At 48.0% G+C, this 71,774-nt stretch overlaps 1 protein-coding gene across 2 annotated transcripts; it reads right to left on the minus strand.

Moving 5' to 3' along the window:
- Positions 1-509: 509 nt before the first annotated feature.
- TSKU (tsukushi, small leucine rich proteoglycan) lies at positions 510-32,583 on the minus strand. Of its 2 annotated transcripts, none has more exons than XM_083737173.1 (2): positions 32,059-32,583; positions 510-1,690 (listed from the first exon to the last, which is right to left on the minus strand). In XM_083737173.1, the coding sequence occupies exon 2, from the start codon at positions 1,679-1,681 to the stop codon at positions 629-631; it is 1,053 nt and encodes a 350-aa protein (XP_083593299.1). In that variant the 5' UTR covers positions 1,682-1,690; positions 32,059-32,583; the 3' UTR covers positions 510-628. The 2 variants fall into 2 exon arrangements, with proteins under 2 accessions (XP_083593299.1, XP_083593300.1); XM_083737174.1 differs by having other exon boundaries at positions 31,827-32,454.
- Positions 32,584-71,774: the final 39,191 nt, after the last annotated feature.

Below are 71,774 nucleotides of genomic sequence, written 5' to 3' on the forward strand. Positions count from 1 at the left end.
TGGCCAGCATGACTAAGCCACTTCTGGCAAACCAGAGCAGTGCACGGAAACACCATTTACCTTCCCGCCAGAGTGGTACCTATTTATCTACTTGCTCTTTGACGTGCTTTCGAACTGCTAGGTTGGCAGGAACAGGGACCGAGCAACGGGAGCTCACCCCATCGTGGGGATTCAAACTGCCGACCTTCTGATCGGCAAGTCCTAGGCTCTGTAGTTTAACCCACAGCACCACCCGTGTCCCTAAGGTAGCATAGAGCAGTGTTATTACTTCCCCTGACCTGGACACTAGACTTCTCTGGATGCAGCCTAGAATACCATTAGCTTTTTGGGCTGCTGTGTCACTCTGCTGACTCATGTTCAGCATGTGGACCTCTAAGACCTCTAGATCTAGGCAACCATTGGAGCACGTGTGTCTTTCCCATCGTTCCTAGTTAGGGATATTGCCAGGGGAGAAATTTGGGAGCTGGAAGAAGAAATCAAATTAACTCACGCACAACCACCTGTGTCTTCAATCAATCATTGTAATCAAGTATTGAATTATACAAAATATATAAATTAACAGTTTTTACAGAAGGCACATTTGAGGCTTATTGAAGTCCAGGCATCCACACAATCTCCTTGACCCTTGTCACAAAGCATAGGGCGCTGCTGCTACTGACCCATGGCTGTCGTGACAACTTAGAATCTCTTTCTTGGTCTGTCTGTGGTACTGGCCTTCCCGGATCGTCTTAATGCACTTTACATCCTTCCCGAGGGTGATGCTTTTGATGGAAGGCAGAAATTTCAGCATTGTTTTGGATACGGAGTTCGCCACTCCTGTGCCAGACAGGTTGAGCTCCTGCAAAAAGCTGAGGCTGTAAAAAACCTCCGCGTTCAAGGATTTGACGTTGGGGTTGTTGGACAAATCGAGCGCTTGGAGAGCTGGCAGGTCTTGGAAGGCGTAGGGCGAAATCTCCGCCAGGTCGGGAATCCCACTGAGAGACAAGTGGATCAAATCTTTCAGCCCCTGAAATGCCCCTTTCTCAATGGCCACCACTGGGTTCCCGTCAAGGTTGAGGAACCGGAGAGGGATTCCTTGAAGGTCAGGGATCCTCTTCAACCTGTTTCCAGACAGGTTCAAGCTCTGGATGTTGGGAATGGCTTTGCCCTGGTGTCTCGAAACGAGGCTGATCAAGTTGTTTGAGAGGTCCACATTGATGGGCTTCCCTTGACCTTTGGATGCAAAGATGTTGGTGGTGATGTCCAGGATGAAGTTGTTGCTGAGGTCGACATCCCCCAAAGGCGACCCCGAGAAGCATTCGTCTGGAAGGGCCACCAAAGAGTTGTGACTCAGATCCAAAGATTCCAGATAGCGGAGTCTGGAGAAAGTGGTGGGAAAGATCCTGGAGATCTTATTGTAGCTCAAGTCCAAACTAACCAGAGTGGTATATCCGGGGCCGGTCAACATGGACTCGTTGATGGAGTCCAGGTTGTTTGACGATAAATCCAAGTAGGTCGTGTCCAGAGGAATGGGGACAGGCACGATATGGGCCCCGATCCCACTGCAGTCCACCTTGGTTAGGCTGAAGCTGTCGAAGAGACCGAAGCTCTCCACTTCACAGTGGCACCCTGGGAAGCAAGTCTTCGAAGCGCCAACGTTCGGGGAGAGCAGTAGCAGGTTGAACCAGATTAAGAAAGGCATTGCTGGAATCTGCAAAGAGGAAACACAAGCGGAACATCAGGAAGAGTCGCCAAATAGTGGCAGCGTGAAGAAGGTGCAATTAGTGGGATGGATAGTTCCGAGAAGGATATTCGAAAGCAAGGGTGGTCCTTACAAAATTACCCTGATTTGGAGGTTGCAAATTAAGTGATCTGGTTTCTAGATGCCATTTGGTTTCCGGACTTTGTCCGGACTCCTGCATCTCCGCTGCTTGCCTCAATTTTCACCTGAATGCCCAGGCACCCACCGATTGCATTTTCTGGCAAAATCTGCTTTTTGTTGCAATTGTTTGAGTAGTTTTTTTTATTTATTTCATGAGATCTATACACCACTTGATTGAAAACAACCACCACCCTCAAAGATAGAATAAAAACGAGAAAAATTCACAACCCGACTTAAAACATACAAAAGTTAAAATACTAAAACCGACTAATATTACCTTCAACTTCCTATGCATTTATTTGGGTAGGCTTGTAAAAAAAAAATGTTTCTGGTAGGCACCAAAAAAAAGCACGTGATTGATCTCAATAGGCAGGTAGCTCCAATGTTAACAAGTTCCTACAAATGCGGAACGGGAATAATGTGGCGCAATAGTAGTGCCAGTTCTGTTGATCAAACTTTTTCTCAACTATTATCTTTTATACGTTTTTAGCTTTCTGCATTTTATTGGGGTTGGTTTTAATTTCTGTGAGTCCCAGTTCTGGGGGAAAGGTGGAATATTAATTTGGCGTGCGCCCTTCTTGCCAAAGTCTAGCACGCTCCTATGCGCTGGTGTCATGCACTGAGAAAATATGTGCGCTTGCTCCGTGATACACTCCTTTATTTGAACAAGCTTTGCAAATAGGGCTGGGTGCATCTTTGCCCTGGTTCTGCTATCGTTTGGTCGGGTGCCTCTCTCCTGAGTTCATCTCAAGTTGCCATCTGGATTCAACTTCCTCCAAGTTTCTGAAACAAATCTCAGAATTGGCATAAGTGCCATTTGGCATGGTTTTCCACCCCACAACCCTGAAATTAAGAGTCTCATGCTCTTACCAAGGTGATTCAGCTGGGATAGCTCAGTCAGCAAAGCACGAGACTCACTCTTAATCTCAGGGTTGTGGGCCAAACATTCCTGCATTGTAGGTGTTATGAAATTCTCACCCTGGGCCAGCAGGGGGATACTGTAGATAGTTATGCAAATAAGGGATTGAAAGTGACGTTCAGTGATTGGATAGTTTTAGAAAGTTGTTACAGTAACGTTGTACTGGAGCTCTATATAAGCAGGCTGGCTGAACCCTTCAGTTCAGTTCTGTTCTGTCCTCTGAATAAAGAAGAGCTGTTTGAAGAATCGCTGTGTTGTCTGATATGTTCACCCACAACTTAACAGTAGGGGGTTGGACTAGATGACCCTCGGAACCCCTTCCAAATCTACGGTTCCATGCCAAAGTTTTTGTTTCTCTGAAAGCGGTGACCATAATGGGCACATTTCCCCCATGGGCTCCCTGATGAGAGCGGATGGATTTTTAAAGCCTATTGAACTTTGAAACATGCCATTTCTGCATGCTTGACAATAAAATAAAATAAGGCTCCTCTCCCTTTTTTCTTAAACAAATGGCACTCCCCGTTTCAAAAAATTGAACCCAACGGGGTCAATACTTCCTAATAGCTATGCGGCGCTCTGTTCTTTTCTCCGGGAGAGGTGAAGAAAGGCAGTTTATATCCCTGGCAAGTGCCCTTAACAGCCATAAACTTTGGAACTGGCCTGATTGATCTCAAAAACCGAAGCAGTCGGACCCCAGTGTGAATTTACAGAGGTGGAAAAGTTTAGCAGAAGAATAAAAGAGATGGAGGGAAGGCAGGGGGGGGGGGAGAGAGAGAGCTATTTGAAAATGACGGCAGACAATAGAGATAAATTCTACAGCCTCGGGAGGAAAGGAACAATCATTAGGGCCTTCTATTTTTAAACAGGAAAGAGAGAGACAGCAGCCCAGCAGTGAATAAAAAGCTGTAGGAAATAAATCAAACCTCGAGTGATGTTGTTTTAATAGCCTCTCTTTGCCAGCCCTTTAAAGCATCCCCCTTCTCAACCCCCCCCCAAAAAAACCATACCTGCTGTTTGTCAAGTTTTAATAGACTCCTGGGTTGTTGGGTTTCTCTCCCCCAGCCCAAAGCACTGATTAATCTGTCCACCTGCATTTAAGTCAAGACTCCACAGCTAGTTACACACAGATTTGCTGCTGCTCTTGTTTTTCCGACACAGGTCATGTTAAAAAAAAAGGGGGGGGGACTGACGGACGGCGGCGGACGTTTACCTGTTTTAAGCTGAAACCTCAAGGAAAGGAGCGAGAAGCTGGTTCTCCTACCTTCTCGCCAACTTTCATGCTCATCCATAAAAGCGAATAAGTGATGAGGCTGGAGAATCATAGAATCAGAATGGACCCCAAGGGTCATCTAGTCCAACCCCCTGCAATGCGGGCTTTGCCCAACGTAGCACTCAAACCCACAATCTCCTGTTCTACCAACTGAGCTATCCCAGAGGAAGGATTGACTGGTAAACCACTCTGGAAATTGTAGCTCTGTGAGTGGGTATAGGGGCCTCCTAATGACTCTCAGTAGACAGCATCTTAAAAAGCAGAGACATCACCTTGCCAACAAAGATCCATATAGTTAAAACTATGGTTTTCCCAGTAGTGATGTATGGAAGCGAAGAATGGATGCTTTTGAATTATGGTGCTGGAGAAGACTCTTGAGAGTCCCATGGACTCCCAAGAAGATCAAACCTATCCATTCGGAAGGAAATCAGCCCTGAGTGCTCACTGGAAGGACAGATCCTGAAACTGAGGCATGTAATACTTTGGCCACCTCATGAGAAGAGAAGACTCCCTGGAAAAGACCCTGATGTGGGGAAAGATGGAGGGCACAAGGAGAAGGGGACGACAGAGGACGAGATGGTTGGACAGTGTTCTCAAAGCTACCAGCATGAGCCTGACCAAACTGAGGGAGGCAGTGGAAGACAGGAGTGCCTGGCGTGCTCTGGTCCAGGGGGTCACGAAGAGTCCGACATGACTAAACGACTAAACAACAACAAACGACTCTGGAAACTAAGTTCCCAGGATTCCTTGGGGGAAGCCGTGAGCATTCAAAGCGGTGAGATGCCTGGGCAGTGGTTCTCAATCTCCGCCCCCCCCCCCCCGGGTCACACTTTGTTCGCACTGCACTGAATTTCTTATTGATAAGAAATACACTGGAAATCAAAAAGAGGCAGCCCCTAGCAGGGCTTGATTTAACACAGATCAAAGCTACTTTATAATATGATTACGGGGCATGCAGAAAGAATGAAACATAAGAACATTCCCAAAATATAATTATAAACGAGCCTCTTACATAGGTACTATATAGTATAATAATAATAATAATAATAATAATAATAATAATAATAATAATAATAATAATATATACCCCAGCCACTCTGGGCAGCTTCCAACAAAATACAGCGGTACCTCTGGATCCGGAACCCCATTCGCATCCTGAAGAGAACGCAACCTGCATCCGCGCAGCTCGCACATTACGTCATTTTGAGCGTCTGCGCGAGCAGCAAAACCCAGAAGTAACATGCTCTGTTACTTCTGGGTCACTGTGGAGCGCAAACCGAAAATGCTTATCCTGAAGCTACTTCAACCTGAGGTATGACTGTGTTAAAATACAGTAATGCATCAAACATTAAAAGCTTCCCTAAAGAGGGCTGCCTTCAGATGTCTTCTAAAAGTCAGATAGTTGTTTATTTCCTTGGCATCTGATGGGAGAGCGTTCCACAGGGCAGGCGCCACCACCGAGAAGGCCCTCTGCCTGGTTCCCTGTAGCTTTGCTTCTTGCAATGAGGGAACCGCCAGAAGGCCCTCGGAGCTGGACCTCAGCGTCCGGGCAGAACGATGGGAGTAGAGACGCTCCTTCAGGTATACTGGACCGAGGCCATTTAGGGCTTTCAAGGTCAGCACCAACACTTCAAATTGTGCTTGGAAACGTACTGGGAGCCAATTTAGGTCTTTCGGGACCGGTGTTATATGGTCTCGGTGGCCACTCCCAGTCACCAGTCTAGCTGCCGCATTCTGGATTAGTTGTAGTTTCCGTGTCACCTTCAAAGGTAGCCCCACATAGAGCGCATTGCAGTAGTCCAATCGGGAGATAACTAGAGCATGCACCACTCTGGGGAGACAGTCTGCGGGTAGGTAGGGTCTCATCCTGCGTACCAGACTGGTAGACAGCTGCCCTGGACACAGAATTGACCTGCACCTCCATGGACAGCTGTGAGTCCAAAATGAGCTCCAGGCTCTGCACCCGGTCGTTCAGGGGCACAGTTACCCCATTCAGGATTGGGGAGTGCCCCACACCTGCCTGCCCGCTCTCCCCCAGAAACAGTACTTCTGTCTTGTCAGGATCCAAGCTCAGCTCAGTGAATCTCATCCTGACCTGCCGGGCACCCCTGAGCTCAGCATCTGAGCCACAAATCAAGAAGTCCTGTGTTCAGAATAGATTTCCGACCCTTTCCAGGCAAACGGGCCCTAAATGAGCTCCTTCACTGTCTGATCATTATTCAGGGCGATTTACGGTTATCCTGAGTTTGCCTGCTCTTCTTTTGGGGCGGGGGCGGGGGGGGGGGGGAGAGACCGGAGTGATTTTATCCCTGCATGAAAACAAATAGAAAGCTATGAAGACAAATAAGCCGACCAAAAGCAAACACAGACTCAGCCGCCAAGAGAGGAAGAAAAGCTTCATGCTCAGCCCTTAATTAACCCCAGATGCCTGCTTTTTAGCCCCCAAAAGGGGCAGCATCCCTGCATCCTCTAGAATGAGTCCCTGCAGCTACAAAACTTCGCTTATTTAGAGAGTTTCTACCCAGCTCTTCAGCCAAAAAGGCCCCCAGAGCTGCTCGAGTAGAATCAATTCAGACCAGACGGCCCCTGCCTGCAGGCTTGCAATCTGAAACGCACAACACACAAGGGGAAAGGGTTAGGGAGGGAAGAGGAAAAACAAGGAAATCTCAGGCAAATTCTCCACACAAAACAAAACCCCACCCCCAGGACGAGTCCTGAAGGTTTAAACTAACTTCTGAATCACTGAAAAGAACATGTTGCAGAAGTCATGGTGAATGTATGGAAAGGTAAGTCGTCTTAATGTATTTTTTGGGGGGAGTGTTCAGGGGAAATTTAAAGAATAAATTTTTAAAAGAATTTAAAGAATAAACACATTTTTTCAAAAGGTTCCCAGAGCAGCTCACAGTCAATCAACTAGAACATGACATATTTTGTGTGTTGTTTTTTTTAAAAAATAAAGAGGAAAGAGACCTGTCGCCCCCACCTGTCATCCCAAACTCCCCCTGCCCCACCAAGGGCCAGGATATCTCTTCAGATAATACTACTAATAATAATTTATTATTTATACCCCGCCCATCTGGCTGGGTTTCCCTAGCCACTCTGGGCAGCTTTGAACAGAATACAGTGGTACCTCGGGTTAAGAACTTAATTCGTTCCGGAGGTCCATTCTTAACCTGAAACTGTTCTTAACCTGAGGTACCACTTTAGCTAATGGGGCTGACAATTTCTGTTCTCTTCCTGAAGCAAAGTTCTTAACCCGAGGTACTATTTCTGGGTTAGCAGGGTCTGTAACCTGAAGCATCTGTAACCCGAGGTACCACTGTATTAAAATACAATAATCTATTCAACATTAAAAGCTTCCCTAAAGAGGGCTGCCTTCAGATGTTTTCTAAAAGCCTGGTGCAGTGGTACCTGGGGTTACAGATGCTTCAGGTTACAGACGCTTCAGGTTACAGACTCCGCTAACCCGGAAATAGTACCTCGGGTTAAGAACTTTGCTTCAGGCTGAGAACAGAAATTGCACGGCAGCAGCGGGAGGCCCCATTAGCTAAAGTGGTGCCTCAGGTTAAAAACAGTTTCAGGTTAAGAACGGACCTCCAGAATGAATTAAGTTCTTAACCCGAAGTACCACTGTAGTTATTTTTCTTTTTGACGTCTGGCGGGAGGGCGTTCCACAGGGCAGGCGCCACCACCGAGAAGGCCTTCGCCTGGTTCCCTGTAACTTGGCTTCTCGCAGCGAGGGAACAGCCAGAAGGCCCTCGGCGCTGGACCTCAGTGCCTCCAATTTATTTCCTCCACCTCCAGATTTATATAACCTTTTGGAGGGCACCGTGTTGGCAAGCAAGCCCTCTTGGTTCCGGCTCCAACGACCGAAAAATCATTTATAAAGGGGCTTTTGAACATATCTTGCAAAAGCTAGCACAGTGTTTCCCAACCGGTGTTCCGCGGCACACTAGTGTGCCGCGAGACTTTGCCTGGTGTGCCGTGGGAGGGAGGCGGGCTCCATGTGCTTAGAGCAACAGGCTGCCGCCCCAAGCCTCGCGCGCCCGACGGGAGCTCCTGCCGGGTGCGCAAGGCTTGCAGACACTCGCCCGAAGCACGGGGCACCCTCCGGAGGGCTCCGCGTGCTTCGGGCAACAGGCTGCCGCCCCAAGCCTCGCGCGCCCAGCGGGAGCTCCTGCCGGGCGCGCAGGGTTGCAGACACTCGCCCGAAGCACAGGGAGCCCTCCGTAGGGCTCCCTGTGCTTCGGGCAACAGGCTGCCGCCCCAAGCCTTGCGCGCCTGGCAGGAGCTCCTGCCCGGCGCGCAAGGCTTGCAGACACTCGCCCGAAGCACGGGGAGCCCTCCGTAGGGCTCCCTGTGCTTCGGGCAATAGGCTGCCGCCCCAAGCCTTGCGAGCCTGGCAGGAGCTCCTGCCCGGCGCGCAAGGCTTGCAGACACTCGCCCGAAGCACGGGGAGCCCTCCGTAGGGCTCCCTGTGCTTCGGGCAATAGGCTGCCGCCCCAAGCCTTGCGCGCCTGGCAGGAGCTCCTGCCGGGCGCGCAAGACTTGCAGACACTCGCCCGAAGCACGGGTAGCCCTCCGTAGGGCTCCCTGTGCTTCGGGCAACAGGCTGCCGCCCCAAGCCTTGCGCGCCTGGCAGGAGCTCCTGCCGGGCGCGCAAGGCTTGCAGACACTGAGCCCTCCGTAGGGCTCCCTGTGCTTCGGGCAACAGGCTGCCGCCCCAAGCCTTGCGCGCCTGGCAGGAGCTCCTGCCGGGCGCGCAAGGCTTGCAGACACTCGCCCGAAGCACGGGGAGCCCTCCGTAGGGCTCCCTGTGCTTCGGGCAACAGGCTGCCGCCCCAAGCCTTGCCGCCTGGCAGGAGCTCCTGCCGGGCGCGCAGGGTTGCAGACACTCGCCCGAAGCACGGGGAGCCCTCCGTAGGGCTCCCTGTGCTTCGGGCAACAGGCTGCCGCCCCAAGCCTTGCGCGCCTGGCAGGAGCTCCTGCCGGGCGCGCAAGACTTGCAGACACTCGCCCGAACACGGACAGCCCTCCGTAGGGCTCCCTGTGCTTCGGGCAACAAGCTGCCGCCCCAAGCCTTGCGCGCCTGGCAGGAGCTCCTGCCGGGCGCGCAGGGTTGCAGACACTCGCCGGAAGCACGGGGAGCCCTCCGTAGGGCTCCCTGTGCTTCGGGCAACAGGCTGCCCCCCAAGCGGCATATAGTCAATATAGGCACAGAGTTAATTTTTTAAACATTTTCTAATGGTGGTGTGCCTCGAGATTTTTTTCATGAAACAAGTGTGCCTTTGCCCAAAAAAGGTTGGGAAACACTGAGCTAGCACATGGTTTTCATCTTTTTCCCCCACTGTGGAAGACACAAAAACATTCCCTCTTCCATCCAGCTGTGACCCAGAACGGGTCACAGGCATTGCCTGTGCTTGTGTCTGATTGGCCTTCTCACCCACCCAAAAAATCATTTTCCTACCTGAACCTCGCCCCATCAAACTGTTGTAAACAAAAATCTGCCCTTTTCCCTTATGGGGTATCCAAGAGACCATATAGAGTCCTTACATAGGTTCCCTATTGATAGGAGAGAATAACAGAGGCCAACCAGAGAATACTGAAAAGCAAAGCAGCTAGTAAGCTTGATCTTTATTGATCTGTTGCAACAGGGTCTCCCCTCACACGCAGGAGAGAAGGGACACCAAAAAATGGTGTGCAAGGCCTTATAAAGACTTTTGAAATTGCCACCCTGTAGATCAAGACCAGCCCCAGAAACATCATACATACACCACAGAAGGGGTGTAACCTAAGACCACCCCTCAGATACATCACACCTACAAAAGGCGGTCTTAAAACAGAAATTTGAATGTTGTTTTTCTCCTCTCTGGCAGGTTACTTGATTGGATTTCCTGGGTAGCCCGGCCAGTCCTTTGTAAAGATAAATACTTAGTTCCTGGGCCAGGTCACAGGCTCACACCCTATTCATATCTTAAATGTGTCCTTAAGACAGGATTTGTGAGGAAAGAGACAATGGGGAGATTTCCCACTTTGACCTTGCAGAGAAAACATTTGGTCAGTTTGGGACAGTTTGGGAATCAAAATGGTTCCAGGTTGGTCTTCCTGTGCTGATCTATGTACGTGCTTGATTGGTATGCTTATGAACATTACCATATATCTAAGACCTCAAAATTCCTATCACAGCACACAGTGCCTTTTATTTAAACTCCCCAAATAAAATAAAAAAAGCAGATTGCAAGTTTTGGCTCTGAGCATATCAAGAGCAACTCAGTGGCAGGAAAAGGTGGGGTGAGACACACACACACACAACCCAGCTTCTGTCTCACACACTTGCAGGTCTAGAGAAAGCACTTAGGTCGCAGCAGGGTGAAAATGTCCTGAAGACAGCGGAAAGGGATTAAACCTACAGGCAAGGCACCTCTTCATGACAGGTTTCGTCTTATAAACAGGAGGTAAAGAACAAAAAAAGACCACCCACTGTTTGAGACTTCAGTTTGCTAGGAGCTGAAATTCAGGTCTGCTGGGAGCTGAAATTCAGGTTTGTTAGGAGCCGAAATATTTTTACAAGAACCTTAAAAGAGAGAGTAGGCTCTTAGGCTCAAACAATATTATTAGTATTCTTATTAACTGCATTTCTATCCCACCTTTCCCACACAGTTCTCCCCATTTTATCCTCACAACAACCCTGTGAAGTAGGTTAGGCTAAGAGATAAAGTGATTGGTCCAGGGTCACGCACGCAGTGAACTTCACGGCCGAGTGTGGATTCAAACCCTGGTTTCCCAAGCTCCTAGTCCAACACTCTAACCACTACACCACACTGACTCTCGATATCCCACCAGGCAAGTGGGGCTTTTGGTTTGACTCAAGTCTCCACGGGAAAACCTTGCCCGGTTTTTGCATGCATCGCAGCAAAAATGGCAAAAATAGCACAAAAACACCAATGCCTGGGAATCATTTTGGACTCACAGCTGTCCATGGAGGTGCAGGTTAATTCTGTGTCCATGGCAGCTGTCTACCAGCTCCATCTGGTACGCAGGCTGAGACCCTATCTGCCCGCGGACTGTCTCTCCAGAGTGGTACATGCTCTAGTTATCTCCCGCTTGGACTACTGCCATGCGCTCTATGTGGGGCTACCTTTGAAGGTGACCCGGAAACTGCAATTAATCCAGAATGCGGCAGCTAGACTGGTGACTGGGAGTGGCCGTCGGGACCACATAACACCGGTTCTGAGAGATCTGCATTTGCTCCCAGTATGTTTCCGAGCACAATTCAAAGTGCTGGTGCTGACCTTTAAAGCCCTAAACAGCCTCGGCCCAGTATACCTGAAGGAGCATCTCCACCTCCATCATTCAGCCTGGACACTGAGGTCCAGCTCCGAGGGCCTTCTGGCGGTTCCCTCATTGAGAGAAGTGAGGTTACAGGGAACCAGACGGAGGGCCTTCTCGGTAGTGGCGCCCACCCTGTAGAACACCCTCCCTTCAGATGTGAAGGAAATAAGTAGCTATCCTATTTTTAAAAGACATCTGAAGGCAGCCCACTTCAGGGAAGTTTTTAATATTTAACACTGTATTGTTTTTAATACTTGATTGGGAGCCGCCCAGAGTGGCTGGGGAAACTCAGCCAGATGGGTGGGGTATAAATAATAAATTATTATTATTATATTATTATTATTATCTAGAGATCCTGCGAGTCTTTGTGAGTTCAATCCCAGGAGCCCTTGCATAGTGGTAGAAATTAGCTAGGCATGTTTTGCTACTGGCACGGGTTCAAACTGTGACCACATGGAGACCTCTGGGGGCCAGGTAGGCAACGGACATCTCCATTTGCCTGGCCCCTCCAGCTTTCTGAAGGAGGTACAGCTTATTCATTGCATTTCTATTCCCCCTGCCCCGTCCTTTTCTGTTTTAATGTTTTGCAAAACACTTAAGAGATTCTGTTAGGGATTGTGGGGAAAGACCTGCCAAGGAAAGTGAAAAATATCTTCATGTATGCGACAACGGCGGCAAGAGTCCTAATAGCACAAGGATGGAAGAATGAGGAAATCCCGACTAAAGAACTATGGCAAGAGATGGACTACGCAGAATTGGCAAAACTGACACACAAACTACGGGACAAGGATAACTGTGACTTCAAAGATGAATGGGAACCCTTTACAAAGTACTTAAAGACACAACAAAGTGAACTGGACTCCTTGGCAGGTTTTGAATAAACCACCACAAACTTTTTATTGACAACAGCTAGTCAGACAAATTAAGGATCTATACAACTTTGTAACATGCAGGGAATAACATTTGTTGATAAACCAGAGAGAGAAGCTGAAGGGGGGGAGAGGGGGGGGTTACTTTATGGGGAGGGGGGAAATGGGGGGAATTAAGGATGATATGCTTTTTGATAAATGTTTTGTTGAAATTCCTAATAAAAATATTTTTTAAAAAGAGATTCTTTTTTCTTTAAAATATAAAGTGGAATCAAAACGAAATGAATAAAAAAATAAAAAATAAACCTCACTTATTTAAAAAAGGCGCCCTTGTGGCTTGTGGAGAGTTGGGAGTGTGACTAAGAAGGTTTGGAGGGAGCAGCTGTCCTGTTTGTGGGCTTTTTCAATATACACAATTTTGCTTAAACTCCTTGGAACGTAATGCCCAGGTAAATTAATAATAATAATGATGATGATAATAATAATAGTAATAATAATAATTTATTTATACCCCGCACATCTGGCTGGGCTTCCCCAGCTACTCTGGGCGGCTTTCAACAGAATATTAAAATGCAATAATCTATTAAACATTAAAAGCTTCCCTAAACAGGGCTGCCTTCAGATGTCTTCTAAAAGTCTGGTAGTTGTTTTTCTCTTTGACATCTGGTGGGAGGGCGTTCCACAGGGCGGGCGCCACTACCGAGAAGGCCCTCCGTCTGGTTCCCTGTAACTTGGCTTCTTGCAGTGTGGGAACCGCCAGAAGGCCCTCGGAGCTGGACCTCAGTGTCCAGGCAGAACGATGGGGGTGGAGATGCTCCTTCAGGAGTGTTGCCTGTACTCTGCCACCTGAGCTGCAGCCTTATACCGAGTCAGACCATTGCTCCATTCAGTTTAGGATTTTGCGGTTTGACAATCAATTCCTCTTCCCAGGGAACTCTGAGGAGGACAGGAAGTCTTCTAACAACTCCTGCCACCCTTAACAAACTACAGTTCCCAGACTCTTCAAAGTGCGAGGAAAAGGTAAAGGACCACTGGACGGTTAAGTCCAGTCAAAGGCGACTCTGGGATTGTGGCGCTCATCTCGCTTTCAGGCCGAGGGAGCCGGCATTTGTCTACAGACAGCTTACAGGGTCATGTGGCCAGCAGGACTAAACCGCTTCTGGCACAATGGGACACTGTGAAGGAAACCAGAGCGCACGGAAGCGCCATTTACCTTCCCACCACAGTGGTACCTATTTATCTACTTGCACTGGTGAGCTTTTGAACTGCTAGGTTGGCAGGAGCTGGGATAGAGCAACAGGAGCTCACCCCATTGTGCGGATTCAAACTGCCAAACTTCTGATCGCCAAGCCCAAGAGGCTCAGTGGTTAAACCACAGTGCCACCCTCACCCCGTTCAAAGTGCTACAATGCTACTTTAAGTGTACAGTGCATACGAGGCTTTAAATCAGGGGTCAGCAACCTTTTCCAGCCGTGGGCCAGTCCACCGTCCCTCAGACCTTGTGGGGGGCCGGACTATATTTTGAGGGGGGGGGAGGAACAAATTCCTATGCCCCACAAATAACCCAGAGATGCATTTAAAATAAAAGAACACATTCTACTCATGTAAAAACACGCTGATTCCCGGACCGTCCGCGGGCTGGATTGAGAAGGTGATTGGGCCGGATCCGACCCACGGGCCCTTAGGTTGCCTACCCCTGCTATAAACAGTAGGTTGTACGACATACCTGCCGCTCCTCTAAACTCCCATCTCCCAGATTGCGCCAGCCAGGACGTTTTGCTCTCAAGTTCCAAGAAAATAAACCATAGAAGGGGAAGGAAAATCTTAGAAAGCTGCCAGTTTGAGGCAGCCTCGCTGCCAGACAGGAGGAGGATGAACAGCTTGGGTTGAACACCACAATGCCACAAGTCCTTAGCCAAAGTGCCTCCTCTGCGCTCATCTCACCACAGCCCTTGGCAGACTTGTGAACGTTATGTTGCAACACACAAAGGAGTGGGAAGAGGCGATGGGTCTGTCAGGAGCCCTCAGCCGGCACAGAAAAGGGGAAGGGCAGCTTCAACCGCAGCCAACTCACTATTGCACAAGCCAAGCCAACGGTACTCTGACATCAACTGGGAGAGGGATCACAGCTAAGATGTGGGTTTGAGGGGTTTTATTTGCACCTAGAAAGGGCTGGGGAATCTCCAGTTAGAAGTGGGAGGAAGGAGCCGTTCCAGCGAAGGAGGATTGGCAGATGAAATGGACAGAATACAGTGGTACCTCGGGTTACAGACGCTTCAGGTTACAGACGCTTCAGGTTACAGACTCCGCTAACCCAGAAATAGTACCTCGGGTTAAGAACTTTGCTTCAGGATGAGAACAGAAATCGTGCGGTGGCGATGGCAGTGGGAGGCCCCATTAGCTAAAGTGGTGCTTCAGGTTAAGAACAGTTTCAGGTTAAGAATGGACCTCCGGAATGAATTAGGTACTTAACCCGAGGTACCACTGTATGCCGAAATGGCTGAATTAACAAGTAGAATTCAAGACCACGCGAAGGATGTTTTTAAGAAAGAACAGGGGAAATTGGTGGAATATATGAAAAATCATTGTAAACGACTAGAAGCATTAGCAGGATCAGACTACAGTGGTACCTGGGGTTAAGAACTTAATTCGTTCTGGACGTCCGTTCTTAATTCTGTATTAATTCTGTATTAATTAATTAATGTAGTTTCTGGGTCACCTTCAAAGGTAGCCCCACATAGGGCGCATTGCAGTAGTCCAAGCGAGAGATAACCAGAGCATGCACCACTCTGGCGAGACAGTCCGCGGGCAGGTAGGGTCTCATCCTGCATACCAGATGGAGCTGATAAACAGCTGCCCTGGACACAGAATTGACCTGCACCTCCATGGACAGCTGTGAGTCCAGAATGACTCCCAGGCTGCGCAACTGGTCCTTCAGGGGCACAGTTACCCCATTCAGGACCAGGGAATCCTCCACACCTGCCCGCCTCCTGTCCCCCAAGAACAGTACTTCTGTCTTGTCAGGATTCAACCTCAATCTGTTAGCCGCCATCCATCCTCCAACCGCCTCCAGACACTCACACAGGACCTTCACCACCTTCACTGGTTCTGATTTAAAAGAGAGGCAGAGCTGGGTGTCATCCGCATACTGATGAACACCCAGCCCAAACCCCCTGATGATCTATCCCAGCGGCTGCATCTAGATGTTGAAAAGCATGGGGGAGAGGACGGAACCCTGAGGCACCCCACAAGTGAGAGCCCTGCGGTCTGAACACTCATCCCCCACCACCACTTTTTGGACACGGCCCAGGAGGAAGGAACGGAACCACTGTACAACAGTGCCCCCAGCTCCCAGCCCCTCGGGAATTTATCTCCCACCTTCCCTCCGAGGTTGTCCCCTCCCCATTCTCTCCTGAAAACAACCCTGTGAGGTAGGCTAGGCTGAGAGTGATTGGCTGGACCAAGGTTACCCAACCAAGTTCCTGGCTGAGTGGAGATTTGAACCCAGGTCTCCCAGATCACAGGAGTGGGATAGAAAGACGGCACTCCATCAACTTCTCTAGATCATTCAAGCGGCTCCTGAAGCCTCCCGGTTTCTGACAGGAGGGGCGTAGCATCGCAGCAGAGCTCAGAGACAAAATGTTCCAAGATAAAATAAGCTGGCCTCAGGGACAATCAGGAGTCTGCTTTGCAATTTACGCACAGCTCTAACCGATTAATCAGGTTAATTAAACTGAGGAAATGTCTCTATTTCTGGGGTGCATTTTTTGTTTATTTGGAGTGCAGGCTGGGACTGCTGGGCAGGTTTAGCCAGGAGAAAAGGAAACTGATATGAGAGCCATCTTGAAATATGGGAAGGGCTCTCCCCGTGGAAGATGGAGCAAGCTTGCTTTCTGCTTCTCCAGAGGGCAGGATCCGAACCAATGGATTCAGGCAACAAGGATTCTGACTAAATATTAGGAAGAATGTTCAGAGGGGAGGACCTGTTCAACAGTGGATTTACTCCTCCCATACCTTAATCACCTTAAGAGTTACCGTATTTTTCGCTCCATAAGGTGCACCGGACCATAATGCGCACCTAGTTGTTGTTGTTTTTTTTTGGGGGGGGGGGAATCAAGAAAAAAAATCTTGCTCACTAAACCCTGTGGCCTCCTCAGGTTCCGACACCCCCAGTCTTCTCCCTCTGACCTCCCATCGTTGTCCCACCTCTGGCCTCTGAACCTTCTTCCCCTGGGGGTCCCTCAGCTGGTTCCTCCCACCCCACCATTCTTCTGCGTCCAACCAATGGTGTAGCATGGGGTGGGGGGTCCACGGGGGTGGTTGCTCCGGGTGCAAAATTGAAAGGGATGCAAAATTTCAACAGCTGGTGCTGCCTCAACATAGCCGCATGCTTCCACAGAAAATGGCTTCTCCATGCAAACCAGGAAATGACCTCTCCAGAAAATGGAACAACTTTTCTTATCTCTGTGACTGAGATCTCCCAGGTGACATGGATTCCATTAGGCCATTAGGCCCTCCAGATGTTTTGGGACTACAACTCCCATCATCCCTAGCTAACAGGACCAGTGGTCAGGGATGATGGGAATTGTAGTCCCAAAACAGCTGAAGGGCCAAGTTTGGCCATGCCTGCATTAGGCTGTTGAATGTGCGTGTGTATTCCAAGCATTTACCTTCCACCCACCCCTTCTGTGCAGCCATGGGCTCTGGCAACCCACGCTACACCACTGCTTCCAACCAGCCCACAAGACTGGGCTAGAATGCCTCGAGTTGTGCTCAAGCCCTCGCCTGTGGCTGTTGCATCACAGGGCATTGCTAACAAGAGGCAAGCTTGCAGGGATGCTTGCTCACTGCAAGCGATCTTAACAACGTGGAACCGTTGAGAAGCCTCAATGGTTCCGAGGGCAGGGTTTCCAAACGGCCGTTTGAGATGCTGCAAGATCTACGGGTGAGATTCCTGCAGCTGCAAGGCGTCCCCATTGGGGATCTGCTCTGCCGCTTTGCAAACCAATCTGACACTGATGCCTTCAGCCCACAGACATCGTTCCAGAGCCTGTCCGTGCCCAAAGCTGAACTGCCTGCCCTGACCACGCCTGGCTGACCACAGGCTAGGTGCCAACCTGCGGGAAAGATTCCTACAGCTACCACCTGCCAAGGCAAGGAAGTGGAACAAGCCAGTCTGTGTCCGGGCAGGATTCCAAAAGCGTTGGTCTACCGTCTCAAAAAGACAAAAGGACTATTGTGGTGCCATGAGGGGCTTGGAGGGGCTGATGCACACACGGGAGTGTGTCTGTGTGCCAAAACATTGGAAACAACGTACGACAGGACAATTGCATGGCTGCCTTGAACATCGCCTCTTGCAAATGTTCCCCAGCACCTGCACGGGTCTTGCACAAATGAGGTTGTGATCAGTTGCATGCGGTGAATTTTTTTGTAAGGGCAGGGGCGCCACCTTGCAAGGGTGATTGGGGGGGCAACACTGGGACATCCTGACATCACAAGCATGAGCATCGTGTCTCCCTCCCTAAGCTTCCTGGGCTTTGGCAAGAAGGCAACAGGCTTTAATACTTGAATACTCTAATTTTGAAGGGACGCGGGTGGCACTGTGGGTTAAACCACAGAGCCTAGGACTTGCCAATCAGAAGGTTGGCGGTTCGAATCCCTGCACGGGTCTTGCACAAATGAGGTTGTGATCAGTTGCATGCGGTGAATTTTTTTGTAAGGGCAGGGGCGCCACCTTGCAAGGGTGATTGGGGGGGCAACACTGGGACATCCTGACATCACAAGCATGAGCATCGCGTCTCCCTCCCTAAGCTTGGAAGCTTCCCGGGCTTTGGCAAGAAGGCAACAGGCTTTAATACTTGAATACTCTAATTTTGAAGGGACACGGGTGGCGCTGTGGGTTAAACCACAGAGCCTAGGACTTGCCGATCATAAGGTTGGCGGTTCGAATCCCTGCGGCGGGGTGAGCTCCCGTTGCTTGGTCCCTGCTCCTGCCAACCTAGCAGTTCGAAAGCACGTCAATGTGCAAGTAGATCAATAGGTACCGCTCCGGTGGGAAGGTAAACAGCGTTTCCATGCGCTGCTCTGGTTCGCCAGAAGCGGCTTAGTCTTGCTGGCCACATGACCCAGAAGCTGTACGCCGGCTCCCTCGGCCAATAAAGCGAGATGAGCGCCGCAACCCCAGAGTCAGCCACGACTGGACCTAATGATCAGGGGTCCCTTTACCTTTTTACTCTAATTTACTGGGGAAATTGGCTCCCCAAGATATTGGCCAAGGAGATTCAGGAGAAATGTGGCCACTTCAAGAGCCCAGATCCAAGCTCAATCCTTGAATGAGTTATGAATTCAACACTATATCCCAATCTCCCCCAACCTGAGGCCCGGTAGATGTTTTGGACTACAACTCCAATCAGTCCTAGGTATCGCATGCTGGAGGTGTTAGAAACTCAGATATGCAAGCTAGGTGCGCGATGGCACATGAAATCTAGGTTGCAGTCGCCACAGCAGAATGTCTTTTCACCAGGGGGTTGGATTAACTCAGGGGTGTCCCCCCCCAATGCTACAATTCTATTATCTCAACTACAGTTGTACCTCGGAAGTCGGACGGAATCCGTTCTGGAAGTCCGATTGACTTCCAAAACATTCAGAAACCAAAGCGCAGCTTCCGATAGGCTGCAGGAAGCTCCTGCGGCCAATCGGAAGCCTCACCGGACGTTCAGTTTCCAAAAGAATATTCGAAAACCGGAACAGTCGCTTCTGGGTTTGCGGCGTTCAGGAGCCAAAGCATTTGACTTCCAAGGCATTCATCAACCAAGGTACAGTGGTACCTCGGGTTGCATAAGCTTCAGGTTACAGACTCCACTAACCCAGAAATAGTACCTCAGGTTAAGAACTTTGCTTCAGGATGAGAACAGAAATCGTGCAGCAGTGGCGCGGCGGCAGCAGGAGGCCCCATTAGCCAAAGTGGTGCTTCAGGTTAAGTACAGTTTCAGGTTAAGAACAGACCTCCGGAATGAATTAAGTACTTAACCCGAGGTACCACTGTACAGATGTACCTTGCTTGACTGCAAGGTGCTCTTACAACAATCCACTTGTCCGGTTTCAAGGAGGAGAGACACACTCAGTGGAAATGGAAATGATATTAACTATGGACTAAGGCAGAGGGGTTTCTAAACTGGGGTCAAACCTGGTGCCCAGGAATCTCCGCATTTGGACCTGCGCCAATAGCAAAACACGCACAGCTAATTTCTAACTCTGCATCCTGGCTGTGGCTGAGAGTGTTATCCAAAACCACCAGGTTGCCAGGGCGGAGGGAGGCTGCTCTATCCACTATACCATACTGCCCAACGTATGACTATATGCCACTGGAGAAACAGCAACCTTTGTCTCTGCGGGACTCATTAAAGTTTATCGACAGGGAAGGGCAGACCCTGGCCTTCATTTCAAGCCATGCACACATCTATTTTAGTCCCAAACAAAGGGTTATTTCAAATGGCCTGCTGAGCCAAATTCTGCCAGCCAGGCACTCTTGCAGTTGCATCCACTCAGCAAAACCACAGAGATAAGAAAAATATCAAGCCTTGGCTGTAAGCAGACGAACCAGGAAGGGAACCTCACTTTGCCGAGCGGAACTTACTTCTGAGTAAGCACATCGCAAGGCTCGGATTGTCAGAGGGCCTCGCTGCAGTCAGAATTTCATGTTTCCGATTTTATATCCGTGCCTACCTGCTTTGGGGCGTCTGTCTCCCTGCAAACTGCCCCCCTCCCTGCAAAAAATATAAGTCTCAGTGCTCCAAAATCATTTTGCAGTGGTACCTCGGGTTAAGTACTTAATTCGTTCCGGAGGTCCGTTCTTAACCTGAAACTGTTCTTAACCTGAAGCACCACTTTAGCTAATAGGGCTTCCTGCTGCCTCCATGCCACCGGAGCACGATTTCTGTTCTCATCCTGAAGCAAAGTTCTTAACCCGAGGTACTATTTCTGGGTTAGCGGAGTCTGTAACCTGAAGTGTATGTAACCCAAGGTACCATTGTACTTCATCCAAAATCTGGCACAAAATAATGTAATAAAGGGTCTCTTTTTCTGTTCTTTTTTGTCTTTTCCTTTTCTGTACATTTGTGTTTTGTATTTTCTCACAAACGAGTTTGAACCTCATTGTTTAACATGTTAAAAAACTATATATATAAAATTGGGGAGGAATTGACTGAGAGAAAGAACCAGCCAAAAAGTGACACACGGCCTGCCTTCTCTCTGTGGCTTGAAACTCTCAAGAAACTGCGAAGACAAATGTAAAAGGAATACTTGTCTTCAAAAAAGTGTGCGCAGGCCCCTTCTTTGCACAAACCCTCCCTGCTCCTCCTCCTTCCCCAGGAGGGCCAGTGGAGGAGGAAAGCCAAAGGAACCAGCTAAGGGAGAGAGGGAAAAGTCCCACGCCTCATAGAAAAACTGCTTGCATTCAGTGGCACGGAAGGAAGATGGAATCAGGAGTTCGGGAGAAGAAGTCTGCAGCTGGATCGGGCAACGGTTCATCTACTCCAGCCTCCTGTCCTGTTCCTGGCCAAGCAGATGACTGCAGCAAACCTGCAAGAAGGATTCAAGCACAAAAGCATTCTTTCTTCCTCCTGAGGTTTCCAGTAGCTGGAAGCACTGCTGCCTCTCACCGATGCACCTTTTGAATAAAACGCAGGCCACTTTTTTAATGACACGCTTTCCGAGTTCTCCAGAGGCTGCTTCGCGAATCCTCATCCAGATCAAGGGAAGTTCAGGTTACATACGCTTCAGGTTACTCCGCTAACCCTGAAATATTACCTCGGGTTAAGAACTTTGCTTCAGGATGAGAACAGAAATTGTGCAGCGGTGGCATTAGCTAAAGTGGTGCTTCAGGTTAAGAACAGTTTCAGGTTAAGAATGGACCTCCAGAACGAATTAAGTACGTAACCAGAGGTACCACTGTACAGTGGTACCTCTGGTTTTCAATGGGATCTGTTCTGGAGGTCCGGCCATATCCCGAAGTTTTCACAACTGGAGCACTGCTTCTGCGCATGCGCGAGCAGTGAAACACTTCTGGGTTTGCCACTTATAAAAGCCATATCCATCTCCTCCAAAGATTCTATCAACGGTGTCTCCAAATTTTTTTACACATCACTTGGGAAGACAGGTGAACTAATACCAGTGTCCTGGAAGAAGCAAAGATCACCAGTGTCGAAGCAATGATTCTTCAACATCAACTTCGCTGGACTGGTCATGTTGTTTGGATGCCTGATTATTGTCTTCCAAAGCAACTGCTCTATTCCGAACTTAAAAATGGAAAGTGTAATGCTGGTGGTCAACAAAAGAGGTTCAAAGACTGTCTCAAGGCAAATCCGAAAAAATGCAGTATAAACAATGGCAACTGGGGAACACTGGCCTGCAAGCGCTCCAATTGGAGAACAGCCTTTACCAAAGGTGTCACGGGTTTTGAAGACACTCGAACTCAGGACAAAAGGGAGAAATGAGCTAAGAGGAAGGTATGCTTGGTTAAACCCTCACCGTGATCAACTCCTGCCGGAAACCAATGTCCCCACTGTGGAAGGACGTGTGGATCCAGAATTGGCCTCCACAGTCACTTACGGACTCACTGTTAAAACCGTGTTCATGGAAGACAATCTTACTCGGCTACGAGTGATCACCAAAGAGAGAAGACTGCCACTGTCGTGCTTTCTATCATTTTAAAGTGCTATTTGACGTTTAAATTTGGTTTTCTTTTCCTTTCCTTTCCTCCTTTGCAAGCCACTTTGATTGCAATAGCAAAAAAACTGCTAACAGAAATCACCTTGTGCAACCACACTCGGAAGACTCTAAAAAGTTCAGATGGTGTCAGTTGGAAATGGCAGAGCTGGAAAAAGTTCAGAAATGGCCATCCAAAAATGATCAAGGTGCAATTCTCCCTTTTTAAGTTGGGGGGGAAGGAGGGTAAGATGGGGGAACCATGACCAGGAGCGTATAAAATTACGGTGCAGAGAAAGCAGAGATTTCTTTCCCTAACAATGGAACTCAGGAACATACAATAATAATAAAAATGAACGTCGGATGATTCAGGCTAGACAGAAAGAAGGAGGGCACAGACCATTGTTAATCTGCAGAATGGGCTTCATGAAAAGAGGATGAGACAGACTGGTGGAAGTCAAAGCCTTCCCTGCGGTGGCTGGAACAGGAGGACAGAGACACAGAGATATAAGGAAAGAACAATATCATTGTCTGGATAGGTCTCACTTCCTGGCTCACACTGAGAGGTTATTTTTAAATGTTCCCAGGGATGGAAAAGAGAGCGGCCTATAGGCACCAACGAGGGTTAGTTAGAAAAAGTAAAGACTTTAATGCAGCTGGAACCGGTAACATTTTTTGTTTGTTGCGAACACAAAAATCACTAAATGTAGTGGCAGGGAGAAGAGCAACACAGTTATTATTTACAGTGGTACCTTGGTTCTCAAACGCCTTCGTACTCAAACAACTTGGAACCCGAACGCTGCAAACCTAGAAGTAAGTGTTCCGGTTTGCGAACTTTTTTCAGAAGCTGAACGTGCTCCGTTTTGAGTGCTACACTTCCGATTTGAGTGTTACGTTTTTGCTTTTTATTTTGCGTTTTTGTTTTTATGGCTCTTTTTTGTGACTGTGTGGAACCCAGCCCAGCTACTGACTGATTGATTGTGTGACGGCAGTACATCCTTTATTGCTTCCATTTTGTGGATCAATGGTCTCGTTAGATAGCAAAATTCATGTCAAATTGCTGTTTTGGGGGTTGTTTTTAAAAGTCTGGAACGGATTAATCCGTTTTGCATTACTTTCTATGGGAAAGCGTGCCTTAGTTTTGGAATGCTTTTGGTTTTGGAACGGACTTCCGGAACGGATTAAGTTTGAGAACCAAGGTAACACTGTGGTGCAATTTTTCTAAAAATCCCTGCCAAGGCAAATGCAGCTCCAGGCTGAAGACTGGAAGAGGTGACTTAACTGCAGGCCAGGCTCTGAGTGGTTTTCAAGAATGCCGCTGTGCTGAAACACTAGAGACTAGAACAGGCACCCCCGAACATGGCCCTCCATATGTTTTGTGACTACAGTTCCCATCATCCCTGACCACTGGTCCTGTTAACTAGGGGTGATGGGAGTTGTAGTCCCAAAACATCTGGAGGGCTGAGTTTGGGGAGGCCTGGAATAGACTCACCCTGGGAAGGTACAATTGGGCATTGTAATCCATTGCCTGTATCCCATTGCAAACTGGGCTGAGACAGAAGCCTACGACAACCCTTCAGTTCTGGGAGAGTAGAGATTGCAGCACCCTTATAGCTTACAGTAGGCCATGGCTACTTAGGTAAAGGTAAAGGGCCTCCTGACCATTAGGTCCAATCATGGCTGACTCTGGGGTTGTGGCGCTCATCTTGCTTTATTGATCGAGGGAGTCGGCGTTCAGCTTCCGGGTCATTTGGCCAGCATGACTAAGCCGCTTCTGGCGAAAAATTTTGTTGCAAGTCTCACTTGCAATAATTACCAGCCAGGCTTGCAGAACATCACCCTCTTTCGACCAAAAGTGCATCTTAGGACACATCCATCTCTCCTCTGTAGCTGCGCATTTGCAAAGGAAGTTCAGCAGGGTGGGGCAGCTGGTCTTTCAAGGACGCTCATCCATCATCGTTCATCATCTCATTGCCCCCCAGAGAATTTTCCAAGGAACATGGCTTGGAATCCTGTACTATGAACAATCCCACAGTGAGCCAACACTACGACATTCACAGGCTCACTAATGCCAGTGTGTTGGAAGAAGCAAATATCATCCATGTTGAAGCAATGATTTTTCAACATCAATTTCGTTCAGTTCAATGTTGTGCGAATGCCTGATTATCGGCTTCCAAAGCAACTACAGTGGTACCTCTGGTTACGTACTTAATTCGTTCCGGAGGTCCGTTCTTAACCTGAAACTGTGCTTATCCTGAAGCACCACTTTAGCTAATGGGGCCTCCCACTGCTGCCGCCGCACGATTTCTGTTCTCATCCTGAAGCAAAGTTCTTAACCCGAGGTACTATTTCTGGGTTAGCGGAGTCTGTAACCTGAAGCGTATGCAACCCAAGGTACCACTGTACTCTATTCCAAAATGGAAAGCGTAATGCTGGTGGTCAACAAAAGAGGTTCGAAGACTCTCTCCAGGTAAATCTTTAAAAATGTAGTATAAACACCGACAACCGGGAAACACTGGTCTGCGAGCACTCCAGTTGGAGAACAGCCTTTACCAAAGGTGTTATGTGCTTTGAAGCCACTCGAATTCAGGACGAAAGAGAGAAAAAGGAAGGCACGTTTGGCAAACCCTCATCGTGATCAACTCCTGCCCGGAAAACAATGTCCCCACTGTGGAAGGACATGTGAATCCAGAATTGGCCTCCACAGTCACTTAGGGACTCACTGTTAAGTTCGTGTTCATGGAAGACAATCTTACTCGGCTACGAGGGATCACCAAAGAAGACAGCATTCATGAATGGGGAACCTGCCTCTCCCCAAGTCTGGAAGGAGAAGGGTCAACAGAGCTCTACTAGACCAAGGGAGACAGACTCTAACTTTGTCTGATGTGTATCCTCAGTTGCCACAAGGAGAACGGGGAAGAGGGAGGTTCAACAAGGGCACCGCCTCCCAAGAGATGCTCAGAGGGTAGTGAGATGAAAGGTCTCTTCCGCGGTGGCCCCAATGTGGGATGTTCTTCCCAGGAAAGCCTCCCTGGCAAACATTACAGCCTCAAGAATGACAGACAAATACATGCTTCTCTCCAAATGCCTGGGAAAATAAGTAACAGTCCGTTTTGGGGTGGTTTATGGTTTGGATAAGGGACGCGGATGGCACTGTGGGTTAAACCACAGAGCCTAGGACTTGCTGATCAGAAGGTTGGTGGTTCGAATTCTCGTGATGGGGTGAGCTCCCTTTCCTCGGTCTTTGCTCCTGCCCAACCTATCAGTTTGAAAGCATGTCAAAGGGCGAGCAGATAAATAGGTACCGCTCTGGCGGGAAGGTAAACGGCGTTTCCGTGCTCTGCTCTGGTTCGCCAGAAGAGGCTTAGTCATGCTGGCCACATGACCCGGAAGCTGTACGAGATGAGCGTCGCAACCCCAGAGTCGGTCACAACTGGACCCAATGGTCAGGGGTCCCTTTACCTTTTTTATTGTTTCGATGGGTGCGGGGGTTATTTTAGGCTGCTGTTTGTTTGTTTTCATTCATTTCATCAATTTCATACACCGCTTGATTGTAAAGAAACCTTGAAGCGGTTTGCAGGAATAAACATCAAACAATAAAATCGTCAGTAAGACTTTAGGAAAGTTGAAACAAGAATAAACAACAAACAGATTAAAACTCACACCAAGTTTCTAAATATCTGGGTAGGCTTGTCTTAAGCAAAAATGCTTTTAGCAGGCGGGCTTTACCTGCTAATAGTAACACGAACCTGGCCCCCGTTGCTGTTTCAGTATAATTGCTTTAATGCATTTTTTATTTATATATTTTATTCTGCCTTTTCTTGTTCCTGTTAGTCTTTTCTGGACTCCTTCAGACCATGCAGAAGCAATGCATAGATTGGATGGAAGGGAGCCCTAAATGTGTGGTGGTTTTGCACCTCTGTGCAGAATTTGTCTTGCTTCTTCTATTAAGGCTAACGCAGACCAAAGCTGTGTACACCTTTATATATCTTTAAACCATATGTTTTCCCCTCAAAGAATTCTTTAAGGGCTGCTGGGACCTCTTAACCCTGAGAGAACTAATTGACATTGCCCAGAACTCTTCGAGGGAAAGAATGTGCATTAAAGGTATGCACAGCCTGTTTTCGGTTTCTGAATCAGCAGAATAAGGCTTCCGTCTGTTTATTTTTTTTAAATACCCCCCCCCCCAAAAAAAAACCCCCAAACGCACAATGGTTCAGAGTTGATTCATCTGTCTCGGACTTCCTTTTGACTAAGGCATGACTAATAAACCTTCCCTCATTTTCTTGCCTGGTTGCAAAGTTCACCGGAGGTTTTCTTTAAATATGACAATTATTTTTTTTCCTTGCAGAGGCATGAATTCTGTCCATGCTGGAAATCTAGGCCTTGACTCCCCTACATGCATAGGATCACAGAACTGTAGAGTTGCTGGGTACCACTGAGGGGCAGATCTAGTGCAACTCCTTGCAATAGGATCGCAGGGGGCACCCATATTAGTACCCGTGGGCACAACTTTTCCAGGTCGCCTTCTTCCTCTGTCTACCGCCGCAGATACCGGAGCGGCGTCCTCGTCCCTCGCTGCTAGCTGCCCAGCCAGACACTTGACCAGCTCCCATCATCTGGGACCTCAAAGTGTCTCGAAGCGACTTGCAATGCAAAACAAGAACTAGCAAAAAAATATCACCGTGCTCAGGAACAAGGATAAAACCAGAACCTAAAAAGTGCAAGCGTAAATAGTCACAAAAAGACATATCCAACTCACGCCACCGAAAGCATGAGAGGCCATAAAAAAGGTAAAGGGACCCCTGACCATTAGGTCCAGTTGTGACCGACTCTGGGGTTGCGGCGCTCATCTCGCTTTATTGGCCGAGGGAGCCGGTGTACAGCTTCCGGGTCATGTGGCCAGCATGACTAAGCCGCTTCTGGCGAACCAGAACAGCGCATGGAAACACCATTTACCTTCCCGCCAGAGTGGTACCTATTTATCTACTTGCACTTTGACGTGCTTTCGAACTATTGGTTGGCAGGAGCAGGGACCGAGCAACAGGAGCTCACCCCGTCGCGGGGATTCGAACCGCCGACCTTCTGATTGGCAAGTCCTAGGCTCTGTGGTTTAACCCACAGCGCCACCCACGTCCCACACATGAGAGGCCATAAACTTATCCAATAACCCTCCAAGTTGAGGGCAAAAAAGTCCTGGGTAAATAAAAACGGCTTTGCCTGGTGCCTGAACATAGGCAATGACTCTGCCAAGTGGGCCTCCTTGGGAAGGATATTTCACAAACAGGGAGCCACCACTGAGAAGGCCCAGCTGGTCCAACCTAGCAGAACCACCCACCTTGAAGGAGATGCCATGCTATTTTCTCACTTGACACCCACGCCTGTTCATCTTCCTTTGCCTGTTTTTATGTTCTTATGTTCTTTGTATACTGTGTTAGTTTTATTATGTTAGCCGCCGTGAGCCTGGCTCCGGCTGGGGAGGGTGGGGTACAAATAAAGTATTATTATTATTATAGTGGTACCTCTGGTTGCGAATGGGATCTGTTCTGGAGGCCCGTTCGCAACATGAAAAGAGTGCCACCCGCAGCGGCGCATCTGCAAACGCGTGGGTTGCAATTCGCCACTTCTGCGCATGCGCATGACATCATTTTGCACTTCTACACATGCGGCGAAACCCAGAAGTAACCCTTTCCGGTACTTCTGGGTCACCGTGGGAACGTAACCTGAAAAAACGTAACATGAAGCGGACGTAACATGAGGTATGACTGTACAGTCACACCTCAGGTTGAAGTAGCTTCGGGATGAGTCTCTTCAGGTTGTGCGCGGAACGGAACGCGTTACTTCTGGGTTTCGCCGCTCGTGCATGCTCAGACGGTCAAAATGAAGTCACACGCTTGCGCGGAAGCGGCGAATTGCGACCTGCGCATGTGCAGACGCACGGATGCGGGTTGTGTTCGCTTCAGGATGTGAACAGGGCTCCGGAACAGATCCCGTTCGCATCCAGAGGTACCACTGTATTATGATTATTTATTATTATTCCTCATTCCCCAATGACAATTTCAGATTGTAGATTCCTAGCGAGCAGGGACCCACCTCTCCTAGTCTGGGCACAATACAGCAAGGCACCACAGGCAGTGAATCGGAGAATCATAGAGTTGGAAGGGACCTTCAGGGATCATCTAGTCCAACCCCCTGCAATGCAGGAATCTCAGCTGAAGCATCCATGGCAGATGGCAATCCAGCCTCTGCTTAAAAACCTCCAAGGAATGTGCCATGTAAAAAACCCAAAACAATGATCTCTTTTTACATCAAAGACAGGATATTCTAAAACTCCGAGCGATTCCTGCTTTCTTCTTTGGCGCAGACACTTAAGCATTGCACCCAAACCCAGCCAAGATCTCTATTTTTACGTCCTGGAATTTCAAACCAGACAGGGCAATTGACATGTCTGGGCTTATCTCCCAAGAGCAAACTTTTTAACCTCTCTCAAGCTTTGTGTTCAGAGAAGGGGTTTCCCCCTCCCTCAATTCAGGAATCCCTTTAATTCTGTCATGACTTCATAGGGAAGGTTTTACAGCAAAGGTCCCAGAAGCAGCCTCCTACTCACTTTCACAACTCTTTTCCCGATAATTTGGCCTGTTTGGAGGATGGGGTGGGGGGAGGAAGGAGAAGAGAGAGAGAGGAGGGTAAACTGCAAGGTGGAGGGTTGCTGGGGGTGGGTGGGGGGTCATGAAAACAGAGAAGGGGGCAATGTTTGAAAGCAAAGACTGGGCACTGGAGGCAGGCACCAGAACGCCAGCCGTGGATCATATTACTTGCAGCCACCGTGGCAATTGCTAGCACACTTCCAGGAAGAGGAGAAACCCAGATCAGAAAGTGGAGAGAAAGAGAGCAAAAGGAAAGGAGCAGTTCAAGAGGTACCTTGATTCTCAGACTTAATCCGTTCCAAAACCAAAAGCGTTCCAAAACCAAGGCACGCTTTCCCATAGAAAGCAATGCAAAACGGATCGATCCATTCCAGACTTTTTAAAACAACCCTTAAAACAGCAATTTGACATGAATTTTACTATCTAACGAGACCACTGATCTGTAAAATGAAAGCGATAAACAATGTGCTGCAGTCACACAATCAATCAATCGATAGCTGGACCGAGTTGTTCCACACAGTCACAAAAACAAAATAAAAAGAGCTGCAAAAACAAAAGCGTAAAATAAATAGCAAAAACAGACATCAGAGTAACACTCAAATTGGAAGTGTGGAACTCAAATTGGAAGCATTAATACTCAAAACGGAGCAAGTTTGGATTCCGGAAAAAGTTCACAAACCGGGACACTTACTTCCGGGTTTGCAGTGTTTGGGTTCCAAGTTGCTTGAGTACCAAAGCGTTTGAGAACCGAGGTACCACTGTCTAGCCAATTTCATTTGCCGTGGGCAGGCAGGTTTCCTCACCCAGCTGAATTCCCTCTCAGACTTGACAGAAACCTCCTCCCTGATGGAGAACAGCCTTTACCAAAGGTGTCATGGGCTTTGAAGACACTCGAACTCAGGGCGCAAGGTAGAAATGCGCTAAGAGGAAGGCACGCTTGGCAAATCCACACCGTGATCAACTCCCGCCTGGAAACCAATGTCCCCACTGTGGAAGGACGTGTGGATTCAGAATTGGCCGCCACAGTCACTTACGGACTCACTGCTAAAACCCTGTTATGGAAGACGAACTTACTCAGCTACAAGGGATCGCCAAAGAAGAAAGAAATTGGATCACATTGGTACCACCGGATTTCTCCACACGCACAGCTCAGTGAGGCAACGGAAGGGACCCTGCAACTCAGAGGCAGTACACATGCTTGGAGTGCAGAAGAACCCATTTTCGAAAGCCAGCATCTTAAGGTAGGGCTGGGAAGGGCAGCTGGCTGAAGCTCAGGAGACCCACTTATGTCTGACTCAGTCGAAGGCGGATTCTTATGAGCTTATGGTTCTGGAGTACCTGCTTGGCATGCAGAAGGCACCAGGTTAAATCCTGGCACTTACAGGTAGGGATGGGAACTGCCCCGTCCGAAACACTGGAGGGAGCTCCTTCCAGACCTGCTTCCAGATGGTTTGCAGAATGAAAGAATCCTAGATGCAGGGAATATGCAGTTGTCCTGCATGGGAATCAAACCTGCAAGGTTGCCATTGTCAGCCCCACGCTCTCACAAACTGAGCTCTCCAGGCTGTTAGTCCGAAACTTCTGGAGGGAACCAGGCTAGTGAAAGATGGACAACATGAAACTCAATTCTGCTAATCCTGGAGTGGCAGAGCGGATTGTACAACTGGAATAAAAGTAAAGGTAAAGGGACCCCTGACCATTAGGTCCAGTCGTGTCCGACTCTGGGGTTGCGGCACTCATCTCGCTTTATTGGCCGAGGGAGCCGGCGTACAGCTTCCGGGTCATGTGGCCAGCATGACTAAGCCACTTCTCTGGCAAACCAGAGCAGCGCACGGAAACGCCGTTTACCTTCCCGCCAGAGCGGTACCTATTTATCTACTTGCACTTTGAGGTGCTTTTGAACTGCTAGGTTGGCAGGAGCTGGGAAAGAGCAACGGGAGCTCACCCATTGCGGGGATTCGAACCGCCAACCTTATGATCGGCAAGTCCTAGGCTCTGTGGTTTAACCCACAGCGCCAACCGCGTCCCAACTGGAATAAGGAGGGGCCATTTTCAAATGCTTGCTCAAATCATTATTCCCCCACCGCCCCATTTATTTGCTTTTTAAAAAAGGAAACAGATACACGTGGGGGTTAATGTTCCAGGTGAGCCTGCACCTTGCGCCGAAACTTGCAAGCAGGGAGCATCCAAAAACATGAACTCCGACCTCCAGCGGTACAGTCCATCCCCCATTTCAGAACCGTACCACCTTATTCCACCACCTACATGTCTCGATCCCTCGCAGCTACATGACTGAAGTGACCCTGCTGACAAGCAAATGCATTTCGAAATTCTGTTCCTGGTCCGTTTACATGTGCAAGCCATCGCTGGGTGCCTGTAGAGTAGACCAACAGGCCAGTGTGTGTGTGTGTACATGCAAACACACATTTCCCCCTTTGTTTTAACGACCCGTTCTCCACCTTACAATGTTTGACTTGTACACTTAAAATGTCTTAAGTATGTAGCCTAAACACCTAAACACCTAAGGAATCAGCCCAAAGGAATCCAATGAATCCACTCCACACACTAACACGTGTTAGCGGCATCCAAGGCTAATAAACACACCGGCAAGGCAATTTAATAATAATAATAATAATAATAATAATAATAATAATAATAATAATAGCTTCTTTGCAATGAAATGTTTTAAGCTCTTCACCCAGCTGGCAAGAAAGCAGTTCCATTTGAAAACATCCTTTCTTAAGCCAGAACTTTGCAAAAGTCCTGGAAAATAATGAATGCCTTTGATTTCAGGAAGCGAAAACAGACATACACAAACAAACACACACACCTCTCTTGAACAGACCGGCTTCAAGGGCGTCCCTCGGTTTTGATCATCTCACTCCATCGCAGTTTCTCTGGAAACCGACCCTTTAAGTTTCAAAGCACGTGTACGTGTGTGTGTGTGTGTGTACGCTTGTTCCACCCCCGGGGACAGAAATGGGTGCTTTAAAAATCCACCCCAAGTATGGATGGATGGATAGGAAACAGACCAGGTATCCAACGTGGTAGTTTAGCATCGAGTAAAATAATAAAATAATAAAATAAATGAATGAAAGGGGGAAAGATGCAGGACATCAGCACGTCTGAATGCGCCCATGATGGAGGAGATGTGGCGAGCCTGCCTTCCCGTCAGGGGAAACGAGCTCCGGGGAAAACGCGGCGCAACTTTCATAAAGCTCACCTTTGTTTGCCTGGCTCCAGCTCTTGCAACCTGGGAAGAGTCCCTCCCCGCGCCTGCTCTCCGCAAACGATGCGAATCCAATTCGCATTCGCGCCCGCCCTTTCCCAAGTTCGGGTCCCCAGCAGAGCAAGCCAGCGCCGACCCCCCACCCCTTCCCTCACAAAAAAAGACTTCCAAAAGAGGGTTGCCCAAATCGGAAAGTTTTGCAAGAAGAGCACAGACGGCCGCTCACCTTCCTATTTTATAATTTTGGGCTTCGGAGACTTGCAATGGAGGAGAGGTTTCTCTGCTTCCGTCTCCTCCTGGGCAGCCAAGCTCCTCGCCAAGCGGAGCAGACCGGGGCTGGGAAGACGCAATTTCAAAAAGAAAAATACAACCCAACCGGCAATGGAGCAAGAAGGGGGAGGGAAAAAAAAGCGAGGCTTGCAATGGAATCCACAAGGAAAGCAGCTTTCCGAAGTAGCCGAAGCAGCTGCCGCCTCCCCGGCCAGCGCTTTGCAAAATCGCGGCTGCTCGGCTTGTCTCTTTTTGTGGAAGTCCCCAGCAGGCCAACTGGATCTCTTTTCTCCGCGCACACACACAAAACACACCCCTCTGGGATCAGCCTTTCACCTCTGCTCGATGCAACCCCTCCTTCTTCCCCCTTCAATGCACTAATCCCTCCTTCTTTCCCCGCATCATCTCCTCTCCAGCGGCCAGGCGGGCGGGCGCGCGCTCTCTGCTAGCATGTGCCGGCTGCCTCTCCAAAGGCACCAGCTGAACGGCGGCGGCGGCGGCTGCAACTCCTCTTTCCCTGCCTTCCCCGGGCGGGGAGCGTCTCCAAAGTGCACAGCTCTGCCCCGCGCGCCCAACCAAGGCGGCCGCCAGCTGCCCGGGGTGCTGGTTTGGAGAGGTTGCTGCGCGCGCGGAGAGAGGCGCGCAGGGATCGTCTCTCTGAGTTGGGCGGGTGGCTGCTGCTGTTGTTGTTTAGTCGTTTAGTCGTGTCCGACTCTTCGTGACCCCCTGGACCAGAGCACGCCAGGCACTCCTGTCTTCCACTGCCTCCCGCAGTTTAGTCAAACTCATGTTCGTAGCTTCGAGAACACTGCCCAACCATCTCGTCCTCTGTCGTCCCCTTCTCCTTGTGCCCTCCATCTTTCCCAACATCAGGGTCTTTTCCAGGGAGTCTTCTCTTCTCATGAGGTGGCCAAAGTCTTGGAGCCTCAGCTTCAGGATCTGTCCTTCAGGTGAGCACTCAGGGCTGATTTCCTTAGGAATGGATAGGTGTGGTCTTCTTGCAGTCCATGGGACTCTCAAGAGTCTCCTCCAGCACCATAATTCAAAAGCATCCATTCTTCAGCGATCAGCCTTCTTTATGGTCCAGCTCTCACTTCCATGGATCACTGCCTTGTTGTGGCGAAGGGGCTTGAATAACTCAGAGAAGCTATGAGCTCTGTGGTGTGCAGGGCCACCCAAGATGGACAGGTCATAGTGGGGAGTTTTGACCAAACGTGATCCACCTGGAGCAGGAACCGGCAAGCCACTCCAGTATCCCTGCCAAGAAAACTCCATGGACAAAGACAATGGGAAGGTGGCTATGCACAACTTTGCAGGCGGCAGTTGCTTCTCTCTGGGTGGGGTGGGGTGTGGGGGGAAAGAATGGGTGTAGTCAAGGGTTGTGTGTAAGGGGGCAGCTGTCCCCCATTATCCTCAGTGGGGTTTTTTCCTTTAAAAATGTTTTTTTTAAAAAATGCTTTTTATTAAGTTTTCAAAAAATGCAGACAAACGGAATAATACTTAAATATTCCACAATCCAATGTTTACTAAACGCTCTATCGCGCGCGGACTTCCCTCCCTCCCTTCAACAGGTTTCCGTATTATTCTCTTTTCCCGCAGATTCTTAATTACATTCTATCCACGTCACAAAATTTATTTTAGTCCTACTACAGTCTTTAAACTTCTACAGTTGCTGCTTATATATTCAACAAATTTACTCCATTCCTTTTTGAACTTTGTTTCTTCTTGGTTCAGGATCCTATGTTTTAATTTTGCTAATTCTACATATTCATAATTTTGCTAATTCTACATATTAGTAGCCCAAAAATGGAAAACACAGGAAATACCAGCATTAGTGGAGTGCAGACAAAAATGGTTGAATATGTAGAATCCTAAAAAAATGTTTAGGGGGTGCTCTCATTTTCCTACTCCTATTGAAATACTTCCCCTTAATAAGGCCAAACTTGAGATTCACAAAATGTTTAGGGGCAGCGCTTTTTTCCTAAAAGAAATGTTTTGGGGTACGCTCATTTTCCTACTCATATTGAAATACTGCCCCTCAATGGGGCCAAACTTAGATTCACGAAATGTTTTGGAGTATGCGTACCCCCAGGAAAAAAAGCACTAATATTCCTCAAAAAGTATTGGAGAGCATTAAAAAATTAATTAACGGATGTTCTGCTCCCCCCCCAGCAGAAGCCTGTCCCCCATCTCCCCCCAAAAAAAGCTTTTGGGGAGACTTCCCCAAAACAGCTCATCAACCTGTTGGGCCCCCTCCTAAAAAAAATCCTGGCTATGCCAGTGAAATGAGGGTGCAACTTTGCAAGGAGAGATAAGTGTGTGTGTGTGTACTGCAGGCAAGGACAAGGGGTTGTGTGTAGTCTTTCAAAAGCAGAGATACAGTGGTACCTCGGGTTAAGAACTTAATTCATTCCTGAGGTCCGTTCTTAACCTGAAACTGTTCTTAACCTGTTTAGCTAATGGGGCCTCCTGCTGCCGCTGTGCGATTTCTGTTCTCATCCTGAAGCAAAGTTCTTAACGTGAGGTACTATTTCTGGGTTAGTGGAATCTGTAACCTGAAGCGCATGTAACCTGAAGCGTATGTAACTCGAGGTACCACTGTACTTCCCTTGATCTGGATGAGAATTCACGAACCAGCCTCTGGAGAACTCGGAAAGCGTGTCATTAAAAAAGTGACCTGCGTTTTATTTAAAAGGTGCATCGGCGACAGGCAGCAGTACTATTTCTGGGTTAGCGGAGTCTGTAACCTGAAGCGTATGTAACCCGAGGTACTGCTGTACAGGGGGTGGCTGGATCGTGCTTGCTCCCACTCCTTTTCCACCCACCCACCCAACTCCGGAGGGGGTGGGTTTGTATGTTAGGGACATGAGGAGGAGGTAGCGAGCAGTTGGGGGGGGGGGAGGTAGAAAGTTTCAGCAGATGGATGCAGAGAAGGGAACATCTGTGGGAGGGGGAGGGGAGGTTTTGGGCTCTTTTCCAGCCCCCCCCCCAGTAACAGCTTGGTGGAGGGCAGAGAGCAGTCCTAGGAGACGGGTTGGGATGAGGCAGAACAATTATTCCAGATTTCTTTCATTTTGGTGATAAATTTGGTGCTGCTTGCTAAGGACCTAGGTTGAGTCAGCCACAAAGTAGGTGGTACTGTGGTGTAAACCACTGGGCTTGCTGATCAGAAGGTTGGTAGTTTGAATCCACCCATTGTGGCTGTCCAGGGGTCCTTTACCTTTTCTTTTTATCCTGGAAGTGGTGGATTTATACTAAATATTCTAAACCGGCTAACCTCCGCCCGAGCATAACTAATTCAATGGAGTTTTCAGCCTAGATCTCTACAGTGCAGTGGCGTAGCGTGGGGGGTGCAGGGGGGGCCGGCGGCACCGGGCGCAACATCTGGGGGGGCGCGCTCGCACTCGAGTGCTAAAATCCACGGGTTAGAGGGCGCAAATTACTTGCCTTGCCCCGGGTGCTGACAACCCACGCTACACCACTGGTACAGTGGTACCTGGGGTTACAGACACTTCAGGTTACAGACGCTTCAGGTTACAGACTCCGCTAACCCAGAAATATTACCTCAAGTTAAGAACTTTGCTTCAGGATGAGAACAGAAATCGTTCGGTAGCAGCAGGAGGTCCCATTAGCTAAAGTGGTGCTTCAGGTTAAGAACAGTTTCAGGTTACGAACGGACCTCCAGCACGAATTAAGTACTTAACCCGAGGTACCACTGTACAGGGTAGCAAAAGATCAGGCTTCCACTACACGGATGAGGGTCGATTAGACTCTGACCATGTGCAAAGTGCATCCTGTTTGTGCCCAGTAACAGCTGGGGTTAGGGGCTGCAGAACGGGTGCCGGGAAATAATTTCCTGGGTTAGTTCATGCAAACTAGCGCAGCCAGGTGAGATAAGTGCCGAGCTACTGAGAAGCAATAGGGAGCTAGGTATTGGCCATTAAGGCCAACTGGCCATGCCAAAAGCTATCTTTCCCTGCAGCGAAGAGTGGAGACGTGACACAGGAAAGATGTGTCCCTTTTAAGGTTTGGAGAAGGAGAGGGGACATTTAGCTAAAGTTCTTGGGAAGGAGAAAGGAGGGGACTATCAGGAGTACATGCAGGAGCCAGGCCCTGTGACCAGTAGGGCTTCGCAGGACTGGGGCCTTCCTAAGTTTGTTCTGGAGAGGCAAGACATGGCCACACAGGTGAGGCCAATTGGTAACTCACAGCACCTGGTGGCAAGAGCCGGGAAGGGATATAAGGTCAGCGTTTCCCTTCAGCTCTTTGCCATAGCAACACGCTTCCTGATCCTTGGACCTTGACTCCTTGCTTCTCGACCCTCGGACCCCTGACTCCATGACTCCTTGCTTCTCGACCCTCGGACCCTTGACTTCATGACTCCTTGCTTCTCGACCCTCGGACCCCTGACTTCATGACTCCTTGCTTCTCGACCCTCGGACCCTTGACTTCATGACTCCTTGCTTCTCGATCCTCGGACCCCTGACTTCATGACTCCTTGCTTCTCGACCCTCGGACCCCTGACTTCATGACTCCTTGCTTCTCGATCCTCGGACCCCTGACTTCATGACTCCTTGCTTCACGACCCTCGGACCCTTGACTTCATGACTCCTTGCTTCTCGACCCTTGGACCCCTGACTTCATGACTCCTTGCTTCTCGACCCTCGGACCCCTGACTTCATGACTCCTTGCTTCTTGATCCTCGGACCCCTGACTTCATGACTCCTTGCTTCTCGACCCTCGGACCCTTGACTTCATGACTCCTTGCTTCTCGACCCTTGGACCCCTGACTTCATGACTCCTTGCTTCTCGACCCTCGGACCCCTGACTTCGTGACTCCTTGCTTCTCGACCCTCGGACCCCTGACTTCATGACTCCTTGCTTCTCGACCCTCGGACCCCTGACTTCATGACTCCTTGCTTCTCGACCCTCGGACCCCTGACTTCATGACTCCTTGCTTCTTGACCCTTGGACCCCTGACTTCATGACTCCTTGCTTCTCGACCCTTGGACCCCTGACTTCATGACTCCTTGCTTCTCGACCCTCGGACCCCTGACTTCATGACTCCTTGCTTCTCGACCCTCGGACCCCTGACTTCATGACTCCTTGCTTCTCGACCCTTGGACCCCTGACTTCATGACTCCTTGCTTCTCGACCCTCGGACCCTTGACTTCATGACTCCTTGCTTCTCGACCCTCGGACCCTTGACTTCATGACTCCTTGCTTCTCGACCCTTGGACCCCTGACTTCATGACTCCTTGCTTCTCGACCCTCGGACCCCTGACTTCATGACTCCTTGCTTCACGACCCTCGGACCCTTGACTTCATGACTCCTTGCTTATCGACCCTTGGACCCCTGACTTCATGACTCCTTGCTTCTCGACCCTTGGACCCCTGACTTCATGACTCCTTGCTTCTCGACCCTCGGACCCTTGACTTTGTGACTCCTTGCTTCTCGACGTTTGGACCCTTGACTTCCTGACTCCTTGGTTCTCGACCCTTGGACCCCTGACTTCGTAACTCCTTGCTTCTCGACCCTTGGACCCCTGACTTCATGACTCCTTGCTTCTTTATCCTCGAACCCCTGACTTCATGACTCCTTACTTCTTGATCCTTGGACCCTTGACTTCATGACTCCTTGCTTCTCGACCCTCAGACCCTTGACTTTATGACTCCCTGCTTCTCGACCCTCGGACCCCTGACTTCATGACTCCCTGCTTCTCGACCCTTGGACCCTTGACTTCATGACTCCTTGCTTCTCGACCCTCAGACCCTTGACTTTATGACTCCCTGCTTCTTGACCCTTGGACCCCTGGCTTCTGGACTCTCGTTCCTGCTCCCACCCAGCCATCTTGCCCCCGGTCCCGACGTCCTCAGCCGGGACTTCGATCTCCCGTAGACCGGACCGTGACAGGGCCAGAACAGTTGGCATAGGCATTTTCGGGGCAGAACCATCTTTTAGGGCTGGGACAGAGACATGTAGGATGTCTTGGACTCCAGTGCTGTGGGGGTCAAGGTGTAATGCTGCAAATTCTCTTCCTCCACCGAGACCCATGTGTAAAATAAGCAGTCTCCAACGTGCCTGAATTCCCAATGGAAACACGACCCTGGGTTCGAGTCCTACCATCCAGAGCAGGAGAGAACAAGCTTGCGCCATCCTCCATGAGACTGCCCTTGAGATATTTGAAGATGGCTATCTCCTCTTCTTCCAGGCTAAACATACCTAGCTCCTTCAACCATTCCTCATCAGGCTTGGTTTTCAGACCTTTGATCATCTTGGTCGCCCTCCTCTGCACACCTTCCATATCCTATTGTCAGTGTGTTTGTAATTTTGGCAAGGACCAAAGTGTTCTGTGAATAGGTAGCATGCAAGAGTATCGAAGCCTCAGGCCGCAGCCATCTGGAGTCATACTTACTAAAGTTTGTTTGTTTCAGTCTCCCCGGGCATCCCTGTAATAAAGTTTGCAGCAGCAAATATTAACACTGCTGTTGCCATTGTTACAAACACATCTGCTCTGCACCCTCGCTTAAGCTGGTGCGGGTTAGCTGATGCCTCAAGAAAGGTCATTACAGAAAATTACATTAGTCAGCCCAGACTATCGCAGATGAACCCACCCTGGTGACTTCACTGAGACATTTTGTAATCTGAGGCACACCCGACGATGTAAGCTTACATTCCTCCTCCTTGCTGCGTTGGACTGACATGAATTATAACAACAAAACACATTCAGCCATGGCAAAATTGACCTGAATGGTGAAGCCTGAAGGCATTTTCATCCTGGTTTCTCATGTAGGGCTAGCTGCTTTTTGGTATCTCAAAAAACAAGGAACAACTTCTGAGATTTCCCCGAGGTTCATAGGAAGCTCACCATCAACAATTGGAGTTTCTGGTAGATTAAAAACAAAAACAAAAACACAACAACTTTAGATATGGGACATTGGGTTTGGTTTCATTTTCAGCTGAACTGCTGACAATCCAGAGTCTGTGTTCACCATCACATTATCCGTTTAAACACAGTGCTTCCCCCAAAGAATCTTGGGATCTGTAGTTTATTAAGGGCACTAGGAACTGTAGCCCTGTATTATTATTATTATTATTATTATTATTATTATTATTATTATTATTATTATTTATTATTTATTATTAGTATACCCCGCCCATCTGGCTGAGTTTCCCCAGCCACTCTGGGCGGGTCCCAATCGAGTGTTAAAAACAATACAGCATTAAATATTAAAAACTTCCCTAAATAGGGCTGCCTTCAGATGTCTTTTTAAAATAGGATGGCTGCTTATTTCCTTGACATCTGATGGGAGGGCGTTCCACAGGGTGGGTGCCACCACCGAGAAGGCCCTGTTTCTCAGGATGCACTTTAAACAGCTGGGGTGCCTGTGACTTGTGAGATAGAAGGTTGGCATCTTTCAGCCTGGATTATTATGGACTGTCAAGCAGTTTGCCGTGTCTCCAGGGCAAAATGGCAAGAGGCTTATTCTGTATTAGGTGTAAGCATGTGAATCTTGTCGCTTTATTCAAAACAAATGGGATGTTTCCAGATGGGGGCTGCAAAAATGCTGTTCCGATATCCTAAACAGTATGTTGGTGACAAGTTGTTTTACTGGGTTTTCCACTGAAAGAGTAAACCCTGATTAAATGGGTGGAAATGCAGGCTAGCACTGTCACGGTCTGGTTCAAGGGCGATCGAAGTCCTGGCTGGGGATGTCGGGACCGGGGGCAAGATGGCGGGGTTGGAGCAGGAACGGGAGTCCAGAAGCCAGGAGTTGGGAAGCCAAGAGTCCGAGGGTCAGGGAGCCGGGAGTCAAGAAGTCGAGGGTCCAAGGGTCAGAGAGCCGGGAGTCAAGAAGTCAAGGGTCTGAGGCTCAGGAAGCAAGGAGTCATGAAGTCAGGAGTCTGAGGAGCAAGGAGTCAATGAGCCAAACACAGCAAGGCAGGGAACGTGTTCCTGTGGCAAAGAGCCAAAAGGGAAATGCTGACCTTATATCCCTTCCCAGCTCTTGCCACCAGGTGCTGTGAGTTACCAATCGGCCTCACCTGTGTGGCCACGCCTTGCCTCTTCAGAACAAACTTAGGAAGGCCCCAGTCCTGCAAAGTCCTACTTGTCATAGGGCCTGGCTCCTGCATGCACTCCTGACAAGCACTTTGGAGATGGAGAAATGGTTGTTTAATCCTTGCAGACCTTCATTAGTGTAAATAGCAATTTCAGTTTCAAAGACTGAAGAAGAAAAGAAATAGTGGCACTATTTCTTAACCCATAAACCAGTTTCATTTTATTTGTGTGTTTTTTTAAAAGGAAGATATCTTAGGTGTACATAATTGTACAACTCTATTCTGCCTTGGTCAGAACACACCTAGAGTCCTGTGTCCAGTTCTGGGTAGCACAATTTAAGAAGGATGTTGACAAGCTGGAAAGGGCACAGAGGAGGGTGACCAAGATAAAAGGGTCTGGAAACCAACCCTGATGAGGAACGGTTGAAGGAGCTGGGTATGCTTAGCCTGAAAAAGTGGAGACTGAGGGGAGAAAGATAGCCATCTTCAAATATCTCAAGGGCTGCCATGTGGAAGATGGAGCAAGCTTCTTTTTTCTTGGCTCAGAGGCTAGGACTCGAACTCATGGCTTCAAGTTACAAGAAAGGAGATTCCGACTCAACATCAGGAAGAACTTTCTGACGGCAAGAGCTGTACGACAGTGGAACAGAGTGGCACAAGAGATGGTGGGCTCTCCATTGTTGGAGATTTTCATGTAGATGATGGATGGCCATCTGTCCTGAATGCTTCAACTGTGACTCCTGCATTTCAGGGGATTGGACTAGATGTCCCTTCTGAAAATGGAATTCAGCAACCCCGTTTCCCTGCCTGTAGGAGGCTTGCTGGGAAACCTAAAAGCTATCAGAACCTAAAAGCTTACCTATCAGTCGGAAGAAGGAAACAGAGATCAACCACAGTCAAGTCAGAGCAAAGCGGCTATTAAGCCTGATCTTTATTACTGCTGTTGCAACAGGGTGCTTACTCAGGAGGGAGGAGGAAGCCAGAACAATGGTGTACAACTGCAAGCCCTTATCTAGACTTTTGAAACTGCCCACCCTGTAGCTCAAGAAGTCCACCCCCAAAAGCATCATACATACATCACAGAAGGAGGCGGTGTACACTACAGCTGTGCGGATGCTACTTGCCCAGAGATGGAAGGAGGACAATTGACCTATAAGAACGGCTGATAAAGATGATGGACTACTCCGAACTGTTGAAAATTACCGGGAAAATCAGAGATCAGGAGGACAATAAGTTTAATAAAGAACAGGGAAATTTTTATAAGTTACTTGAAAGAACATTGTAAACAACTGGAAACATGGGCAGCATTTTAAAAATACTTGCAATGAAGCGAGAATTATGATAAAAATTGAGATTTAAGAAAATATGAGAAGATGCAGTTTGGAAAGAATATTTTGGGAAACCACGGAGGGCTGGAAGGAAGTGCAGGGATTCCGGGAATCCAACTTGTAAAATGATTAAGATTTGTGCCTGGTGATAAATGTTAAAAGTGAAAATGAATAATAGTAATAAAAAACTTGTAGAAGGTCCCTGCCTTCCACTCTTTCTAAGGCTCCTCCTCTTCTGGATGTTTCCCAAGCAGTCTCAAACGGTGCCTGCACACCTCTGACCTCTGTTCTGCTCTTCTCATTACTCTGCGAGTTCTTGGAGATCAGAGCAGGGGGGAGATTGTCACAGCAGGAGAGGGAGACTCCCTGGATTCTTCAGAAGTCCCTTGACGCCCCTCTGCTTCAGTGCCAGAGTCTGAACTGCTCCCTATCACAGGCTGTTCCTGCTCACTAAACCCTGTTTCCCCTGCTGCATCCAGGCCCTCCTTCCAATCTTCTCCCTCTGATCTCTCCTCAGTGTCCCACCACCAATCCCCCAACTCTGAGCCTTCCTCCTCTGGGGTTTCCCTTGGGGGTTCCTCAGCTGGTTCCTCCCACCTTTCCTCTGCGTCCAGCCAGCCCATGACACATGCCAGCCATTTCACAGTTGCGACTACCGACCGCCAAATCCTTTCATCTTCAAGAGAGGGGGAAAGAGTGCCACTTAGATTACATTCAAGCAAAAGGTCTGGACAGGATCTTGGATAGAGTGGACTGCACAGATAAGAAGGGGAAACATCTAGTAAAAGCGAACAAATGGGCTTTTATGCATGCAGAAGGAAGGGAAGGAATTTATTTTAGAAATGATAAGTACTGGTTTATTGTGGATTGATAATTTGCAGAGTAACTCGCTTGCAGATGCCGCAAATGTTAAAATATTGTACGTGCCAGAATTGGCAAGTGGATTGCTGACGGCTAAGGATAAATAAAAACAACAAAGTACCATTGTACTATAAGGGTAACTGTAACGAATGGAATGCGAACAATTAGGAAAATAAAGCAGCAACAAGCGGAAACTTTGGACGCATCAAGAATGGATTGCAGGAAACCGGTTTGGGGGGAAATTGTATTAGATTTGTCTTAAATTGTGGCTGATTTGGTAAAATTTGGAAAATTGATAAAAACGATTTGGCAAAAAAAAGGAGCGCCGCTCAGACAGATTACATTCAAGCAAAGGGCCATCTCCATCTGCAAAACGCCTTTATGAGATATGACAGGGACCGATTAGCATATCAAAACATCTCTGGAAGAAAAGCACAGCTGTCGGAAGTAAGGAGACTTGTGCGCCAAGTCCCTAGCTCTGTCGGCTGGGTAGCGCAGCCTCATTGCAAGGCGTGTCAAGATCCACTGTGCAGTTTCTGTGTCCCTGAGCTCAGCCGCCTCTGCAAGGAAATCTGCAAAATGAACTGAAACCTCTCGCTTGGTCCTCCTTCGAGCCCTCTGGTGAGCTTGGATGAGACCGGGGGATCATTGCCACTCATCCAGACAAAGATCTTCTCAGTGATTGGCAGGAATAGCAAACAGGAAGGAGGGCGGGCTGGGAGGAGGGAAGCTCATGTGCTGTAGATTGAAGGAGTGTCTCCACCGCCATCGTTCTGCCCGGACACTGAGGTCCAGCTCCGAGGGTCTTCTGGCAGTTCCCTCACTATGAGAAGTGAGGTTACAGGGAGCTAGGCAGAGGGCCTTCTCAGTGGTGGCACCCACCCTGTGGAACGCCCTCCCGTCAAACAGATAAACAGCTATATGATTCTTAAAAGACACCTGAAGGCAGCCCTGTTCAGGGAAGCTTTAAGGGCGTGATGTTGTTTTGTGCTTTTACTGTTTTATTGTTGGACGCCATCCAGAGTTGGTGGGGCAACCAAATCAGATGGATGGCATGTCAATAATAAATTATGATGATGAACTAGAAGACAGAACATAGTTATGATAACTTGTTGTTTAGTTGTTTAGTCATGTCTGACTCTTCATGACCCATGGACCAGAGCACGCCAGGCACTCCTGTCTTCCACTGCCTCCCGCAGTTTGGTCAAACTCATGCTGGTAGCTTCGAGAACACTGTCCAACCATCTCGTCCTCTGTTGTCCCCTTCTCCTTGTGCCCTCCATCTTTCCCAACATCAGGGTCTTTTCCAGGGAGTCTTCTCTTCTCATGAGGTGGCCAAATTATTGGAGCCTCAGCTTCAGGATCTGTCCTTCCGGTGAGCACTCAGGGCTGATTTCCTTCAGAATGAATAGGTTTGATCTTCTTGCAGTCCATGGGACTCTCAAGAGTCTCCTCCAGCACCAGAATTCAAAAGCATCAATTCTTTGGCGATCAGCCTTCTTTATGGTCCAGCTCTCACTTCCATACATCATTACTGGGAAAATCATAGCTTTAACAATACGGACCTTTGTTGGCAAGGTGATGTCTCTGCTTTTTTTGATGCTGTCTAGGTTTGCCATCGCCTTTCTCCCAAGGAGCAGGCGTCTTTTAATTTCGTGGCTGCTGTCATCATCTGCAGTGATCATGGAGCCCAAGAAAGTAAAATCTCTCACTGCCTCCATTTCTTCCCCTTCTATTTGCCAGAAGGTGATGGGAGCAGTTATGATAACTAGGGATGGACAAAGTGGTCAGTTTTGGTTCCTATCAGTTTCTGATTTACCCAAATCTCCCATTCTCAGCATTTTCGCACCAATCTGCAATTTTGTTAAAACAGGACGCATGAAAACCTATCAACAAATTTCTCCCCGTATACAGGTTTGTATGTGTTTTTGCCCAACAAAGGCATTTCTGCAAAGCTATTTCCCTGAGCATCATGCATTTATAATGCCATTTCACAAACATGAACATTTTTGTGCCCGCCTTACCCTAGCGATGTGTGCAGTTTCTGTACACATTGCTTGGCCGGAGGAACTGTCCTTGCAAAATTCAGAAAACTGCAGCTTTTGAAGGACGGCTGTTTTTCGGTTCGCAAATCGCTGCACAAAGTGTGGATTGGCATGGGGATGAAGGACCAACTCCCTTCTCTTGCGGGGGCCCAATTAGTGCCATTGTCTTCCGTTAAGAGTTTGGGTGTAATCCTTGACGCCTCCCTTTCCATGGAGGAGCAGGTTACAGCAACAGCCAAGGCAACATTTTTCCACCTTCGTCGCATCAAGCAGTTGGTTCTTTCCCTTTCCCGCCCCGACCTGGCCACAGTGATCCATGCGACGGTCACCCCCCAGGCTTGACTACTGTAATTCGCTCTACGCGGGGCTGCCCTTGAAGCTGTCCCAGAAACCAGCGGGTACAGAATGCTGCAGCGAGGCTCCTCACGGGGTCCCTGCCATGGGAGCATATTCACCCAGTGCTTTTCCAGCTGCACTGGCTCCCGGTGGAGTACAGGGTCAGGTTCAAGGTGCTGGTTTTGACCTTTAAAGCTCTTCACGGCCTAGGACCCTCGTACCTGCAGGACCGCCTCTCCCGGTAGGCCCCACGGAGAGCCTCAAGGTCCATAAATAGCAACACCCTAGAGGTCCCGGGCCCCAAGGATGTCAGATTAGCTTCAACCAGGGCCAGGGCCTTCTCTACACTGGCTCCGGCCTGGTGGAATGCTCTGTCTCATGAGACCAGGGCCCTGCGTGATCTGATATCTTTCCGCAGGGCCTGTAAGACAGAGTTGTTCCGCCTGGCCGTTGGCTTGGGGCCAATTTGATTCCTCCCCCTCTTTCTTTTTCCTTTTTCCTCCTGTGATGAGGCTGCATTTTAATATTTTAATGTTGTATTTTAATCTTGTTTTTAAGTTGTATTCATTAAACTTGTTTTTATTATTGCTTGTTAGCCGCCCTGAGCCCAGCCTTGGCTGGAGAGGGCGGGGTATAAATAAAAAATATTATTATTATTATTATCAAATTTCCTCCCCATCCCTAATATCAACTTGCAGCCACTGATGGCGTTTTATCCTCCATGGCTTTGCCCCATTTTAAAGTCATCAAAGTAGACATCAGCTTATCATGAGGAAGCAAATGCCATAGTTAAACTATATGCTATGTGAAGACGTCTATCCTTTGTTTGACTCAGCAAGAATCCCAGCATCCAGCAGTCACAGTCAGTAACTTTGTGGTTCCCCAGGGATTGGCCAATAGCCCACCAACAAGCCACGATCTGTCTGCCTTGAGCCCAGTCTCCCATTGATAGCATGCAGAGTTTGTATGCAACAGCAGAAGTTAAGTCAGGGAAACGAATCCTTGCTCAGAGCCCAACTTCACTCGAAACAAATTCAGAACCGGACTTAGTGTGCCTATTTAGAGAAATACATTCTGCACAGGGAAGAGTTCTAAAGTCCTAATGAGCTAATTTTCTGGAGAAACAGAGAAGCCATAATGTCCCTTTGTTCTCAGAAGACACATCTGTAATAAACATAAATCTGCCCTTATTCCCTTATGGGGGACACAAGAGCCCGTATAGAGTCCTTTGCAGGTTCTCCATCGGTTGGAGAAAACAACTAAGGCCAACTAGAGAATATTGAGAAGCAAAGCAACTCGTAAGCCTGATCTTTATTGAACTGTTGCATTTTAAATTGCCAGCCCTGAAACATCATACATACATCACAGAAGGGGTGTGTCTTAAGACCACCACCCCCCCGACACATCATACCTACATCACAGAAAGGGCGGTCTACAACAGAAATCTGAGTGCATTGCTTACCTCCTGTCTGGCAGGTTACCTGTTAATGCTTACTTGATTGGATTGCTTGGGGAGCCTGACCAGTCTTTTGTAATGACAAATACTTAGTTCCTGAGTCCAGGTCACAGGCTCACCCTAGTCATACACAGACATGCCCTTCAGACAGGATTTGCGAATGAAAAGACAATGGGGAGGCTTTTCCATTTTCCTTGACTTTGCAGAGAAATCATTTGGTCAGTTTGGGAGTCAAAATGGTTCCAGGGCTGTTTTCCTGTGCTGCTTCAGACATGTGCTTTATATATTTATGTATGTGTTTGTTTGGTACATTTATGAACATTATATATATACAGTCATACCTCGGGTTAAATATGCTTCGAGGTGAGCACGTTCGAGTTGCACTCCTCAGCAACCCGGAAGTAACGGAGCACATTACTTCCGGGTTTTGCCACGTGCACATGTGCAGACGCTCAAAATGACCTCACGTGCATGCACAGAAGCGACGAAAAGCGACGCGTGCGTGCGCAGACGCGCCGTCGCTAGTTACGTTTACCTCTAGATGCGAATGGGGCTCCAGAACAGATCCCGTTTGTATCTAGAGGTACCACTGTGTATATATATGTGAAAATCTACGAAAGCATATATATATATATATATATATATATATATATGAGAGATCTTAAATTTTTTATTTCACATCCAAGATGACTTTGCACCTTGAGGTCCAGGAAAAGTGTGAGGAGGAGGAGGAGGAGGAGGAGGAGGAGGAGGAGGAGGAGGAGGAGGAGGAAATTGTAAACTGGATGAAACTTAAGTAGTATCAGTCTAAACTTTAAAGGACAGAGAGAGGTCAGAATAGAACAGGGGTCAGCAACCTAAGGCCCATGAGCCAGAAGCAGCCCGCAGAGGTTGTTTGACCGGCCCACAAGCCACCCCCGAACTGAGCTGCCCGCTCACACGCTGCTCTAAACCGGTGTGGCTCTGCGTGGGGACTCGCTTCTATGGCACTGGAATTCGCGTCACGCGGGTGCACGTGCGAACCAGCCCATGGAGGGATCTCCACGGGACCAATCCGGCCCAGGTGAGATAAACCTTGCTGACCCCTGGCATAGAGGTTAAAGATCTGGGGATCTGGAGGTCCCTTATTCGATCTGCTTAAACCCCCACAGAAACCCTTTTCGGCAAAGCAGAGTTGCCCCCAAACTTCCAACATCCCTTATATAGAGATTAATAATCGACAAAACTGCATGTTTACTCAGTATCAGAACAAGGAAAGTAATGGTTTCCTGCAATGATTCTTGAGACTTTCTCTGCTGTTTGGATTAAACACAAATAAAAATTAAGAAAAAGGAATGATTCACAATGGCAACAGGGAAGGAATTAAATGTGACAGCTGAGAGGCACTTTTGAGCCCAGTTTCCAGAGCAGTCAGACGTTACGGGCTCCATAAAAGCTCTGTTGAGTAATATTCTCCGCCTTGTTTTGTACAGAAGGTCAGATGGTATTATCATAACAGTCCCTGCCAGCTATAAAATCCATAGCACGGGCCATAAAGCCTGACACTGCAATTCTTCCACCCAGGCCATAAATTTGAGAGCCTGTTAAGAAGTGTTCCAATAACTTCTCTTGTCTGTTAAAAAATGATGTTTTCATCAGAGAAAGCGTTCCTTTTCTTGCACATCAAAACCGTCCGTTCTTCTCAGTGGAATTTCAATCACCGATCCTGCCGAATACCCAACAGACTTCTTTCACTTTCAGTTGCGAGGCTAGTTTGTCCCAGAGGTGGCAGCCATTGGTATCCCATAATGCACTCTGTCCAGATACCGAAGGCAAGAGTGGTGAAATTTTAACTTCTTTCAATCTGAGCCTAAAAGATCCCTTTGCAGAAATTCTGTAGGTCTACGCTACATCACAGTAGGAACAATGTTTCAGGTGTGCCTGAAAACTGGATCTAAAGTCGTTTGGGTTTGAAGGATGCAGGGATATTTTTGACAGGGGCAACACTTACTGGGAAGCATTGCTGAGACCACTAGGCTGAGTTGTCTGTCTGTTTCCTTGAATAAAGAGTTAACTTCACTGACAATGGAGATCTGTTTCCTTTTTTGCTGATGTGCGTTTGACTCCAGCCCTGGCAACAGCAGGAGTCTGTGGCACAAAAAAGTCCAGAGGCAGAAACTGAAGTAGGAGTGTGGGATGAGGCCAAGAGATGAGTCAGGTTGGGTGAAGAGTCCTGAGGGTCTCCCCCTCCTGCTGTGACAAGCTCCCCTCCCCACTTGTCTCCCGGTCAAGTACGGGGATTCCCCTCTCCTTTCTGGTAGCTCACCAATAAGAATTAACAGGCATTTGGTAGATTTGTAGTCCTTTTATTACAGAGTTATGTTGCTGAAGGAAGAGCCAAACAGAATTTATTTTGAACCACCAAATTGAGTAGAAAATAACCAAGTTTACAGACGTACCTAAGCTTGAAAACAAAGGGGAACATTCCCTCTGCAGGAATTTGCTGTTCACCAAGAGGTAATTATTATTATTATTATTATTATTATTATTATTATTATTATTATTATTTATTTATACCCCGCCCATCTGGCAGGGCTTCTCCAGCCACTCTGGGAGGCTTCCAAAAAAATATTAAAATACCATAATACATCAAACATTAAAAGCTTCCCTAAGCAGGGCTGCCTTCAGATGTCTTCTAAAAGTCTGTAGTTGTTTTTCTCTTTGACATCAGGTGGCAGGGTGTTCCACAGGGCGGATGCCACTGCCGAGAAGGCCCTCTGCCTGGTTCCCTGTAACTTGGCTTCTTGCAGTGAGGGAACCACCAGAAGGCCCTCGGAGCTGGACCTCAGTAGAACGATGGGGATGGAGATGCTCCTTCATGTCTACTGGGCCTTTGAGGCTGTTTAGGGCTTTCAAGGTCAGCACCAACACTTTGAATTCTGCTCAGAAACGTACTGGGAGCCAATGTAGGTCTTTCAAGACCGGCGTTATGTGGTCTCGGCGGCCGCTCCCAGTCACCAGTCTAGCTGCCGCGTTCTGGATTAGTTGTAGTTTCCGGGTCACCTTCAAAGGTAGCCCCATGTAGAGTGCATTGCAGTAGTCCAAGCGGGAGATAACCAGAGCATGCACCACTCTGGCGAGGCAGTTTGCAGGCAGATAGGGGCTCAGCCTGCATACCAGATGGAGCTGGTAAACAGATGCCCTGGACACAGATTTGATCTGTGCCTCCATAGACAACTGTGAGTCCAAAATGACTGCACACCTGGTCCTTCAGGGGCACAGTTACCCCATTCAGGACCAGGGAGTCTTCCCCAACTGGCCGCCTCCTGTCCCCCCAAAACAGTACTTCTGTCTTGTCAGGATTCAACCTCAATCTGTTAGCCGCCATCCATCCTCCAACCGCCTCCAGACACTCACACAGGATCTTCACCTCTTTCACTGGTTCTGATTTGAAAGAGAAGTAGAGCTGGGTATCATCCACATACTGATGAACACCCAGCCCAAACCCCCTGATGATCTCTCCCAGAGGCTGCATGTAGATGTTGAAAAGCATGGGGGAGAGGATGGAACCCTGAGGCACCCCACAAGTGAGAGCCATGGGGTCTGAACACTCATCCCCCACCACCACTTTCTGAACACGGCCCAGGAGGAAGGAGCGGAACCACTGTATAACAGTGCCCCCAGCTCCCAGCCCCTCCAGATGGTCCAGAAGGATGTTATGGTCAAAAGCCGCTGAGAGATCCAGCAGAACTAGGAAACAGCTCTCACCTTTGTCCCTAGCCCGCTGGAGATGATCGACCAGTGTCACCAAGGCACTTTCATTCCCATGATGAGGCCTGACCCAGGTTAGAAACTTGCAAGGAATGAACAGTGAATGACTGAATCCATGTGAGCTAGGTCAGAGTTAGGTCAGTGCGATTCAGGATGCTTGCATGCTAAGTGTAACCCAGAAAAGCTGGGAAGCTGGCCAGTTGTTATCTTTGGCAAGAGATTTAAGGCAGCCTTTCTCAACCTGTGGGTCCCCAGATGTTGCTGAACTACAACTCCCATCACCCCTAGCTAGCAAGGCCAGAGCTCAGGGATGATGGGAGTTGTAGTCCTACAAGATCTGGGGACCCACAGGTTGAGAACTGCTGATCTAAGGGAAGAGTGAAAAGCCATGTAAGAAATTGGCACTACATGCTTGCATGCTATAATGACCTTCTTGACCTGTTGCTTATCTGGTATCATAAGAGAGATGGTTCTTAGTATCATGTGGGTGTCCCTTTCGAAATGTATACAAGCCTGGACTGAGCTGCAGACATGGCCTCAGTCTGTCTGGACTGGGGACCATAATAGCAGTTATGAAATAAAGGTGATTTCCCTTGAACTCTATTGGTCTGTTGTTTATCAGAAAACCCTTGCTTCATTGCAAGCACAAACAGGCATAAACACTGTAGTATAAACACCGACAACTGGGAAACACTGGCCTGCAAGCGCTCCACTTGGAGAACAGCCTTTACCAAAGGTGTCAGGGGCTTTGAAGACACTTGAACTCAGGGCGCAAGGGAGAAATGTGCAAGGAGGAAGACACATTTGGTAAATCCACACTGTGATCAACTCCCACCCAGAAACCAATGTCCCTACTGTGGAAGGATGTGTGGATCCAGAATTGGCCTCCACAGTCACTTACGTACTCATTGTTAAAACCATGTTGATGGAAGACAATCTTACTCAGCTACGAGTGATCGCCAAAGAAGAAGACTGTGATTCCTCACTTCCGCAGCAAGAAGCGTGCCAACAGGAAGTCCCTTCTTCCCTGCGTCTCCTTTGTTCTCTGAGACACTCAGACCTCCAAGTTCAGGAGGAGGGAGGAGGTGCCTCCCCACTTTCGATTGATGTCTTGCCCAGCTGCTCCCTCCCTGCTGGTTGCTTAGCTACTATCTCGTAGCTGTGCAGCTCCTCTCTCAACTGTGCAGCTTCTGTGTCTGCCTGTCTCTCTGCTTCTGGAAAAGCTGGAAGCAGGCCCCCCTTCCCAATTTCCCCCCCTCATTTTCTGTTAGGAGCTGATCTCCCTGAGATTGCATTCCCCAATCTTCTGATCCAGACCAGCCCCTGACATACCCAGAACCAGAAGAGGCATGAAAAGGCCGAGGAGAGGTTGGTTGCATGCAAGATCAGGAAGGTCTGATCAAATGCATAGTCACCATGGGCGAGGCCAGCAGCCATAATCTCAGCTGCTCCATGTCTTCGCGATATTGGTTGCAGCTAGATTTAGAAGGTCTGCATCATGATTATACACCGGCCGGCCCAGAAAGGGAGACGAGCTGGTTTTCTGCCATTCAGCCCAGTGGTTTTGTTTGGACGAACAATAAGGCATATGAAATTCCAATTCCAGCTGCAAACAGGAAAAGAATCTGGCAACGCAAAACCCCGAGGGTGAGTAACTGTGACTTCCCTTATGCACCGTTCGGAGCCAAGGATGGATGAACCAAGATTACATAAGGGACCAGGCAAAGGGGGAAACCTTTAGGAAAGTATTTGCTGTGTATACACTTCTGGCTGCCAAACGCAATCTGCAAAGTGAGAGAGGTGGATGACAGCTTCCCTCCCCCTTCGCCACCATTGCTGTGCAGTTTTGCAGCCTTTACAAATGTTGAAGGAAGGAGATGGTTTAATAATAATTAATAATTTAATATTTATACCCCACCCATCTGGCTGGGTTTCCCCAGCCACTCTGGGCGGCATCCAACAAAATATTAAAATACAGCAATGCATCAAACATTAAAAGCTCCCCTAAACAGGGCTGCCTTCAGATGTCTTCTAAATGTGAGGTAGTTGTTTATCTCTTTGACATTTGATGGGAGGGTGTTCCACAGGGCGGGGGCCACTACTGAGAAGGCCCTCTGCCTGCTTCCCTGTAATTTGGCTTCTTGCAGTGAGGAAACCACCAGAAGGTCCTCAACGCTGGACCTTAGCTGGACCGGATTATAGAATCTGGGTCTCTCTGAGCCTTGAACTGTACCCCAGGACTGGCAACATAGATAAAAATAAATAAATTTAAAAAAGAAGAAGAAGAGGAGGAGGAGGAGGAAGATGATGATGATGATGATGAGGAGGAGGAGTTTGGATTTGATATCCTGCTTTATCACTACCCTAAGGAGTCTCAAAGCAGCTAACATTCTCCTTTCCCTTCCTCCCCCACAACAAACACTCTGTGAGGTTAGTGGGGCTGAGAGACTTCAAAGAAGTGTGACTGGCCCAAGGTCACCCAGGAGCTGCATGTGGAGGAGCGGGGAAGCGAACCCAGTTCACCAGATTATGAGTCCACCGCTCTGAACCACTACACCACACTGGTTCTCATAGGAAGGTGCTTTATACTGAGCCAGACCAGTGGGTCCACTCAGCTCAGCATTGTATACACTAACTGGCAGCAGTTCCCCAGGGTTTCAGCCATGGGATGTTCCCAGCCCTACTAGGAGATGTCAGGATTCGAACCCGGGGCACTCTGCATGCAAGGCAGGTGCTCTGCCACTTGAGCTACAGCCCTTCTTTACAAATTAATAGAGGAGGGCTATGACTACCCTTGGTTCTCAAATGCCTTGGTACTCAAACAACTTGGAACCCAAACACTGTAAACCCGGAAGGAAGTGTTCCGGTTTGCGAACTTTTTTCAGAAGCCAAACATGCTCTGTTTTGAGTGCCACACTTCCGTTTTGAGTGTTACTCTGAGGTCTGTCTGTTTTTGCTGTTTATTTTGCCTTTTTGTTTTTACAGCTCTTTTTGTTTTGTTTTTGTGACTGTGTGGAACCCAGTTCAGCTACTGATTGATTGATTGTGCGACTGCAGTACATTGTTTATTGCTTTCATTTTGTGGATCAATGGTCTCGTTAGATAGTAAAATTCATGTCAAATTGCTGTTTTAGGGGATGTTTTTAAAAGTCTGGAACAGATTAATCCATTTTGCATCGCTTTCTATGGGAAAGCTCGCCTTGGTTTTGGAATGCTTTGGTTTGGAACTGACTTCCGGAATGGACTAAGTTTAAGAACCAAGGTACCATTGTATGTGTAAATAAATGCTGGAGATGTACTGAGGTTGAGGGTACATTCTATCATATGCGGTGGATCTGTAAAAAGGGTAAAACAGTATTGGGAGATAATTTACAAGGGGGAAAGAATGTTTAAAAGTACTTTTCAAAAAAACCAGAGTCCTTCTTGTTGGGGAAAGAAATTCCCAGAGGTCAAAAGAGATTATTTATGTAACTACTACTGCGGCCCATGTTTTGTTAGCCCAAAAATGGAAAACGAGCAAAGTCCCAACTAAAGAAGAATGGCAACTCAAACTGATGGAATATGCACAACTTGCAAGCTTAACATATAGAATAAGAGAACAAAAAGAACATATGTTTAAAGAAGACTGGAATTTAAAAAAAAAAAAAATATGGGAGGAAATTGTGTACATTTAAAAATGGTAGCGTTAAGATAAATTCAACAGTGAAAATAAGTTTTGATGGATGGAATAATAATGGAATAATGGATGGTTTAATTTATGCAAAAGATGCAGGAATTTATGGAATGCAAAATGAAACATGGAAAGAGAAGAAGGGAAATTGTTGATATTTTAAGGTTGTTTAAATGAATACTCAAAAATGTGAAACTGAAAACTTAATAAAAAAAATAAAAAGAAGAAGATCAAACATGAGCCAACAGTGTGACGTGGCAACTAAAAAAGCCAATGCAATTCTGGGCTGCATCCATAGGAGTATAGCATCTAGATCAAGGGAAGTAATAGTGCCACTGTATTCTGCTCTGGTCAGACCTCACCTGGAGTACCGTGTCCAGTTCTGGGCACCACAGTTCAAGAAGGACACTGACAAACTGGAACATGTCCAGAGGAGGGCAACCAAAATGGTCAAAGGCCTGGAAACGATGCCTTATGAGGAACGGCTAAGGGAGCTGGGCATGTTTAGCCTGGAGAAGAGGAAGTTAAGGGGTGATATGATAGCCATGTTCAAATATGTAAAAGGATGTCACATAGAGGAGGGAGAAAGGTTGTTTTCTGCTGCTCCAGAGAAGCGGACACGGAGCAATGGTTCCAAACTACAAGAAAAAAGATTCCACCTAAACAGTGGAATTTGCTGCCAAAGAGTGTGGTGGAGTCTCCTTCTTTGGAGGTCTTTAAGCAGAGGCTTGACAACCATATGTCAGGAGTGCTCTGATGGTGTTTCCTGCTTGGCAGGGGGTTGGACTCGATGGCCCTTGTGGTCTCTTCCAACTCTATGATTCTATGAAAAGGAGCACGAGACTCTCAGTCTCAGTGTCGTGGGTTTGAGCCCTACAGTGGACAAAAGATTTCTGCATTGCAGGGGGTTGGACTAGATGACCCTCATGGTTCCTTCCAACTCTATGATTCTGTGACTCTATGATTCTATGATTACCAAGCCCCCTGAGGTGAACTGAGCTCAGTTTCCTTTCAGCCAGGGGTTGGCAAGGCTTACTGGGCATGGGCCGGATCACTGCTGCGGAGATCCTCGGTGGGATGGACTGGAGCAGCGTGACAACAGAAATTGCGTCTGCGCATGTCTGCGGTGCCGGAACTCGCTTCCGCGCATGCCCAGATGCCGAAAATCACGCCTGCGCAGAAGCGATTTTCAGTGTCTGGGCATGCGCAGAAGTGATTTCCAGAGCCATGGAAGAGAGTCCCTGTGCTGGTTTAGTGCAGCGCATTGGGACTCGTTGAGCGGGCGGCTTGGTTCGGGGGCAGCTTGTGGGCCAGTTAAACGGCCTCCGTGGGCTGCTTCTGGCCCATGGGCCTTAGGTTGCTGACCCCTGCTTTAGGTGCTCAGAGACCTACCTCCTTTGAGAAGAAACTTCTGAGATAAATCCGTGTTGTGATATTACTTACTTCTGTTGTACAGTAGTACCTCGCAAGACGAATGCCTCGCAAGACGAAAAACGCGTAAGACGAAAGGGTTTTTCATTTTTTGAGTTGCTTCGCAAGACGATTTTCCCTACGGGCTTGCTTCGCAAGACGAAAACGTCTTGTGATTTTGTTTCCTTTTTCTTAAAGCCGTTAATACCCAGGGAATCCGCGCTCCGCAAAACGAAAAAATCGCAAGACGAAACAACTCGCAGAACGAATTAATTTCGTCTTGCGAGGCACCACTGTATCCTGCAGTTCCCCTATGGGAAACTGTCGCTGGTTCTGATTTATCAGAACTGTGCAAAATCCACGCTAGAGAGAAAGAAGAGGGTATTCCTAAAATTTCACCCACAGAAATTGGGCATTCTTCTTCTTCATTATTATACAGTAATGAATTGTTATCAAAACCATGCATTTTATGTAACAGTACTTCTGTGTAAATATTAGGCATCCGTCAGGGCAAAGTTCAGCATTTACCTTTGTCAACAATTGCTGAATCAATATTTGGGATGTGCTTAACACATGCTGTGCCACAGCGGAGCCGGCAACTGCGGAAGATTTTTTCCTCCTTCTCAGATTCATGTATTCGTCTATGTAAGTCAGCCAACTGTGTTCATGTGGTGGGAAGGGTGGATTCCATTCAGGCACCTCAGAGATATTTCAGGATTACCAAGTGTGGCATGTAATCCAGTGGAGCAGTCAAATACAACATTCCTCGTTTGCCTAGAGTGGACACAGACAGGGGCATGTTGATCCAGCCAGCTGAACTTCCTGTCACACCTGGTCTGGAGCATCCTCCCCCTGCATGTGACCAGGTATATAACAACAACAACAACAACAACAATGGGTTTTCCCAGCCACTTTGGGCGGCTTCCAACAAAGATTAAAAAGTCACACATTAAAAACTTCCCCGAACAGGACTGCCTTCAGATGTCTTCTAAATGTCAGGTAGTTGTTTATCTCTTTGACATCTGATAGGAGGGCGTTCCATAGGGTGGGCGCCACCACCAAGAAGGCCCTCTGCCTGCTTCCCTGTAACTTGGCTTCTCACACTGAGGGAACTGCCAGAAGGCCCTCAGAGCTGGACCTCAGCGTCCAGGCTGAACGATGGGGGTGGAGACGCTCCTTCAGGTTGTTTAGGGCTTTAAAGGTCAGCGCCAACACTTGGAATTGTGCTCAGAAATGTAGGTGGGCATGACCTTGGGAGACCCCACAAAAGGTCCAGTCACCTTCCTCTTTTGATGCCTTTTCTTTTTTTGGACTGCGCTGCTGGTCTCTGCCAGCAGCACCTGGGCCCATTCTTACAGGGATGTGAGCCACACTGTAACTACTGTATAAGCTAAAGCCTGCTTTCAGGGATCCAACTGTGAACTGAATGTGAGTAAACTTCTGGTTACTTTTAAAAGCAGTTTATTGTGTCTTTATTCTTTTTAGGAGGGATAAAAAGGGTATTACTAGGAATATCCTCCAATCTGAACAAAGCTAGATTGGATTGCTTAAATGAAGAGATTGTCAGGAGTCCATGTTCTCAGCTTGATAACACAGTAAGCGCAGGGAATTGAAAAGGAGGATTTATTGTAAAAACAAACAAATCGCTCTGGATGACTCTCCCAAAGCCTCTGACATCATTACTCAAGATGACGTTTCTGAAGACTCCTTCCTGCGGTGACAGAATATATTGAACTTACGACCCTTACATCTCTTGTTTTGCTTCCTATCTAGCAGCCCTCCCATTCACTGACTCTTCAGACTTAGTGGATCAGCTCCAACCTCTTCCTTTTCTGAGAGACTGTCTCTGAGTCTATTCCCATCTTTTTGTGCTTCCTGCGAGCTTTGGCTGTGTTCTAGCCTGCTCTCAGCTACTGCCTTATTATCTTGCCCGTCAAGGTCAGGAAGAGCCGAAGTCTGCAGCTGCCGGCTCTCCCCTGCCTGACTAACATCTAAGCCTTTCTGTGCCTGGCTGCTTTCTGCAGTTGGCTGCAAACCTTCGCTTAGAGCTGGCTCATTCCTGATAGAGATTCAAACGAATCTACCAACTAGCTTCCTGCTATATATTGGTGAATGTTGCTTTGCTGCTGACTCACAAGTTAGGAAGGATACTATTAAATCAATATATCCTCTCCTAATATCTACAGAGATAGAGAGGGATGCAGGTGGCACTGTGGGTTAAACCACAGAGCCTAGGACTTGCTGATCAGAAGGTCGGCGGTTCAAATCCCCGTGACGGGGTGAGCTCCCGTTGCTCGGTCGCTGCTCCTGCCAACCTAGCAGTTCGAAAGCCTGTCAAAGTGCAAGTAGATAAATAGGTACCACTCCAGCGGGAAGGTAAACGGCGTTTCCGTACGCTGCTCTGGTTTGCCAGAAGCGGCTTAGTCATGCTGGCCACATGACCTGGAAGCTGTATGCCGGCTCCCTCGGCCAATAAAGCGAGATGAGCGCCGCAACCCCAGAGACGGCCACGACTAGACCTAATGGTCAGGGGTCCCTTTACCTACAACATTCCCACACTAAGTAGCAGAGGAATACTATGCAGTAATGCCTTCCCACTGGGGGATTTTCGACACAAATCCCCCCCTCTCCTTCCATATATGTAGGCATGGGAGGGACCCAAAGCATCATCTGGTCTAACCCCCTGCAATTCAAATAAGTAGGTGCCAAAGGAAGGGACGCAGGTGGCGCTGTGGGTTAAAGCCTCAGCGCCTAGGACTTGCCGATCGAAAGGTCGGCGGTTCGAATCCCTGCGGCGGGGTGCGCTCCCGCTGCTCGGTCCCAGCGCCTGCCAACCTAGCAGTTCGAAAGCACCTCCGGGTGCAAGTAGATAAATAGGGACCGCTTACCAGCGGGAAGGTAAACGGCGTTTCCGTGTGCGGCTCTGGCTCGCCAGAGCAGCGATGTCACGCTGGCCACGTGACCCGGAAGTGTCTCCGGACAGCGCTGGCCCCTGGCCTCTTGAGTGAGATGGGCGCACAACCCCAGAGTCTGTCAAGACTGGCCCATACGGGCAGGGGTACCTTTACCTTTACCTTTTAGGTGCCAAAGGAATCCTGCTAGCGCAATGGGAGTTTCCCCCTCTCCTTCCCCTTTGCACCCCCTAACAAACTGGCTTACTCCTGATGCTGGCGAAGGGCTATAGCTCAGTGGCCGAGCATCTTTCTTGCAAGCAGAAGGTCTCAGGTCCAGTCCCAGGCATCTCCACGTAAGGATTGGGGATGTTCCTTATCTGAGGTCCCAGAGAACTGCTGCCAGGACATGTAGTCCAGACTAGACACCAACCTGATGCCCTCCAGATGTTTTGGACAACAGTTCTCTATTGTGATGGCCTGGGACTTGGGCTCGGACTCGGAACCAGAGGAGTCTCAGTCCGCACCGGATCCTTTGCCTCAGGCATCACCTGAACCAAGTCTAGGGCCTGATCCTGAAGAGTCCAAGTCTGCAGAGGTTCCCCTGCAACAAACACCAGCTGGGGCCTGAGCCTGCCCTGGCTCCAGATGCAGGGATGACCTCGTTGCCTCCAGCTGGGCCATCACTTACAGCTGCTCCACTACCGGTTGGGTCAGGGGAAGCTGAGGCGGCCTCTGGGTCTAGTAACCCACCGACGTCTCCCGAGCTGCAGAGAGTAAGGTCTGAGAGAAGGAGAGACCTGAGTACTCACGGGAGGAGTGCTCGCCTTCGGGCGAAACAGGGAGGTGAGTCGCTGGGGATCAAAGACAAAGATAAAAGGCTGTAGACCCCGTCCCAGGTTGAGGGAGCAACATTGCTGTATGCTAGATCCTGCCTGAGACCCTGTGCCTGTCCTTGCCTGGTTTCCTGCCTCGTGTCCTGCCTTGGCCCTGTCGGACTGACTCCGAGCGGAACCTTCAGATTCTGGACCAGTCCTGTACTGCGCTTCACGGGTTACCCCCGGGCCCAGCACATCTATGACTGCTGCTGGGGATGGATGGAGGGTTGTTGTGCAAACATCTGAGAGGCCTAGTAGGTTGGCAGAGGCTGGCAAAGTTGTTGTTGTTGTTGTTTAGTCGTTAAGTCGTGTCCGTCTTTTCGTGACCCCATGCACCAGAGCACACCCCATGGACCAGAGCAGGCCCTCACGTCTTCCACTGCCTCCCACAGTTTGGTCAAACTCATGCTGGTAGCTTCAAGAACACTGTCCAACCATCTCGTCCTCTGTCGTCCCCTTCTCCTTGTGCCCTCCATCTTTCCCAACATCAGGGTCTTTTCCAGGGAGTCTTCTCTTCTCATGAGGTGGCCAAAGTATTGGAGCCTCAGCTTCAGGATCTGTCCTTCCAGGGAGCACTCAGGGCTGATTTCCTTAAGAATGGAGAGGTCTGATCTTCTTGCAGTCCATGGGACTCTCAAGAGTCTCCTCCAGACCATAATTCAAAAGCATCAATTCTTTGGCAATCAGCCTTCTTTATGGTCCAGCTCTCACTTCCATACATCACTACTGGGAAAACCCTAGCTTTAACTATATGGACCTTTGTTGGCAAGGTGATGTCTCTGCTTTTTAAGTCTGACTAAAAAACATGTAAGAGGAAGGCGTCTTATGCTGAGTCAGACCTGCTTTGCCAGCCCCTGCTGACTCAGCATAAGTCGCCTTCCTCTTACATGCTTTTAACGCAATGAGTTGCAAACAGAATAGAAGCGCAGCTCCTCTTTTGTTTTTCGCCCCACCCTTCGGAGCTAAATTCATAAAGATCTGGTTCAAACGGTGCTCTTCAGCCCCTGGGCTGCACTCCATCTGCACAGCAGACTTCAGAGTCTCTGTTCCCCCCTTGAGCCCGCAAGGAGCCTGAGCCAAAGGACAATAATTCTTGGAATAATAAAAGCTTGCAGCTGGAATGAAGAAGCTGACTCAGACAATAAAAACCCAGGAAGAGGTAGAGAGAGCTCTCCGCAGCGGGTAGCTTCCTCTTCTGTCGCAACGCACTTTCCTAATTGCAAACACTTTGGAAATTGCTGAAAGGAAGGGGGACAGCAGCAGAAATGAAAATGACACCTTTTCTCTTTTTGCGCTGCCATTCTTAATGGCTTTCATAAATGCCTTTCCTACTTTTTTGTTGGTCCTTTTCTGTTACCTTCCCCCACTGTTTGTGAAGGTCTCTCTTTCTCCTTTGTTTTGGTCTTGTGCTTTTTTAAAAAAAAATAATATTGTGATCCTGTGCATATTGAAAAAATATTCTGTTAATGGCACCTAGCATGTGCATAAAATGCTTCATGAATTGTCATCTACGACGAGAGGCAGGATTGAGATTGGAGATATGCTTCAAGGTCCAGACTATGAGACACCCCAAAAATTAATACAGTGGTACCTCTGGTTAAGTACTTAATTCGTTCCGGAGGTCTGTACTTAACCTGAAACTGTTCATAACCTGAAGCACCACTTTAGCTAATGGGGCCTCCTGCTGCTGTTGCGCCGCTGGAGCACGATTTCTGTTCTCATCCTGAAGCAAAGTTTTTAACCTGAAGCACTATTTCTGTAACCTGAAGCGTATGTAACCGGAGGTACCACTGTAATTATAATTTGGAAGATAATTTGATCTTTTTTATTTTAGTTTTTTATTTTTATTTTTATTGGATTATGATTTGATATGTTAATTGGATGTTTTTTATTGGAAAATTAAAAACGATTTAACAAAAAAAATGAATTGTCATCTACAAGCAGGGCATCTGCAACAAAAAGTTGCAGCGTGGAGTGTTTTGGTTCCAGTTCCCAGCCCCTCCATTCTGTCCCGTTTACACCCTGAGCAACCAAATAAAAGTACACAACAGCCTTCTGTTTGCCCTCTGTTTGTTTTGGAATTTCAGTAGGGAGAAGTGTAAGGTTTTACACTTAAGCAGGGAGAAACAGCTGCAAAAATACAAGATGGGAGACCCCTGGCTTCACAGACGTATGTGTGAAAAGGATTTGGGGTCTTAGTGGACCACAAGCTGAACATGAGGCAACCGTGTGACGCAGCAGCAAAAAAAGCAAATGCTATTCTAGGCTGCATCAAAAGAAGTCTGGTGTCCAGATCAAGGGAAGTAATAGTCCTATTCTGTCTTGGTCAGACCACACCTGGAATACTGTGTCCATTTCTGGGCACCACAATTTAAGAAGGATGTTGACAAGCTGGAAGGTGTGCAGAGGAGGGTGACCAAGATGATCAAAGAGGTCTGGAAGCCAAGCCTTATGAGGAACCATTGAGGGAGCTGAGAGTATTTAACCTGGAAAAGAGGAGACTGAAAGTCATCTTCAAATATCTCAAGATGGACCTGAACCAATGGCTTCAAGTTACAAGAAAGGACGTTCCGACTAAACATCAGGAACAACTTGCGGGAGATTGCAGTTAAACTTAACTATGCATGAGTGCTAGTTAATGCATGAAGGGGTTAAGGCAATAGAGCTGGATTCCTAGAGTCAGCTAGGTCACGCCCCCTCTTCTCTGATGAGAGAGGGAGTGAAACCTATTTCCTTTTCCTCACTCTCTCTGTTCCATGTATCCAACCAGGGAGGATGTGTCCAAGCTTAGAGCATGTGTTTGAAGCTAACTTTTCGTATTTTCTACCTAAGGGTATTCTTCCTGTGCTCCTCTTGCTGCTGCTTGGATCAATGCATGAATCTGACCTTTGGAACATTTTGTAAGTAAAGCATTTTTAAACTTACCTAACAGTGTGTGGTCCCAGGTGAGAGCTAGGAAGGTCCACCACTTTCTGTGGATGACAAGGGCTAAGAGTTACCATTGACTCTGTGCTTTCTTTACTCTTTCTCTGTTTTTGTTTTTATTTAGATCAGTATATTTTATTGCATTATGAAGAAGCTTTAATCAAATCTTACGGGGGAAAACAGTATGTGGTCTGTTCATTGCAAGAGGGGTAGAAAGAGGGCAGTGCTGTATGCAACCAAACAGGATAAAAGGGTCTAACAATGTACCGGTATATTGTTCAGTCCCATGATTTGAATCCACGTATCCAGGTCATTCTTTTGTTGTTTACCCCACACACGTGGGTCACAGGGACACTTTCCCTTGCACATAAAACTTTCTGATGGTAAGAGCTGTTCATTAAGCAACTCTACAATTCTTCCCCCCCCCAATTTTTTTTATTCATTTTATAACACAAATAAAAAAGACAGACAGAAAAGACAAACAATACAAACAAATTCTTGTCATATCCTTATTTTTCTAAACATTGTTAAGCGGGCTTCCCCAAGTCCCACCTATCTGATTTTCATTTTACTTCATCTATAGCAGTTAACATATATCATAATTTCTAACCATTTTTAAAAAAATCATACTTAAAATAACTTCACATTTTATCACTTACAGATAATACGATTTTAAAATACCCTATCTTCTACCTCTATCCCTACAGCCTATATCCACTTCCAAAGCTATTCTAAGGTTTAAATATTAACATATTTTTTCAAATATTCCTTAAACTTCTTCCAGTCTTCTTCCACCGTCTCATCTTTCTGGTCTCAGAGTCTCCCGGTCAGTTTGGCATGTTCCATATAGCCCATCATCTTCATCTGCCATTCTTCGATAGCTGGTAAATCTTGTTTCTTCCAATTCTTCGCTAACAATATTCTCGCAGCTGTTGTGGCATACAGAAAAAAAGTAACATCCTTTTTGGGGATTTCACCCCCCCCCCCCACTATACCAAGTAAAAAGGCTTCTGTTTTTCAACACTTTTTTCAATTCATTATAAATCCTTTCCCAGAAGTCTTTTACCTTGGGGCACGTCCACCACATGTGGTAAAAGGTTCCTTCTTTTTCTCTACGTTTCCAGCATTTATTATCATGAGTATGATACATTTTTGCTAACTTCACTGGTGTTAAATACCATCTGTTCATCATTTTCATCAAATTTTCTCTTAATACAGTGGTGCCTCGCAAGACGAAAAGAATCCGTTCCGCGAGTCTCTTCGTCTTGCAGTTTTTTCGTCTTGCGAAGCAAGCCCATTAGCGGATTAGCGCTATTAGCGGCTTAGCGGCTTAGCGGATCAGCTGATAAGCGGCTTAGTGGATCAGCTGATAAGCGGTTTAGCCAATCAGCTGATAAGCGGCTTAGCGGATCAGCTGTTAAGCGGCTTAGCGGCTTAGCGGATCAGCTGATAAGCTGATAAGTGGCTTAGCGGATCAGCTGATAAACGGCTTAGCGGCTTAGAAAAAGGGTGGGAAAAGGGGAAAAAAACCCGCAGGAACTCGCAAGACATTTTCGTCTTGCGAAGCAAGCCCATAGGAAATTCGTTTTGCGAAGCACCTCCAAAACGGAAAACCCTTTCGTCTGGCGGGTTTTCCGTCTTGCGAGGCATTCGTCTTGCGGGGCACCACTGTACATTACAAGCTGTAAATCTGATTCCCTTTTCCCACAATTTCTCCCAATCCACCATCATGATATTGTGCCCCACATCCCTGGCAACTCTACAATTCTAAGATGTGAACCCTGCACTTATTGGCACAAATACAGAACTAAAGGATCCATTTGTTTGGCCTTCTGTGAAGTCTGGTGAGAAATTGATGCTTTCCCTCTGTTTCCCAACGCCCCCCCCAAAAAAAAACCTCTCCCTGCTCGCTGACTGGTTTCTCTTCTTTGTACCCGTCTCCAAATTTGCTCATAACTAAAATTCAGGACTCTGTAAATGGCAGTGGGGTCAGGAGTTTCTGACGCCACTTTGCTGCTGAAGGACAGCTTCATTTTGTCTCCGGGAGACTGACATGATCCTGGGGTCTTCTGGGCTCAGAGCCACAGGAGGCATCCCACCCCATGGCTCCTTCACACTGGTCCATTGTCTCAGAACTTGGCCAGGGCCTGGTCACCATGGCAACCATTTATCCACCTTTTCTCCTTCCAGCAGCCGAGGGTCCAGGCCGAGAGAAATCTCTGCCCTCGGGAAGAACGGTCAAGTCTGCGTGGGGAATTAAACCACGGACCAGGATTTTCTTATCACCATAATTACCCTCTGTTCTGTTCCATCGCTCCTTTCTGCCCCCCTGAACCCCTGAAATGTAGCCTCTTTGCCCCCACACTGTCATAGCTGTCAACTTACAGATTTGAAAAAAAGGGACCAGCAGCTTCGAAAACAAGGGATCAGCAGCTAAAATAAGGGATTTTCCAAGCACAGGTATGTTCAACTTTTGAGCCCCTCCGAGCCAAAGGCAGAAAGCCCAGCCAGCAGCCAAACGAAGCTTCAAGCGGTGGTTCCCACAGCGCAGCAAGGAAAACCACCGTCACCTCTCCGCTGGGAAGCGCTGAGCAAAAGCGAGTCCCCAGACAACGTGGCTGATTTGATCGGCACAAGGCATGCAAGCTCCACCCCCCAGTCATTCTTAGACTTCTTATTGGGTGAGCAATGCAGCCAAGCAACACATTGGAGCCTCCCTCCTCCCTGGCCGGCAGAGAGGGAGGGAGGGAAAGGAGCTGCTTCCTTTGAAACCCGGGAAATTTAAGGGACATCATCAATAAGGGACAGCAGCGGGACACAGTGCTGGGATAAGGGACGGTTGACAGTTATGCTTGGGGCACACACCTCTTTGCAGCAATTAGACCTGGAGTAGGGGAGATCCCTTTTAAAATTGAAAAGGCATAAAAATACCCCTATTTCCGGGGACAGTCCTGGATTTACGGAAGCCATCCTGGTTTCTGATTTGATCCCGGAATATCCCACTTTTCCTTAGGACATCCCTCTTTTCATCAGAGAAATGTTGGAGGGTATGGAGTTATGTGACCCCGGAGCCAAGGAAATAAGTAACTACTGTATACAGCCTTTACAAGATACCTGAAGTTAGCCCTGAATAGGGAAGTCTTTTAGTGTTTCATGCTTTATTATGTTTTTATATGTGTTGGAAGCCACTCTGAGTGGCTGCGGCAACCCAGTCAGATGGATGGGATATAAATAAAATAATAATAATAATAATAATAATAATAATAATATTAATAATAATAATAATATGAATTTCAATACAATATTTTATTGGTTTTTTCCATATTACATCACATCTTTTGTCCCTCCCCCCACCCCCACTCGATTTCCTCTACATTCTGACATTACATTTATCTTTGCATTTTACAATCTTCTCAAATCTTCTATATATTCTTATTATCTTTCCTTACTAATTTACCTTCCCTCTGATACTTTACATTTTAATCTAGGCATATTAGCATATCTTTTTTTGAGCAATATTTTACCATATATTCATCAAAACATTCCCACTCCTTTTTAAATTTTTGATTCGATTGGTTTCTTATAATAGTTGTTAGTTTTGCCAGAGTTAAGTATTCATTTAGACTACAAATCAATTCCTCCCATTTTACAAATCCATTCCTCCCATTTATTATTACTATTATTATTACAGTCGTACCTTGGAAGTCGAATGGAATCCATTCTGGAAGTCCGTTCGACTTCCAAAATGTTCGGAAACCAAAGCGCGGTTTCTGATTGGATGCAGGAAGCTCCTGTAGCCAATCGGAAGCCGCGGAGGCCCTGTCGGATTTCGGCTTCCAAAAATAGTTACTTCCAAACAGTTACTTCCGGGTTTGTGGCATTGGGGAGCCAAAATGTTTGAGAACTAAGCTGTTTGAAAACCAAGGTATTATGGAATAGGTAAAGGGACCCCTGACCATTAGGTCCAGTTGTGGCTGACTCTGGGGTTGCGGCGCTCATCTCGCTTTACTGGCCGAGGGAGCCGACGTACAGCTTCCAGGTCATGTGGCCAGCATGACTAAGCCGCTTCTGGCGAACAAGAGCAGCACACGGAAACGCTGTTTACCTTCCCGCCGGAGCCGTACCTATTTATCTACTTGCACTTTGACGTGCTTTCGAACTGCTAGGTTGGCAGGAGCAGGGACTGAGCAACGGGAGCTCACCCCGTCGTGGGGATTCGAACTGCTTACCTTCTGATCGGCAAGTCTTAGGCTCTGTGGTTTAACCCACAGCGCCACCCGCGTCCCAACATATTATGGAATAGGACATCCCTATTTCCATCGGAGAAATGTTGGAGGGCATGCCTTTGGCAGTTGGGATAACAATACTGGGCAAGGAGGTGAGAATGTTGAAAGGCAAAAGGCCTACTTGTTCCTTATAAGTCTTTTTAATGTTTTTACTTAAAAGTGTGCAGCCGAGTAGGGATTGCACACAATTTTTTTGATGCCCCTGTGATGGGGCTTAGATATGTTACTAAACAGATAATCTTCTTGATGCCTCCTAAGTTTGTGGCTTGTCCCGTGGCCTGGAAGATCTGGGCAAAGTTAACCTTAACCCATTCAGTCACTCATTAACACAAACTCCTTTGCTTACGCTGGGTGTGGACTGGGTCGGGTGCTACAAACCGTATTTATCTGACCTGTCACGGAGCTGGGGCTCATCTGAGCCAAATCAAAGCAGAGCCTTTGCAGCATTGGGAAATGTCTGATTGTCAAATGTATTGCCCTTCCTTGACCTGCTAGCGACTTATTAACTAAGCAGTTTAATGAGCCGGTTATCTAGCAAAATAGCGCTGAGTCAGAGGCCCGTTGCCTCTGGGGCACAACCTCACTTGCCATCTTCTGCAGCAGCCTCATGCAACCTGGTGCTGGTGCCTGCGGTGGCTGGCACCCAGGGGTCATCTAGTCCAACCCGCTGCAATGCAGGAATCTCAGCAGAAGCTTCCATAACAGACAGTCATCCAGCTTCTGCTTGAAAACCTCCAAGGAAGAAGAGTCCACCACTTCCAGAGGGAGTTCGTTCCACTGTCAAACAGCTCTTACTGTCAGGAAGCCCTTTGTCGGGATTTCCTTTCCTATAACTTGAATCCATTGGTTTGGGCCCTACCCTCTGGGGCAGGAGAAAACAAGCTTCCATGTGACAGCCCTTGAGAGCGAGTGTGGTGTAGTGGTTAAGAGCGGTAGTCCCGTAATCTGGGGAACCGGGTTCGCGTCTCCGCTCCTCCACATGCAGCTGCTGGGTGACCAGTCACACTTCTCTGAAGTCTCTCAGCCCCACTCACCTCACAGAGTGTGTGTTGTGGGGGAGGAAGGGAAAGGAGATTGTTAGCCGCTTTGAGACTCCTTCGGGTAGTGATAAAGCGGGATATCAAATCCAAACTCTTTTTCTTCTTCTATCATACTGTAAGGTAAAGGTATAAGGAAAAGGAGCCCTGGACGGTTAAGTCCAGTCAAAGGCGACTATGGGGTTGCGGTGCTCATCTCACTTTCAGGCCGAGGGAGCCACCATTTGTCCAGAGACAGCTTTCTGGGTCATGCGGCCAGCAGGACTAAACTGCTTCTGGTGCAACAGGACACCGTAATGGAAACCAGAGCGCACCGAAATGCCGTTTACCTTCCCACCGCAGTAGTACCTGTTTATCTACTTGCACCGGCGTGCTTTCGAACTGCTAGGTTGGCAGGAGCTGGGACAGAGCAACGGGAGCTCACCCCATCGCGGGGATTCGAACCGCCAACCTGATCAGCAAGTCTGTCATTCTGTACCTCCTCTCAGTCCCCTCTTTTCCAGGCTAAACATACCCAACTCCCACAACTGTTTCTCCTAAGACTACATGTTGCTTTTTTAAAACCCAAATTGCCAGTACGCTCTATCTCGACCCCACAGTCCTTATGGATCAGTTGCTGAGACTAAAAGTTCCCACCGCCTCATAGCCGTCAATCTCGCCTCCTCTCCAAGGTTTTCCCCAAGTAATCAGAGACTGCATCTGCATGAAGCCAACCTCTTCTCTGCCCTCTTCATACCTCTCCTGGTTCTGGGAGACTGGGGTGGGGGGAGGGAAGCTTGTTGCAGCAGGAGGGGGTAGCACCTGTGCCTATTCACTTCTCTTCACCTCTGCCTCTTGGTCTTCTTCACCTTCAGCACCTCTGCCTATTCACTTCTCTTCACCTCTGCCTCTTGGTCTTCTTCACCTTCAGCACCTGTGCCTCTTCACCTGCCTTCACCTCTGCCTCTTGGTCTTCTTCACCTTCAGCAGCTGTGCCTCTTCACCTCCCTTCACCTTCTCTGCCACAGACTCTCCCCACTCACTGATCCCTGTTCCCTTTCCATCTTCCGACACCTCCTTCTCCCAGTCTGCTCCTCCTTCTCCCTCTGACCCCTCATCGTCCTCCCACCACCACTCCCTGGGCTCTGAAGCTTCTTCCCTTGGAGATTCCCCAGCTAGTTCCACCTACCCTTCTTCTGCAGCAAACCATGACATCCAGTCCCACATATCTGAAGTGGCATAGTCTCACATACCACCAACTGCATCTGAAGTGGTACAGTCCCCATGCGCTGCACTACCCCAGTCTGTGAGCGCTCTGATTGGAGAATAGCCTTTGAAGACACTCAAACTCAGGACGAAACGTGTTAAGAGGAAGGCACACTTGGCAAACCCTCACTGTGATGAACTCCCACCTATGTCCCCACTGTGGAAGGAAGTGTGGATCCAAAATTGGCCTCCACAGTCACTTACAGACACACACACCATTAAGACCACATTCATGGAAGACAATCTTACTCGGCTATGAGGGATCGCCAGAGAAGAAAGAAGATTACCTCAGACCACCTCATTATGCTGCGAACATCAGTCCCTGTCTGCTTCTGGGCCTACCTGGGCTTGGAGCATGGTCCATGCTATTTATTTACAATTATCTGCACACTTTTAGACTATACCACTAATAAATATTCCACAATTTGGGCATGTAGAGCATTCCTTGTATAATGATGATGATAATTTATTTCTACCCCGCCCATCTGACTGGGTTTCCCCAGCCACTCTGGGCAGCTTCCAACAAAAGGTTAAAAATACATTAAAACTTCAGTCATTCAAAACTTCCCTAAACAGAGCTGCCTTTGACATCTGATGGGAGGGCATTCCACAGGGCAGGTGCCACCACTGAGAAGGCCCTGGTTCCCGGCAACCTCGCAGGGAGAAACCACCAGAAGGCCCTCGGTGCTGGACCTTAGGGTCCGGGTTTAACGATGGGGGTGGAGACGCTCCTTTAGGTATATTTTTGTGCCTGGTGTGTGTGTGTTTGTGTGTGCTCACGCATTCCCTAAGGACCTTCATCTGCTCCTCATTATCTTCCCGTGATAACCTTTGAAATTTCGCAGTCATCTTAGGAGCTGTTTACAAGCAGACACCGAGATTTCTGAATTATCTTCCTGGCCAATCTTCAACTCAGCTGGGCTATTTCTCTGCCAGCCCAGGCTTCTCACGACAGGGCAACGGAGTTCAGAGCACAAACAGTCCCTTTCCAAAGGTAATCTACACAAAGGGCCGGTCAAATGGTAAATAAATAAAGAAATGCTCCTGGAACTTTCCCTGCTGGGGAGAATTGTATAATTGAACTCTTCCCCTCCCTACCTATGCAATCCAACCTGGTTGTTGGGCAACTTTTGCAATCTTGTCAGTCATCCAGCATGTTCCCCCACTTATGAGCTCTTCCTGGGACTTGCTAGCCAGCATCCCCAAAAAGAATATTACAGAGTTGGAAAAGATTCAGGAAAGGGCAGCTCAGATGAATAAAGGCTGGAGCAAATCTCCTGTGGGAAAAGCATTTTGGTGTTAGTCCCCAAATGGAAAACGAGCGAGGTCCCAGCTAACGAAGAATGGCAACTTAAGCTGATGGAATATGAGCAGCTTGCAGACTTAATATACAGAATAAGAGAACAAGAAGAACATACATTTGAAGGAGATTGGGAAATGTTTATTGAATATATGGGGGAAATTGTGTACACTTGAAAACGTGGGCAGCCTTAAGATTAATTCAACAGTGTAAATCAGTTTTGATAGATGTAACAATGGAATACTGAATGGTTTAGTTTATGTAAAAAACATGGTTCATTTTTCATACAGTGGTACCTCAGGTTACATACGCTTCAGGTTACATACGCTTCAGGTTACATATGCTTCAGGTTACAGACTCCGCTAACCCAGAAATAGTACCTCGGGTTAAGAACTTTGCTTCAAGATGAGAACAGAAATCGTGCTCCGGCGGTGTGGCGGCAGCAGGAGGGCCCATTAGGTAAAGTGGTGCTTTAGGTTAAGAACAGTTTCAGGTTAAGAACGGACCTCCGGAACGAATTAAGTACTTAACCCGAGGTACCACTGTATGAAAAATGAACCATGGAAAGAGAAGACAGGAAGTCATTGATATTTTAAGGTTGTTTAAATGAGTATTCTAAATTGCGAAAGAGCAAATTTAATAAAAATTATATATATCTACAGCATGAACCCAAGGTCACCCTATGAAGTCAAGTGAGCCAAGGTTGACAGGATGAGGCCTGCTTAGAGAGAGGATCTCATCATGTAAAACAACAACAACCTGTGTCTGGCACAGGCTGTGTAGCTCACATGGGAAAAGGAGGTCCCCGCCTCTGTTCCTTGCCCTCTTTAGTACCACAGGTACCCCTTGCCAACCCCAGTCATTAAGGTGCCACCAATGGCTAGCAGTCATTTGGGTTGTTTACATCCCTGGGCATTGGATCTGGCTAGAGGGGGTGACCGGGGCCGGATATAGTTTTGATGAGGCCCTAAGCTACTGAAGGTCATGGGGCCCTTTATATGTCCAGCTGTCCTTTGTCAACAACAAATGGTCACTGTTTTTTGTGTTAAATATATTTGTTGTGTTGTTGTTTAGTTGTTTAGTCACGTCCAACTCTTCGTGACCCTCTGGACCAGAGCACGCCAGGCACTCCTGTCTTGCACTGCCTCCCGCAGTTTGGTCAAACTCATGCTGGTAGCTTCGAGAACACTGTCCCACCATCTCGTCCTCTGTCATCCCCTTCTCCTTGTGCCCTCCGTCTTTCCCAACATCAGGGTCTTTCCAGGGAGTCTTCTCTTCTCATGAGGTGGCCAAAGTATTGGAGCCTCAGCTTCAGGATCTGTCCTTCCAGTGAGCACTTAGGGCTGATTTCCTTTAGAATGAATAGGTTTGATCTTCTTGCAGTCCATGGGACTCTCAAGAGTCTCCTCCAGCACCACAATTCAAAAGCATCAATTCTTTGGCAATCAGCCTTCTTTATGGTCCAGCTCTCACTTCCATACATGCTATATGGCAATTTATGGACCTAATAGGTATCTCAAGCCATTTGCACATGTTGCCATGCAGCCAGTCCATGCAGAATGTAGGCACCCTATATATAGAAAGGAGCAAACCAGTGATATTTGAGGGAGCAGGCTAGCAGGCGGGGCCCATGACTTACATTCTAGGAGCCTACACAACACAAAACACTGTTGCTGGATGTAGGTTTTATTTTATTTGTTTTTTATCTTATACAGTGGTACCTCTGGATACGAACGGGATCCGTTCCGGATTAACGTTCACATCCTGAAGTGAATGCAACCCGTGTCTGCGCATCTGCGCAGGTTGCAATTCACCACTTCCGCACGTGCGTGTGACGTCATTTTGACCATCTGCGCATGTGTGAGTGGCGAAACTTGGAAGTAACACATTCCGTTACTTCTGGGTCGCCGCAGAGCGCAACCCAAAAGCGCTCAACTTGAAGCATATTTAACCTGAGGTATGACTGTATTTTAGAGGGATGCGGGTGGCGCTGTGGGTTAAACCACAGAGCCTAGGACTTGCTGATCGGAAGGTCGGCGGTTCGAATCCCCGCGACGGGGTGAGCTCCCCTTGCTCGGTCCTTGCTCCTGCCAACCTAGCAGTTCGAAAGCCCGTCAAAGTGCAAGTAGATAAATAGGTACCACTCCAGCGGGAAGGTAAACGGCGTTTCCGTACGCTGCTCTGGTTTGCCA

Source organism: Podarcis gaigeae (genome assembly GCF_964106915.1).
Source record: "Podarcis gaigeae genome assembly, chromosome: 4".
NCBI lineage: Eukaryota > Metazoa > Chordata > Lepidosauria > Squamata > Lacertidae > Podarcis > Podarcis gaigeae.

Bases quoted from the DNA above. Each gene is read 5' to 3' on its own strand.
- TSKU (XM_083737173.1), bottom strand. From the start codon at position 1,681: ATGCCTTTCTTAATCTGGTTCAACCTGCTACTGCTCTCCCCGAACGTT.